Here is a 70814-nt window from a genome sequence, read left to right on the forward strand (position 1 = left end):
AGGCATTAGTTTCAGGTCTGTTTTCTTTTAAGGTTAGTAAGCTTTTCAAGACAGCGAGGACCTCGCCTGGGCACCCTATTCCCTGCAAGAACACCGAGTACCGGCAGGCTCCACTGGGCTGCTAAGAAACATCCAGGCCCGGAAACCTTTCCCAGTCACTCTGTGTATTTTGAGTGTAGGGCAACAAACTGCACTCTTCCTTGGGAGAGCTAGATTTCCTCAGCACTCTTATGGCTCCACGAAATGTGTTCTCTCATGTCCTCCACGTCATGCAAACCTGCCTCATTGCCCTAGGCTGAAGGGCACTGAGAAACCAAAACTGCTTCGCATTCCTTCCACAAAGTCATAGCTTAAGGCCCCATCCTTACAGGAGAAAGTCGGCTTGCGTTTCTGTTGTAACCAAAGCGCAATTCTTCCTCTTACACGGCAGGGTTTTAGAAGAAGCCCAGCGCGACAGCATACCTAGAGCGCTGCTTGGGGGAGGCGGTTGGCTACACGCAGAACTCCGTGCCAAATAAAATTTATTCAAGGAAGGGAGCAGTTTGTAGCCAGAGTGTATATTTACTTGGTAGAAATCACAAGGAGGTAGGCTGCGTGTTCGCTGGAAACGGGGACCTGATGGCACAAGCCTTGCTTTCCCATTTTGAATGCTCCATTCATGCTGCCTTGAAGCTACCTAAATAACAGTTTTAGGACGTGTCTCTAGTCACTGTAGGCAGGGCTCAGGGAAGGGAACGAGTGTTCTCTACATCAACAGGGTGCTTTCATAGCCTGGGTGGGCGCCTCTCTTGAGAAGCTCTAGAGCTAAAAGGAAACATGACGTGAGTCCTTTCCGCAAGGTAAAGCCTTGAATAGCCCTGCCGAAGCTAAGTTTGGAGCAGTTTCCTTGAGGCATTAGTTTCAGGTCAGTTTTCTTTTAAGGTTAGTAAGCTTTTCAAGACAGCGAGGACCTCACGTGGGCACCCTATTCCCTGCAAGAACACCGAGTACCGGCAGGCTCCACTGGGCTGCTAAGAAACATCCAGGCCCGGAAACCTTTCACAGTCACTCTGTGTATTTTGAGTGTAGGGCAACACACTGCACTCTTCCTTGGGAGAGCTAGATTTCCTCAGCCCTCTTATGGCTCCAGGAAATGTGTTCTCTCATATCCTACACGTCATGCAAACCTGCCTCATTGCCCTGGGCTGAAGGGCACTGAGAAACCAAAACTGCTTCGCATTCCTTGCATTAAGTCATAGCTTAGGACCCCATCCTTACAGGAGAAAGTCAGCCTGCGTTCCTGCTGTAACCAAAGCACAGTTCTTCCTCTTACTCGGCAGGGTTTTAGAAGAAGCCCAGCGCGATAGCATACCTATAGCGCTCCTTGGGGGAGGCGGTTGGCTACACGCAGAACTCCGTGCCAAATAAACTTTATTCAAGGAAGGGACCAGTGGGTAGCTTGAGGGTACATTTACTTGGTAGAAATCACAAGGAGGTAGGCTGCATGTTCGCTGGAAACGGGGACCTGATGGCACAAGCCTTGCTTTCCCATTTTGAATGCTCCATTCATGCTGCCTTGAAGCTACCTAAATAACAGTTTTAGGACGGGTCTCTAGTCACTGTAGGCAGGGCTCTGGGAAGGGAACGAGTGTTCTCTACATCAACAGGTTGCTTTCGTAGCCTGGGTGGGAGCTTCTCCTGAGAAGCTCTAGAGCTAAAAGGAAACATGACGTGAGTCCTTTCCTCAAGGTAAAGCCTTGAATAGCCCTGCCAGAGCTAAGCTTGGAGCAGTTTCATTGAGGCATTAGTTTCAGATCTGTTTTCTTTTAAGGTTAGTAAGCTTTTCAAGACACCGAGGACCTCGCCTGGGCCCCCTATTCCCTGCAAGAACACCGAGTACAGACAGGCTCCACTGGGCTGCTAAGAAACATCCAGGCCCGGAAACCTTTCCCACTCACTCTGTGTATTTTGAGTGTAGGGCAACACACTGCACTCTTCCTTGGGAGAGCTAGATTTCCTCAGCACTCTTATGGCTCCAGGAAATGTGTTCTCTCATGTCCTCCAAGTCATGCAACCTGCCTCATTGCCCTAGGCTGAAAGGCACTGAGAAAGCAAAACTGCTTCGCATTCCTTGCACTAAGTCATAGCTTAGGACCCCATCCTTACAGGAGAAAGTCGGCTTGCGTTCCTGCTGTAACCAAAGCACAGTTCTTCCTTTTACTCGGCAGGGTTTTAGAAGAAGCTAAGCGCGATAGCATACCTAGAGCGCTCCTTGGGGGAGGCGGTTGGCTACACGCAGAACTCCGTGCCAAATAAACTTTATTCAAGGAAGGGACCAGTGGGTAGCTTGAGGGTCCATTTACTTGGTATAAATCACAAGGGGGTAGGCTGCGTGTTCGCTGGAAACGGGGACCTGATGGCACAAGCCTTACTTTCCCATTTTGAATGCTCCATTCATGCTGCCTTGAAGCTACCTAAATAACAATTTTAGGACGGGTCTCTAGTCACTGTAGGCAGGGGTCTGGGAAGGGAACGAGTGTTCTCTACATCAACAGGGTGCTTTTATAGCCTGGGTGGGAGCTTCTCCTGAGAAGCTCTAGAGCTAAAAGGAAACATGACGTGAGTCCTTTCCTCAAGGTAAAGCCTTGAATAGCCCTACCGAAGCTAAGTTTGGAGCAGTTTCCTTGAGGCATTAGTTTCAGGTCTGTTTTCTTTTAAGGTTAGTAAGCTTTTCAAGACAGCGAGGACCTCGCGTGGGCACCCTATTCCCTGCAAGAACACCGAGTACCGGCAGGCTCCACTGGGCTGCTAAGAAACATCCAGGCCCGGAAACCTTTCCCACTCACTCTGTGTATTTTGAGTGTAGGGCAACACACTGCACTCTTCCTTGGGAGAGCTAGATTTCCTCATCCCTCTTATGGCTCCAGGGAATGTGTTCTCTCTTGTCCTCCACGTCATGCAAACCTGCCTCATTGCCCTGGGCTGAAGGGCACTGAGAAACCAAAGCTGCTTCGCATTCCTTCCACAAAGTCATAGCTTAAGGCCCCATCCTTACAGGAGAAAGTCGGCTTGCCTTCCTGCTGTAAACAAAGCACAGTTCTTCCTCTTACACTACATGGTTTTAGAAGAAGCCCAGCGCGATAGCATACCTAGAGCGCTCCTTGGGGGAGGCGGTTGGCTACACGCAGAACTCCGTGCCAAATAAACTTTATTTAAGGAAGGGACCAGTTTGTAGCCAGAGTGTATATTTACTTGGTAGAAATCAAAAGGAGGTAGGCTGCGTGTTCGCTGGAAACGGGGACCTGATGGCACAGGCCTTGCTTTCCCATTTTGAATGCTCCATTCACGCTGCCTTGAAGCTACCTAAATAACAGTTTTAGGACGGGTCTCTAGTCACTGTAGGCAGGGGTCTGGGAAGGGAACGAGTGTTCTCTACATCAACAGGGTGCTTTTATAGCCTGGGTGGGAGCTTCTCCTGAGAAGCTCTAGAGCTAAAAGGAAACATGACGTGAGTCCTTTTCGCAAGGTAAAGCCTTGAATAGCCCTGCCGAAGCTAAGTTTGGAGCAGTTTCCTTGAGGCATTAGTTTCAGGTCAGTTTTCTTTTAAGGTTAGTAAGCTTTTCAAGACAGCGAGGACCTCACGTGGGCACCCTATTCCCTTCAAGAACACCGAGTACCGGCAGGCTCCACTGGGCTGCTAAGAAACATCCAGGACTGGAAACCTTTCCCAGTCACTCTGTGTATTTTGAGTGTAGGGCAACACGCTGCACTCTTCCTTGGGAGAGCTAGATTTCCTCAGCCCTCTTATGGCTCCAGGAAATGTGTTCTCTCATATCCTACACGTCATGCAAATCTGCCTCATTGCCCTAGGCTGAAGGGCACTGAGAAACCAAAACTGCTTCGCATTCCTTGCATTAAGTCATAGCTTAGGACCCCATCCTTACAGGAGAAAGTCAGCCTGCGTTCCTGCTGTAACCAAAGCACAGTTCTTCCTCTTACTCGGCAGGGTTTTAGAAGAAGCTAAGCGCGATAGCATACCTATAGCGCTCCTTGGGGGAGGCGGTTGGCTACACGCAGAACTCCGTTGCAAATAAACTTTATTCAAGGAAGGGACCAGTGGGTAGCTTGAGGGTACATTTACTTGGTAGAAATCACAAGGAGGTAGGCTGCATGTTCGCTGTAAACGGGGACCTGATGGCACAAGCCTTGCTTTCCCATTTTGAATGCTCCATTCATGCTGCCTTGAAGCTACCTAAATAACAGTTTTAGGACGGGTCTCTAGTCACTGTAGGCAGGGCTCTGGGAAGGGAACGAGTGTTCTCTACATCAACAGGTTGCTTTCGTAGCCTGAGTGGGAGCCTCTCCTGAGACGCTGTAGAGCTAAAAGGAAACTTGACGAGTCCTTTCCTCAAGGTAAAGCCTTGAATAGCCCTGCCAGAGCTAAGCTTGGAGCAGTTTCATTGAGGCATTAGTTTCAGATCTGTTTTCTTTTAAGGTTAGTAAGCTTTTCAAGACACCGAGGACCTCGCCTGGGCACCCTATTCCCTGCAAGAACACCGAGTACAGACAGGCTCCACTGGGCTGCTAAGAAACATCCAGGCCCGGAAACCTTTCCCACTCACTCTGTGTATTTTGAGTGTAGGGCAACACACTGCACTCTTCCTTGGGAGAGCTAGATTTCCTCAGCCGTCTTATGGCTCCAGGAAATGTGTTCTCTCATGTCCTCCACGTCATGCAAATCTGCCTCATTGCCCTAGGCTGAAGGGCACTGAGAAACCAAAACTGCTTCGCATTCCTTCCACAAAGTCATAGCTTAAGGCCCCATCCTTACAGGAGAAAGTCGGCTTGCGTTTCTGTTGTAACCAAAGCGCAATTCTTCCTCTTACACGGCAGGGTTTTAGAAGAAGCTAAGCGCGATAGCATACCTAGAGCGCTCCTTGGGGGAGGCGGTTGGCTACACGCAGAACTCCGTGCCAAATAAACTTTATTTAAGGAAGGGACCAGTTTGTAGCCAGAGTGTATATTTACTTGGTAGAAATCACAAGGAGGTTGGCTGCGTGTTCGCTGGAAACGGGGACCTGATGGCACAGGCCTTGCTTTCCCATTTTGAATGCTCCATTCATGCTGCCTTGAAGCTACCTAAATAACAGTTTTAGGACGGGTCTCTAGTCACTGTAGGCAGGGGTCTGGGAAGGGAACGAGTGTTCTCTACATCAACAGGGTGCTTTTATAGCCTGGGTGGGAGCTTCTCCTGAGAAGCTCTAGAGCTAAAAGGAAACATGACGTGAGTCCTTTCCGCAAGGTAAAGCCTTGAATAGCCCTGCCGAAGCTAAGTTTGGAGCAGTTTCCTTGAGGCATTAGTTTCAGGTCAGTTTTCTTTTAAGGTTAGTAAGCTTTTCAAGACAGCGAGGACCTCACGTGGGCACCCTATTCCCTGCAAGAACACCGAGTACCGGCAGGCTCCACTGGGCTGCTAAGAAACATCCAGGACCGGAAACCTTTCCCAGTCACTCTGTGTATTTTGAGTGTAGGGCAACACACTGCACTCTTCCTTGGGAGAGCTAGATTTCCTCAGCCCTCTTATGGCTCCAGGAAATGTGTTCTCTCATATCCTACACGTCATGCAAATCTGCCTCATTGCCCTAGGCTGAAGGGCACTGAGAAACCAAAACTGCTTCGCATTCCTTGCATTAAGTCATAGCTTAGGACCCCATCCTTACAGGAGAAAGTCAGCCTGCGTTCCTGCTGTAACCAAAGCACAGTTCTTCCTCTTACTCGGCAGGGTTTTAGAAGAAGCTAAGCGCGATAGCATACCTAGAGCGCTCCTTGGGGGTGGCGGTTGGCTACACGCAGAACTCCGTTGCAAATAAACTTTATTCAAGGAAGGGACCAGTGGGTAGTTTGAGGGTACATTTACTTGGTAGAAATCACAAGGAGGTAGGCTGCATGTTCGCTGGAAACGGGGACCTGATGGCACAAGCCTTGCTTTCCCATTTTGAATGCTCCATTCATGCTGCCTTGAAGCTACCTAAATAACAGTTTTAGGACGGGTCTCTAGTCACTGTAGGCAGGGCTCTGGGAAGGGAACGAGTGTTCTCTACATCAACAGGTTGCTTTCGTAGCCTGAGTGGGAGCCTCTCCTGAGACGCTGTAGAGCTAAAAGGAAACTTGACGAGTCCTTTCCTCAAGGTAAAGCCTTGAATAGCCCTGCCAGAGCTAAGCTTGGAGCAGTTTCATTGAGGCATTAGTTTCAGATCTGTTTTCTTTTAAGGTTAGTAAGCTTTTCAAGACACCGAGGACCTCGCCTGGGCACCCTATTCCCTGCAAGAACACCGAGTACAGACAGGCTCCACTGGGCTGCTAAGAAACATCCAGGCCCGGAAACCTTTCCCACTCACTCTGTGTATTTTGAGTGTAGGGCAACACACTGCACTCTTCCTTGGGAGAGCTAGATTTCCTCAGCCCTCTTATGGCTCCAGGAAATGTGTTCTCTCATGTCCTCCACGTCATGCAAATCTGCCTCATTGCCCTAGGCTGAAGGGCACTGAGAAACCAAAACTGCTTCGCATTCCTTCCACAAAGTCATAGCTTAAGGCCCCATCCTTACAGGAGAAAGTCGGCTTGCGTTTCTGTTGTAACCAAAGCGCAATTCTTCCTCTTACACGGCAGGGTTTTAGAAGAAGCTAAGCGCGATAGCATACCTAGAGCACTCCTTGGGGGAGGCGGTTGGCTACACGCAGAACTCCGTGCCAAATAAACTTTATTCAAGGAAGGGACCAGTGGGTAGCTTGAGGGTCCATTTACTTGGTAGAAATCACAAGGAGGTAGGCTGCGTGTTCGCTGGAAACGGGGACCTGATGGCACAAGCCTTACTTTCCCATTTTGAATGCTCCATTCATGCTGCCTTGAAGCTACCTAAATAACAATTTTAGGACGGGTCTCTAGTCACTGTAGGCAGGGGTCTGGGAAGGGAACAGTGTTCTCTACATCAACAGGGTGCTTTTATAGCCTGGGTGGGAGCTTCTCCTGAGAAGCTCTAGAGCTAAAAGGAAACATGACGTGAGTCCTTTCCTCAAGGTAAAGCCTTGAATAGCCCTACCGAAGCTAAGTTTGGAGCAGTTTCCTTGAGGCATTAGTTTCAGGTCTGTTTTCTTTTAAGGTTAGTAAGCTTTTCAAGACAGCGAGGACCTCGCGTGGGCACCCTATTCCCTGCAAGAACACCGAGTACCGGCAGGCTCCACTGGGCTGCTAAGAAACATCCAGGCCCGGAAACCTTTCCCAGTCACTCTGTGTATTTTGAGTGTAGGGCAACACACTGCACTCTTCCTTGGGAGAGCTAGATTTCCTCAGCCCTCTTATGGCTCCAGGAAATGTGTTCTCTCTTGTCCTCCACGTCATGCAAACCTGCCTCATTGCCCTGGGCTGAAGGGCACTGAGAAACCAAAGCTGCTTCGCATTCCTTCCACAAAGTCATAGCTTAAGGCCCCATCCTTACAGGAGAAAGTCGGCTTGCCTTCCTGCTGTAAACAAAGCACAGTTCTTCCTCTTACACTACATGGTTTTAGAAGAAGCCCAGCGCGATAGCATACCTAGAGCGCTCCTTGGGGAAGGCGGTTGGCTACACGCAGAACTCCGTGCCAAATAAACTTTATTTAAGGAAGGGACCAGTTTGTAGCCAGAGTGTATATTTACTTGGTAGAAATCACAAGGAGGTAGGCTGCGTGTTCGCTGGAAACGGGGACCTGATGGCACAGGCCTTGCTTTCCCATTTTGAATGCTCCATTCACGCTGCCTTGAAGCTACCTAAATAACAGTTTTAGGACGGGTCTCTAGTCACTGTAGGCAGGGGTCTGGGAAGGGAACGAGTGTTCTCTACATCAACAGGGTGCTTTTATAGCCTGGGTGGGAGCTTCTCCTGAGAAGCTCTAGAGATAAAAGGAAACATGACGTGAGTCCTTTTCGCAAGGTAAAGCCTTGAATAGCCCTGCCGAAGCTAAGTTTGGAGCAGTTTCCTTGAGGCATTAGTTTCAGGTCAGTTTTCTTTTAAGGTTAGTAAGCTTTTCAAGACAGCGAGGACCTCACGTGGGCACCCTATTCCCTGCAAGAACACCGAGTACCGGCAGGCTCCACTGGGCTGCTAAGAAACATCCAGGACCGGAAACCTTTCCCAGTCACTCTGTGTATTTTGAGTGTAGGGCAACACACTGCACTCTTCCTTGGGAGAGCTAGATTTCCTCAGCCCTCTTATGGCTCCAGGAAATGTGTTCTCTCATATCCTACACGTCATGCAAATCTGCCTCATTGCCCTAGGCTGAAGGGCACTGAGAAACCAAAACTGCTTCGCATTCCTTGCATTAAGTCATAGCTTAGGACCCCATCCTTACAGGAGAAAGTCAGCCTGCGTTCCTGCTGTAACCAAAGCACAGTTCTTCCTCTTACTCGGCAGGGTTTTAGAAGAAGCTAAGCGCGATAGCATACCTATAGTGCTCCTTGGGGGAGGCGGTTGGCTACACGCAGAACTCCGTTGCAAATAAACTTTATTCATGGAAGGGACCAGTGGGTAGCTTGAGGGTACATTTACTTGGTAGAAATCACAAGGAGGTAGGCTGCATGTTCGCTGGAAACGGGGACCTGATGGCACAAGCCTTGCTTTCCCATTTTGAATGCTCCATTCATGCTGCCTTGAAGCTACCTAAATAACAGTTTTAGGACGGGTCTCTAGTCACTGTAGGCAGGGCTCTGGGAAGGGAACGAGTGTTCTCTACATCAACAGGTTGCTTTCGTAGCCTGAGTGGGAGCCTCTCCTGAGACGCTGTAGAGCTAAAAGGAAACTTGACGAGTCCTTTCCTCAAGGTAAAGCCTTGAATAGCCCTGCCAGAGCTAAGCTTGGAGCAGTTTCATTGAGGCATTAGTTTCAGATCTGTTTTCTTTTAAGGTTAGTAAGCTTTTCAAGACACCGAGGACCTCGCCTGGGCACCCTATTCCCTGCAAGAACACCGAGTACAGACAGGCTCCACTGGGCTGCTAAGAAACATCCAGGCCCGGAAACCTTTCCCACTCACTCTGTGTATTTTGAGTGTAGGGCAACACACTGCACTCTTCCTTGGGAGAGCTAGATTTCCTCAGCCCTCTTATGGCTCCAGGAAATGTGTTCTCTCATGTCCTCCACGTCATGCAAATCTGCCTCATTGCCCTAGGCTGAAGGGCCCTGAGAAACCAAAACTGCTTCGCATTCCTTCCACAAAGTCATAGCTTAAGGCCCCATCATTACAGGAGAAAGTCGGCTTGCGTTTCTGTTGTAAGCAAAGCGCAATTCTTCCTCTTACACGGCAGGGTTTTAGAAGAAGCTAAGCGCGATAGCATACCTAGAGCGCTCCTTGGGGGAGGCGGTTGGCTACACGCAGAACTCCGTGCCAAATAAACTTTATTCAAGGAAGGGACCAGTGGGTAGCTTGAGGGTCCATTTACTTGGTAGAAATCACAAGGAGGTAGGCTGCGTGTTCGCTGGAAACGGGGACCTGATGGCACAAGCCTTACTTTCCCATTTTGAATGCTCCATTCATGCTGCCTTGAAGCTACCTAAATAACAATTTTAGGACGGGTCTCTAGTCACTGTAGGCAGGGGTCTGGGAAGGGAACGAGTGTTCTCTACATCAACAGGGTGCTTTTATAGCCTGGGTGGGAGCTTCTCCTGAGAAGCTCTAGAGCTAAAAGGAAACATGACGTGAGTCCTTTCCTCAAGGTAAAGCCTTGAATAGCCCTACCGAAGCTAAGTTTGGAGCAGTTTCCTTGAGGCATTAGTTTCAGGTCTGTTTTCTTTTAAGGTTAGTAAGCTTTTCAAGACAGCGAGAACCTCGCGTGGGCACCCTATTCCCTGCAAGAACACCGAGTACCGGCAGGCTCCACTGGGCTGCTAAGAAACATCCAGGCCCGGAAACCTTTCCCAGTCACTCTGTGTATTTTGAGTGTAGGGCAACACACTGCACTCTTCCTTGGGAGAGCTAGATTTCCTCAGCCCTCTTATGGCTCCAGGAAATGTGTTCTCTCTTGTCCTCCACGTCATGCAAACCTGCCTCATTGCCCTGGGCTGAAGGGCACTGAGAAACCAAAGCTGCTTCGCATTCCTTCCACAAAGTCATAGCTTAAGGCCCCATCCTTACAGGAGAAAGTCGGCTTGCCTTCCTGCTGTAAACAAAGCACAGTTCTTCCTCTTACACTACATGGTTTTAGAAGAAGCCCAGCGCGATAGCATACCTAGAGCGCTCCTTGGGGGAGGCGGTTGGCTACACGCAGAACTCCGTGCCAAATAAACTTTATTTAAGGAAGGGACCAGTTTGTAGCCAGAGTGTATATTTACTTGGTAGAAATCACAAGGAGGTAGGCTGCCTGTTCGCTGGAAACGGGGACCTGATGGCACAGGCCTTGCTTTCCCATTTTGAATGCTCCATTCATGCTGCCTTGAAGCTACCTAAATAACAGTTTTAGGACGGGTCTCTAGTCACTGTAGGCTGGGGTCTGGGAAGGGAACGAGTGTTCTCTACATCAACAGGGTGCTTTTATAGCCTGGGTGGGAGCTTCTCCTGAGAGGCTCTAGAGCTAAAAGGAAACATGACGTGAGTCCTTTCCGCAAGGTAAAGCCTTGAATAGCCCTGCCGAAGCTAAGTTTGGAGCAGTTTCCTTGAGGCATTAGTTTCAGGTCAGTTTGCTTTTATGGTTAGTAAGCTTTTCAAGACAGCGAGGACCTCGCGTGGGCACCCTATTCCCTGCAAGAACACCGAGTACCGGCAGGCTCCACTGGGCTGCTAAGAAACATCCAGGCCCAGAAACCTTTCCCAGTCACCCTGTGTATTTTGAGTGTAGGGCAACACACTGCACTCTTCCTTGGGAGAGCTAGATTTCCTCAGCCCTCTTATGGCTCCAGGGAATGTGTTCTCTCTTGTCCTCCACGTCATGCAAACCTGCCTCATTGCCCTGGGCTGAAGGGCACTGAGACACCAAAGCTGCTTCGCATTCCTTCCACAAAGTCATAGCTTAAGGCCCCATCCTTACAGGAGAAAGTCGGCTTGCGTTCCTGCTGTAACCAAAGCACAGTTCTTCCTCTTACTCGGCAGGGTTTTAGAAGAAGCTAAGCGCGATAGCATACCTATAGCGCTCCTTGGGGGAGGCGGTTGGCTACACGCAGAACTCCGTTGCAAATAAACTTTATTCAAGGAAGGGACCAGTGGGTAGCTTGAGGGTACATTTACTTGGTAGAAATCACAAGGAGGTAGGCTGCATGTTCGCTGGAAACGGGGACCTGATGGCACAAGCCTTGCTTTCCCATTTTGAATGCTCCATTCATGCTGCCTTGAAGCTACCTAAATAACAGTTTTAGGACGGGTCTCTAGTCACTGTAGGCAGGGCTCTGGGAAGGGAACGAGTGTTCTCTACATCAACAGGTTGCTTTCGTAGCCTGAGTGGGAGCCTCTCCTGAGACGCTGTAGAGCTAAAAGGAAACTTGACGAGTCCTTTCCTCAAGGTAAAGCCTTGAATAGCCCTGCCAGAGCTAAGCTTGGAGCAGTTTCATTGAGGCATTAGTTTCAGATCTGTTTTCTTTTAAGGTTAGTAAGCTTTTCAAGACACCGAGGACCTCGCCTGGGCACCCTATTCCCTGCAAGAACACCGAGTACAGACAGGCTCCACTGGGCTGCTAAGAAACATCCAGGCCCGGAAACCTTTCCCACTCACTCTGTGTATTTTGAGTGTAGGGCAACACACTGCACTCTTCCTTGGGAGAGCTAGATTTCCTCAGCCCTCTTATGGCTCCAGGAAATGTGTTCTCTCATGTCCTCCACGTCATGCAAATCTGCCTCATTGCCCTAGGCTGAAGGGCACTGAGAAACCAAAACTGCTTCGCATTCCTTCCACAAAGTCATAGCTTAAGGCCCCATCCTTACAGGAGAAAGTCGGCTTGCGTTTCTGTTGTAACCAAAGCGCAATTCTTCCTCTTACACGGCAGGGTTTTAGAAGAAGCTAAGCGCGATAGCATACCTAGAGCACTCCTTGGGGGAGGCGGTTGGCTACACGCAGAACTCCGTGCCAAATAAACTTTATTCAAGGAAGGGACCAGTGGGTAGCTTGAGGGTCCATTTACTTGGTAGAAATCACAAGGAGGTAGGCTGCGTGTTCGCTGGAAACGGGGACCTGATGGCACAAGCCTTACTTTCCCATTTTGAATGCTCCATTCATGCTGCCTTGAAGCTACCTAAATAACAATTTTAGGACGGGTCTCTAGTCACTGTAGGCAGGGGTCTGGGAAGGGAACAGTGTTCTCTACATCAACAGGGTGCTTTTATAGCCTGGGTGGGAGCTTCTCCTGAGAAGCTCTAGAGCTAAAAGGAAACATGACGTGAGTCCTTTCCTCAAGGTAAAGCCTTGAATAGCCCTACCGAAGCTAAGTTTGGAGCAGTTTCCTTGAGGCATTAGTTTCAGGTCTGTTTTCTTTTAAGGTTAGTAAGCTTTTCAAGACAGCGAGGACCTCGCGTGGGCACCCTATTCCCTGCAAGAACACCGAGTACCGGCAGGCTCCACTGGGCTGCTAAGAAACATCCAGGCCCGGAAACCTTTCCCAGTCACTCTGTGTATTTTGAGTGTAGGGCAACACACTGCACTCTTCCTTGGGAGAGCTAGATTTCCTCAGCCCTCTTATGGCTCCAGGAAATGTGTTCTCTCTTGTCCTCCACGTCATGCAAACCTGCCTCATTGCCCTGGGCTGAAGGGCACTGAGAAACCAAAGCTGCTTCGCATTCCTTCCACAAAGTCATAGCTTAAGGCCCCATCCTTACAGGAGAAAGTCGGCTTGCCTTCCTGCTGTAAACAAAGCACAGTTCTTCCTCTTACACTACATGGTTTTAGAAGAAGCCCAGCGCGATAGCATACCTAGAGCGCTCCTTGGGGAAGGCGGTTGGCTACACGCAGAACTCCGTGCCAAATAAACTTTATTTAAGGAAGGGACCAGTTTGTAGCCAGAGTGTATATTTACTTGGTAGAAATCACAAGGAGGTAGGCTGCGTGTTCGCTGGAAACGGGGACCTGATGGCACAGGCCTTGCTTTCCCATTTTGAATGCTCCATTCATGCTGCCTTGAAGCTACCTAAATAACAGTTTTAGGACGGGTCTCTAGTCACTGTAGGCAGGGGTCTGGGAAGGGAACGAGTGTTCTCTACATCAACAGGGTGCTTTTATAGCCTGGGTGGGAGCTTCTCCTGAGAAGCTCTAGAGATAAAAGGAAACATGACGTGAGTCCTTTTCGCAAGGTAAAGCCTTGAATAGCCCTGCCGAAGCTAAGTTTGGAGCAGTTTCCTTGAGGCATTAGTTTCAGGTCAGTTTTCTTTTAAGGTTAGTAAGCTTTTCAAGACAGCGAGGACCTCACGTGGGCACCCTATTCCCTGCAAGAACACCGAGTACCGGCAGGCTCCACTGGGCTGCTAAGAAACATCCAGGACCGGAAACCTTTCCCAGTCACTCTGTGTATTTTGAGTGTAGGGCAACACACTGCACTCTTCCTTGGGAGAGCTAGATTTCCTCAGCCCTCTTATGGCTCCAGGAAATGTGTTCTCTCATATCCTACACGTCATGCAAATCTGCCTCATTGCCCTAGGCTGAAGGGCACTGAGAAACCAAAACTGCTTCGCATTCCTTGCATTAAGTCATAGCTTAGGACGCCATCCTTACAGGAGAAAGTCAGCCTGCGTTCCTGCTGTAACCAAAGCACAGTTCTTCCTCTTACTCGGCAGGGTTTTAGAAGAAGCTAAGCGCGATAGCATACCTATAGTGCTCCTTGGGGGAGGCGGTTGGCTACACGCAGAACTCCGTTGCAAATAAACTTTATTCATGGAAGGGACCAGTGGGTAGCTTGAGGGTACATTTACTTGGTAGAAATCACAAGGAGGTAGGCTGCATGTTCGCTGGAAACGGGGACCTGATGGCACAAGCCTTGCTTTCCCATTTTGAATGCTCCATTCATGCTGCCTTGAAGCTACCTAAATAACAGTTTTAGGACGGGTCTCTAGTCACTGTAGGCAGGGCTCTGGGAAGGGAACGAGTGTTCTCTACATCAACAGGTTGCTTTCGTAGCCTGAGTGGGAGCCTCTCCTGAGACGCTGTAGAGCTAAAAGGAAACTTGACGAGTCCTTTCCTCAAGGTAAAGCCTTGAATAGCCCTGACAGAGCTAAGCTTGGAGCAGTTTCATTGAGGCATTAGTTTCAGATCTGTTTTCTTTTAAGGTTAGTAAGCTTTTCAAGACACCGAGGACCTCGCCTGGGCACCCTATTCCCTGCAAGAACACCGAGTACAGACAGGCTCCACTGGGCTGCTAAGAAACATCCAGGCCCGGAAACCTTTCCCACTCTCTCTGTGTATTTTGAGTGTAGGGCAACACACTGCACTCTTCCTTGGGAGAGCTAGATTTCCTCAGCCCTCTTATGGCTCCAGGAAATGTGTTCTCTCATGTCCTCCACGTCATGCAAATCTGCCTCATTGCCCTAGGCTGAAGGGCCCTGAGAAACCAAAACTGCTTCGCATTCCTTCCACAAAGTCATAGCTTAAGGCCCCATCATTACAGGAGAAAGTCGGCTTGCGTTTCTGTTGTAAGCAAAGCGCAATTCTTCCTCTTACACGGCAGGGTTTTAGAAGAAGCTAAGCGCGATAGCATACCTAGAGCGCTCCTTGGGGGAGGCGGTTGGCTACACGCAGAACTCCGTGCCAAATAAACTTTATTCAAGGAAGGGACCAGTGGGTAGCTTGAGGGTCCATTTACTTGGTAGAAATCACAAGGAGGTAGGCTGCGTGTTCGCTGGAAACGGGGACCTGATGGCACAAGCCTTACTTTCCCATTTTGAATGCTCCATTCATGCTGCCTTGAAGCTACCTAAATAACAATTTTAGGACGGGTCTCTAGTCACTGTAGGCAGGGGTCTGGGAAGGGAACGAGTGTTCTCTACATCAACAGGGTGCTTTTATAGCCTGGGTGGGAGCTTCTCCTGAGAAGCTCTAGAGCTAAAAGGAAACATGACGTGAGTCCTTTCCTCAAGGTAAAGCCTTGAATAGCCCTACCGAAGCTAAGTTTGGAGCAGTTTCCTTGAGGCATTAGTTTCAGGTCTGTTTTCTTTTAAGGTTAGTAAGCTTTTCAAGACAGCGAGAACCTCGCGTGGGCACCCTATTCCCTGCAAGAACACCGAGTACCGGCAGGCTCCACTGGGCTGCTAAGAAACATCCAGGCCCGGAAACCTTTCCCAGTCACTCTGTGTATTTTGAGTGTAGGGCAACACACTGCACTCTTCCTTGGGAGAGCTAGATTTCCTCAGCCCTCTTATGGCTCCAGGAAATGTGTTCTCTCTTGTCCTCCACGTCATGCAAACCTGCCTCATTGCCCTGGGCTGAAGGGCACTGAGAAACCAAAGCTGCTTCGCATTCCTTCCACAAAGTCATAGCTTAAGGCCCCATCCTTACAGGAGAAAGTCGGCTTGCCTTCCTGCTGTAAACAAAGCACAGTTCTTCCTCTTACACTACATGGTTTTAGAAGAAGCCCAGCGCGATAGCATACCTAGAGCGCTCCTTGGGGGAGGCGGTTGGCTACACGCAGAACTCCGTGCCAAATAAACTTTATTTAAGGAAGGGACCAGTTTGTAGCCAGAGTGTATATTTACTTGGTAGAAATCACAAGGAGGTAGGCTGCCTGTTCGCTGGAAACGGGGACCTGATGGCACAGGCCTTGCTTTCCCATTTTGAATGCTCCATTCATGCTGCCTTGAAGCTACCTAAATAACAGTTTTAGGACGGGTCTCTAGTCACTGTAGGCTGGGGTCTGGGAAGGGAACGAGTGTTCTCTACATCAACAGGGTGCTTTTATAGCCTGGGTGGGAGCTTCTCCTGAGAGGCTCTAGAGCTAAAAGGAAACATGACGTGAGTCCTTTCCGCAAGGTAAAGCCTTGAATAGCCCTGCCGAAGCTAAGTTTGGAGCAGTTTCCTTGAGGCATTAGTTTCAGGTCAGTTTGCTTTTAAGGTTAGTAAGCTTTTCAAGACAGCGAGGACCTCGCGTGGGCACCCTATTCCCTGCAAGAACACCGAGTACCGGCAGGCTCCACTGGGCTGCTAAGAAACATCCAGGCCCAGAAACCTTTCCCAGTCACCCTGTGTATTTTGAGTGTAGGGCAACACACTGCACTCTTCCTTGGGAGAGCTAGATTTCCTCAGCCCTCTTATGGCTCCAGGGAATGTGTTCTCTCTTGTCCTCCACGTCATGCAAACCTGCCTCATTGCCCTGGGCTGAAGGGCACTGAGACACCAAAGCTGCTTCGCATTCCTTCCACAAAGTCATAGCTTAAGGCCCCATCCTTACAGGAGAAAGTCGGCTTGCGTTCCTGCTGTAACCAAAGCACAGTTCTTCCTCTTACTCGGCAGGGTTTTAGAAGAAGCTAAGCGCGATAGCATACCTATAGCGCTCCTTGGGGGAGGCGGTTGGCTACACGCAGAACTCCGTTGCAAATAAACTTTATTCAAGGAAGGGACCAGTGGGTAGCTTGAGGGTACATTTACTTGGTAGAAATCACAAGGAGGTAGGCTGCATGTTCGCTGGAAACGGGGACCTGATGGCACAAGCCTTGCTTTCCCATTTTGAATGCTCCATTCATGCTGCCTTGAAGCTACCTAAATAACAGTTTTAGGACGGGTCTCTAGTCACTGTAGGCAGGGCTCTGGGAAGGGAACGAGTGTTCTCTACATCAACAGGTTGCTTTCGTAGCCTGAGTGGGAGCCTCTCCTGAGACGCTGTAGAGCTAAAAGGAAACTTGACGAGTCCTTTCCTCAAGGTAAAGCCTTGAATAGCCCTGCCAGAGCTAAGCTTGGAGCAGTTTCATTGAGGCATTAGTTTCAGATCTGTTTTCTTTTAAGGTTAGTAAGCTTTTCAAGACACCGAGGACCTCGCCTGGGCACCCTATTCCCTGCAAGAACACCGAGTACAGACAGGCTCCACTGGGCTGCTAAGAAACATCCAGGCCCGGAAACCTTTCCCACTCACTCTGTGTATTTTGAGTGTAGGGCAACACACTGCACTCTTCCTTGGGAGAGCTAGATTTCCTCAGCCCTCTTATGGCTCCAGGAAATGTGTTCTCTCATGTCCTCCACGTCATGCAAATCTGCCTCATTGCCCTAGGCTGAAGGGCACTGAGAAACCAAAACTGCTTCGCATTCCTTCCACAAAGTCATAGCTTAAGGCCCCATCCTTACAGGAGAAAGTCGGCTTGCGTTTCTGTTGTAACCAAAGCGCAATTCTTCCTCTTACACGGCAGGGTTTTAGAAGAAGCTAAGCGCGATAGCATACCTAGAGCACTCCTTGGGGGAGGCGGTTGGCTACACGCAGAACTCCGTGCCAAATAAACTTTATTCAAGGAAGGGACCAGTGGGTAGCTTGAGGGTCCATTTACTTGGTAGAAATCACAAGGAGGTAGGCTGCGTGTTCGCTGGAAACGGGGACCTGATGGCACAAGCCTTACTTTCCCATTTTGAATGCTCCATTCATGCTGCCTTGAAGCTACCTAAATAACAATTTTAGGACGGGTCTCTAGTCACTGTAGGCAGGGGTCTGGGAAGGGAACAGTGTTCTCTACATCAACAGGGTGCTTTTATAGCCTGGGTGGGAGCTTCTCCTGAGAAGCTCTAGAGCTAAAAGGAAACATGACGTGAGTCCTTTCCTCAAGGTAAAGCCTTGAATAGCCCTACCGAAGCTAAGTTTGGAGCAGTTTCCTTGAGGCATTAGTTTCAGGTCTGTTTTCTTTTAAGGTTAGTAAGCTTTTCAAGACAGCGAGGACCTCGCGTGGGCACCCTATTCCCTGCAAGAACACCGAGTACCGGCAGGCTCCACTGGGCTGCTAAGAAACATCCAGGCCCGGAAACCTTTCCCAGTCACTCTGTGTATTTTGAGTGTAGGGCAACACACTGCACTCTTCCTTGGGAGAGCTAGATTTCCTCAGCCCTCTTATGGCTCCAGGAAATGTGTTCTCTCTTGTCCTCCACGTCATGCAAACCTGCCTCATTGCCCTGGGCTGAAGGGCACTGAGAAACCAAAGCTGCTTCGCATTCCTTCCACAAAGTCATAGCTTAAGGCCCCATCCTTACAGGAGAAAGTCGGCTTGCCTTCCTGCTGTAAACAAAGCACAGTTCTTCCTCTTACACTACATGGTTTTAGAAGAAGCCCAGCGCGATAGCATACCTAGAGCGCTCCTTGGGGAAGGCGGTTGGCTACACGCAGAACTCCGTGCCAAATAAACTTTATTTAAGGAAGGGACCAGTTTGTAGCCAGAGTGTATATTTACTTGGTAGAAATCACAAGGAGGTAGGCTGCGTGTTCGCTGGAAACGGGGACCTGATGGCACAGGCCTTGCTTTCCCATTTTGAATGCTCCATTCACGCTGCCTTGAAGCTACCTAAATAACAGTTTTAGGACGGGTCTCTAGTCACTGTAGGCAGGGGTCTGGGAAGGGAACGAGTGTTCTCTACATCAACAGGGTGCTTTTATAGCCTGGGTGGGAGCTTCTCCTGAGAAGCTCTAGAGATAAAAGGAAACATGACGTGAGTCCTTTTCGCAAGGTAAAGCCTTGAATAGCCCTGCCGAAGCTAAGTTTGGAGCAGTTTCCTTGAGGCATTAGTTTCAGGTCAGTTTTCTTTTAAGGTTAGTAAGCTTTTCAAGACAGCGAGGACCTCACTTGGGCACCCTATTCCCTGCAAGAACACCGAGTACCGGCAGGCTCCACTGGGCTGCTAAGAAACATCCAGGACCGGAAACCTTTCCCAGTCACTCTGTGTATTTTGAGTGTAGGGCAACACACTGCACTCTTCCTTGGGAGAGCTAGATTTCCTCAGCCCTCTTATGGCTCCAGGAAATGTGTTCTCTCATATCCTACACGTCATGCAAATCTGCCTCATTGCCCTAGGCTGAAGGGCACTGAGAAACCAAAACTGCTTCGCATTCCTTGCATTAAGTCATAGCTTAGGACCCCATCCTTACAGGAGAAAGTCAGCCTGCGTTCCTGCTGTAACCAAAGCACAGTTCTTCCTCTTACTCGGCAGGGTTTTAGAAGAAGCTAAGCGCGATAGCATACCTATAGTGCTCCTTGGGGGAGGCGGTTGGCTACACGCAGAACTCCGTTGCAAATAAACTTTATTCATGGAAGGGACCAGTGGGTAGCTTGAGGGTACATTTACTTGGTAGAAATCACAAGGAGGTAGGCTGCATGTTCGCTGGAAACGGGGACCTGATGGCACAAGCCTTGCTTTCCCATTTTGAATGCTCCATTCATGCTGCCTTGAAGCTACCTAAATAACAGTTTTAGGACGGGTCTCTAGTCACTGTAGGCAGGGCTCTGGGAAGGGAACGAGTGTTCTCTACATCAACAGGTTGCTTTCGTAGCCTGAGTGGGAGCCTCTCCTGAGACGCTGTAGAGCTAAAAGGAAACTTGACGAGTCCTTTCCTCAAGGTAAAGCCTTGAATAGCCCTGACAGAGCTAAGCTTGGAGCAGTTTCATTGAGGCATTAGTTTCAGATCTGTTTTCTTTTAAGGTTAGTAAGCTTTTCAAGACACCGAGGACCTCGCCTGGGCACCCTATTCCCTGCAAGAACACCGAGTACAGACAGGCTCCACTGGGCTGCTAAGAAACATCCAGGCCCGGAAACCTTTCCCACTCACTCTGTGTATTTTGAGTGTAGGGCAACACACTGCACTCTTCCTTGGGAGAGCTAGATTTCCTCAGCCCTCTTATGGCTCCAGGAAATGTGTTCTCTCATGTCCTCCACGTCATGCAAATCTGCCTCATTGCCCTAGGCTGAAGGGCCCTGAGAAACCAAAACTGCTTCGCATTCCTTCCACAAAGTCATAGCTTAAGGCCCCATCATTACAGGAGAAAGTCGGCTTGCGTTTCTGTTGTAAGCAAAGCGCAATTCTTCCTCTTACACGGCAGGGTTTTAGAAGAAGCTAAGCGCGATAGCATACCTAGAGCGCTCCTTGGGGGAGGCGGTTGGCTACACGCAGAACTCCGTGCCAAATAAACTTTATTCAAGGAAGGGACCAGTGGGTAGCTTGAGGGTCCATTTACTTGGTAGAAATCACAAGGAGGTAGGCTGCGTGTTCGCTGGAAACGGGGACCTGATGGCACAAGCCTTACTTTCCCATTTTGAATGCTCCATTCATGCTGCCTTGAAGCTACCTAAATAACAATTTTAGGACGGGTCTCTAGTCACTGTAGGCAGGGGTCTGGGAAGGGAACGAGTGTTCTCTACATCAACAGGGTGCTTTTATAGCCTGGGTGGGAGCTTCTCCTGAGAAGCTCTAGAGCTAAAAGGAAACATGACGTGAGTCCTTTCCTCAAGGTAAAGCCTTGAATAGCCCTACCGAAGCTAAGTTTGGAGCAGTTTCCTTGAGGCATTAGTTTCAGGTCTGTTTTCTTTTAAGGTTAGTAAGCTTTTCAAGACAGCGAGAACCTCGCGTGGGCACCCTATTCCCTGCAAGAACACCGAGTACCGGCAGGCTCCACTGGGCTGCTAAGAAACATCCAGGCCCGGAAACCTTTCCCAGTCACTCTGTGTATTTTGAGTGTAGGGCAACACACTGCACTCTTCCTTGGGAGAGCTAGATTTCCTCAGCCCTCTTATGGCTCCAGGAAATGTGTTCTCTCTTGTCCTCCACGTCATGCAAACCTGCCTCATTGCCCTGGGCTGAAGGGCACTGAGAAACCAAAGCTGCTTCGCATTCCTTCCACAAAGTCATAGCTTAAGGCCCCATCCTTACAGGAGAAAGTCGGCTTGCCTTCCTGCTGTAAACAAAGCACAGTTCTTCCTCTTACACTACATGGTTTTAGAAGAAGCCCAGCGCGATAGCATACCTAGAGCGCTCCTTGGGGGAGGCGGTTGGCTACACGCAGAACTCCGTGCCAAATAAACTTTATTTAAGGAAGGGACCAGTTTGTAGCCAGAGTGTATATTTACTTGGTAGAAATCACAAGGAGGTAGGCTGCCTGTTCGCTGGAAACGGGGACCTGATGGCACAGGCCTTGCTTTCCCATTTTGAATGCTCCATTCATGCTGCCTTGAAGCTACCTAAATAACAGTTTTAGGACGGGTCTCTAGTCACTGTAGGCTGGGGTCTGGGAAGGGAACGAGTGTTCTCTACATCAACAGGGTGCTTTTATAGCCTGGGTGGGAGCTTCTCCTGAGAGGCTCTAGAGCTAAAAGGAAACATGACGTGAGTCCTTTCCGCAAGGTAAAGCCTTGAATAGCCCTGCCGAAGCTAAGTTTGGAGCAGTTTCCTTGAGGCATTAGTTTCAGGTCAGTTTGCTTTTAAGGTTAGTAAGCTTTTCAAGACAGCGAGGACCTCGCGTGGGCACCCTATTCCCTGCAAGAACACCGAGTACCGGCAGGCTCCACTGGGCTGCTAAGAAACATCCAGGCCCAGAAACCTTTCCCAGTCACCCTGTGTATTTTGAGTGTAGGGCAACACACTGCACTCTTCCTTGGGAGAGCTAGATTTCCTCAGCCCTCTTATGGCTCCAGGGAATGTGTTCTCTCTTGTCCTCCACGTCATGCAAACCTGCCTCATTGCCCTGGGCTGAAGGGCACTGAGACACCAAAGCTGCTTCGCATTCCTTCCACAAAGTCATAGCTTAAGGCCCCATCCTTACAGGAGAAAGTCGGCTTGCGTTCCTGCTGTAACCAAAGCACAGTTCTTCCTCTTACTCGGCAGGGTTTTAGAAGAAGCTAAGCGCGATAGCATACCTATAGCGCTCCTTGGGGGAGGCGGTTGGCTACACGCAGAACTCCGTTGCAAATAAACTTTATTCAAGGAAGGGACCAGTGGGTAGCTTGAGGGTACATTTACTTGGTAGAAATCACAAGGAGGTAGGCTGCATGTTCGCTGGAAACGGGGACCTGATGGCACAAGCCTTGCTTTCCCATTTTGAATGCTCCATTCATGCTGCCTTGAAGCTACCTAAATAACAGTTTTAGGACGGGTCTCTAGTCACTGTAGGCAGGGCTCTGGGAAGGGAACGAGTGTTCTCTACATCAACAGGTTGCTTTCGTAGCCTGAGTGGGAGCCTCTCCTGAGACGCTGTAGAGCTAAAAGGAAACTTGACGAGTCCTTTCCTCAAGGTAAAGCCTTGAATAGCCCTGCCAGAGCTAAGCTTGGAGCAGTTTCATTGAGGCATTAGTTTCAGATCTGTTTTCTTTTAAGGTTAGTAAGCTTTTCAAGACACCGAGGACCTCGCCTGGGCACCCTATTCCCTGCAAGAACACCGAGTACAGACAGGCTCCACTGGGCTGCTAAGAAACATCCAGGCCCGGAAACCTTTCCCAGTCACTCTGTGTATTTTGAGTGTAGGGCAACACACTGCACTCTTCCTTGGGAGAGCTAGATTTCCTCAGCCCTCTTATGGCTCCAGGAAATGTGTTCTCTCATGTCCTCCACGTCATGCAAATCTGCCTCATTGCCCTAGGCTGAAGGGCACTGAGAAACCAAAACTGCTTCGCATTCCTTCCACAAAGTCATAGCTTAAGGCCCCATCCTTACAGGAGAAAGTCGGCTTGCGTTTCTGTTGTAACCAAAGCGCAATTCTTCCTCTTACACGGCAGGGTTTAAAAGAAGCTAAGCGCGATAGCATACCTAGAGCGCTCCTTGGGGGAGGCGGTTGGCTACACGCAGAACTCCGTGCCAAATAAACTTTATTCAAGGAAGGGACCAGTGGGTAGCTTGAGGGTCCATTTACTTGGTAGAAATCACAAGGAGGTAGGCTGCGTGTTCGCTGGAAACGGGGACCTGATGGCACAAGCCTTACTTTCCCATTTTGAATGCTCCATTCATGCTGCCTTGAAGCTACCTAAATAACAATTTTAGGACGGGTCTCTAGTCACTGTAGGCAGGGGTCTGGGAAGGGAACGAGTGTTCTCTACATCAACAGGGTGCTTTTATAGCCTGGGTGGGAGCTTCTCCTGAGAAGCTCTAGAGCTAAAAGGAAACATGACGTGAGTCCTTTCCTCAAGGTAAAGCCTTGAATAGCCCTACCGAAGCTAAGTTTGGAGCAGTTTCCTTGAGGCATTAGTTTCAGGTCTGTTTTCTTTTAAGGTTAGTAAGCTTTTCAAGACAGCGAGGACCTCGCCTGGGCACCCTATTCCCTGCAAGAACACCGAGTACCGGCAGGCTCCACTGGGCTGCTAAGAAACATCCAGGCCCGGAAACCTTTCCCAGTCACTCTGTGTATTTTGAGTGTAGGGCAACACACTGCACTCTTCCTTGGGAGAGCTAGATTTCCTCAGCCCTCTTATGGCTCCAGGAAATGTGTTCTCTCTTGTCCTCCACGTCATGCAAACCTGCCTCATTGCCCTGGGCTGAAGGGCACTGAGAAACCAAAGCTGCTTCGCATTCCTTCCACAAAGTCATAGCTTAAGGCCCCATCCTTACAGGAGAAAGTCGGCTTGCCTTCCTGCTGTAAACAAAGCACAGTTCTTCCTCTTACACTACATGGTTTTAGAAGAAGCCCAGCGCGATAGCATACCTAGAGCGCTCCTTGGGGGAGGCGGTTGGCTACACGCAGAACTCCGTGCCAAATAAACTTTATTTAAGGAAGGGACCAGTTCGTAGCCAGAGTGTATATTTACTTGGTAGAAATCACAAGGAGGTAGGCTGCGTGTTCGCTGGAAACGGGGACCTGATGGCACAGGCCTTGCTTTCCCATTTTGAATGCTCCATTCATGCTGCCTTGAAGCTACCTAAATAACAGTTTTAGGACGGGTCTCTAGTCACTGTAGGCAGGGGTCTGGGAAGGGAACGAGTGTTCTCTACATCAACAGGGTGCTTTTATAGCCTGGGTGGGAGCTTCTCCTGAGAAGCTCTAGAGCTAAAAGGAAACATGACGTGAGTCCTTTCCGCAAGGTAAAGCCTTGAATAGCCCTGCCGAAGCTAAGTTTGGAGCAGTTTCCTTGAGGCATTAGTTTCAGGTCAGTTTTCTTTTAAGGTTAGTAAGCTTTTCAAGACAGCGAGGACCTCACGTGGGCACCCTATTCCCTGCAAGAACACCGAGTACCGGCAGGCTCCACTGGGCTGCTAAGAAACATCCAGGACCGGAAACCTTTCCCAGTCACTCTGTGTATTTTGAGTGTAGGGCAACACACTGCACTCTTCCTTGGGAGAGCTAGATTTCCTCAGCCCTCTTATGGCTCCAGGAAATGTGTTCTCTCATATCCTACACGTCATGCAAATCTGCCTCATTGCCCTAGGCTGAAGGGCACTGAGAAACCAAAACTGCTTCGCATTCCTTGCATTAAGTCATAGCTTAGGACCCCATCCTTACAGGAGAAAGTCAGCCTGCGTTCCTGCTGTAACCAAAGCACAGTTCTTCCTCTTACTCGGCAGGGTTTTAGAAGAAGCGAAGCGCGATAGCATACCTATAGCACTCCTTGGGGGAGGCGGTTGGCTACACGCAGAACTCCGTTGCAAATAAACTTTATTCAAGGAAGGGACCAGTGGGTAGCTTGAGGGTACATTTACTTGGTAGAAATCACAAGGAGGTAGGCTGCATGTTCGCTGGAAACGGGGACCTGATGACACAAGCCTTGCTTTCCCATTTTGAATGCTCCATTCATGCTGCCTTGAAGCTACCTAAATAACAGTTTTAGGACGGGTCTCTAGTCACTGTAGGCAGGGCTCTGGGAAGGGAACGAGTGTTCTCTACATCAACAGGTTGCTTTCGTAGCCTGAGTGGGAGCCTCTCCTGAGACGCTGTAGAGCTAAAAGGAAACTTGACGAATCCTTTCCTCAAGGTAAAGCCTTGAATAGCCCTGCCAGAGCTAAGCTTGGAGCAGTTTCATTGAGGCATTAGTTTCAGATCTGTTTTCTTTAAAGGTTAGTAAGCTTTTCAAGACACCGAGGACCTCGCCTGGGCACCCTATTCCCTGCAAGAACACCGAGTACAGACAGGCTCCACTGGGCTGCTAAGAAACATCCAGGCACGGAAACCTTTCCCACTCACTCTGTGTATTTTGAGTGTAGGGCAACACACTGCACTCTTCCTTGGGAGAGCTAGATTTCCTCAGCACTCTTATGGCTCCAGGAAATGTGTTCTCTCATGTCCTCCACGTCATGCAAACCTGCCTCATTGCCCTAGGCTGAAAGGCACTGAGAAAGCAAAACTGCTTCGCATTCCTTGCACTAAGTCATAGCTTAGGACCCCATCCTTACAGGAGAAAGTCGGCTTGCGTTCCTGCTGTAACCAAAGCACAGTTCTTCCTCTTACTCGGCAGGGTTTTAGAAGAAGCTAAGCGCGATAGCATACCTAGAGCGCTCCTTGGGGGAGGCGGTTGGCTACACGCAGAACTCCGTGCCAAATAAACTTTATTTAAGGAAGGGACCAGTTTGTAGCCAAAGTGTATATTTACTTGGTAGAAATCACAAGGAGGTAGGCTGCGTGTTCGCTGGAAACGGGGACCTGATGGCACAGGCCTTGCTTTCCCATTTTGAATGCTCCATTCATGCTGCCTTGAAGCTACCTAAATAACAGTTTTAGGACGGGTCTCTAGTCACTGTAGGCAGGGGTCTGGGAAGGGAACGAGTGTTCTCTACATCAACAGGGTGCTTTTATAGCCTGGGTGGGAGCTTCTCCTGAGAAGCTCTAGAGCTAAAAGGAAACATGACGTGAGTCCTTTCCGCAAGGTAAAGCCTTGAATAGCCCTGCCGAAGCTAAGTTTGGAGCAGTTTCCTTGAGGCATTAGTTTCAGGTCAGTTTTCTTTTAAGGTTAGTAAGCTTTTCAAGACAGCGAGGACCTCACGTGGGCACCCTATTCCCTGCAAGAACACCGAGTACCGGCAGGCTCCACTGGGCTGCTAAGAAACATCCAGGACCGGAAACCTTTCCCAGTCACTCTGTGTATTTTGAGTGTAGGGCAACACACTGCACTCTTCCTTGGGAGAGCTAGATTTCCTCAGCCCTCTTATGGCTCCAGGAAATGTGTTCTCTCATATCCTACACGTCATGCAAATCTGCCTCATTGCCCTAGGCTGAAGGGCACTGAGAAACCAAAACTGCTTCGCATTCCTTGCATTAAGTCATAGCTTAGGACCCCATCCTTACAGGAGAAAGTCAGCCTGCGTTCCTGCTGTAACCAAAGCACAGTTCTTCCTCTTACTCGGCAGGGTTTTAGAAGAAGCTAAGCGCGATAGCATACCTATAGCGCTCCTTGGGGGAGGCGGTTGGCTACACGCAGAACTCCGTTGCAAATAAACTTTATTCAAGGAAGGGACCAGTGGGTAGCTTGAGGGTACATTTACTTGGTAGAAATCACAAGGAGGTAGGCTGCATGTTCGCTGGAAACGGGGACCTGATGGCACAAGCCTTGCTTTCCCATTTTGAATGCTCCATTCATGCTGCCTTGAAGCTACCTAAATAACAGTTTTAGGACGGGTCTCTAGTCACTGTAGGCAGGGCTCTGGGAAGGGAACGAGTGTTCTCTACATCAACAGGTTGCTTTCGTAGCCTGAGTGGGAGCCTCTCCTGAGACGCTGTAGAGCTAAAAGGAAACTTGACGAGTCCTTTCCTCAAGGTAAAGCCTTGAATAGCCCTGCCAGAGCTAAGCTTGGAGCAGTTTCATTGAGGCATTAGTTTTAGATCTGTTTTCTTTTAAGGTTAGTAAGCTTTTCAAGACACCGAGGACCTCGCCTGGGCACCCTATTCCCTGCAAGAACACCGAGTACAGACAGGCTCCACTGGGCTGCTAAGAAACATCCAGGCCCGGAAACCTTTCCCACTCACTCTGTGTATTTTGAGTGTAGGGCAACACACTGCACTCTTCCTTGGGAGAGCTAGATTTCCTCAGCCCTCTTATGGCTCCAGGAAATGTGTTCTCTCATGTCCTCCACGTCATGCAAATCTGCCTCATTGCCCTAGGCTGAAGGGCACTGAGAAACCAAAACTGCTTCGCATTCCTTCCACAAAGTCATAGCTTAAGGCCCCATCCTTACAGGAGAAAGTCGGCTTGCGTTTCTGTTGTAACCAAAGCGCAATTCTTCCTCTTACACGGCAGGGTTTTAGAAGAAGCTAAGCGCGATAGCATACCTAGAGCGCTCCTTGGGGGAGGCGGTTGGCTACACGCAGAACTCCGTGCCAAATAAACTTTATTCAAGGAAGGGACCAGTGGGTAGCTTGAGGGTCCATTTACTTGGTAGAAATCACAAGGAGGTAGGCTGCGTGTTCGCTGGAAACGGGGACCTGATGGCACAAGCCTTACTTTCCCATTTTGAATGCTCCATTCATGCTGCCTTGAAGCTACCTAAATAACAATTTTAGGACGGGTCTCTAGTCACTGTAGGCAGGGGTCTGGGAAGGGAACGAGTGTTCTCTACATCAACAGGGTGCTTTTATAGCCTGGGTGGGAGCTTCTCCTGAGAAGCTCTAGAGCTAAAAGGAAACATGACGTGAGTCCTTTCCTCAAGGTAAAGCCTAGAATAGCCCTACCGAAGCTAAGTTTGGAGCAGTTTCCTTGAGGCATTAGTTTCAGGTCTGTTTTCTTTTAAGGTTAGTAAGCTTTTCAAGACAGCGAGGACCTCGCCTGGGCACCCTATTCCCTGCAAGAACACCGAGTACCGGCAGGCTCCACTGGGCTGCTAAGAAACATCCAGGCCCGGAAACCTTTCCCAGTCACTCTGTGTATTTTGAGTGTAGGGCAACACACTGCACTCTTCCTTGGGAGAGCTAGATTTCCTCAGCCCTCTTATGGCTCCAGGAAATGTGTTCTCTCTTGTCCTCCACGTCATGCAAACCTGCCTCATTGCCCTGGGCTGAAGGGCACTGAGAAACCAAAGCTGCTTCGCATTCCTTCCACAAAGTCATAGCTTAAGGCCCCATCCTTACAGGAGAAAGTCGGCTTTCCTTCCTGCTGTAAACAAAGCACAGTTCTTCCTCTTGCACTACATGGTTTTAGAAGAAGCCCAGCGCGATAGCATACCTAGAGCGCTCCTTGGGGGAGGCGGTTGGCTACACGCAGAACTCCGTGCCAAATAAACTTTATTTAAGGAAGGGACCAGTTTGTAGCCAGAGTGTATATTTACTTGGTAGAAATCACAAGGAGGTAGGCTGCGTGTTCGCTGGAAACGGGGACCTGATGGCACAGGCCTTGCTTTCCCATTTTGAATGCTCCATTCATGCTGCCTTGAAGCTACCTAAATAACAGTTTTAGGACGGGTCTCTAGTCACTGTAGGCAGGGGTCTGGGAAGGGAACGAGTGTTCTCTACATCAACAGGGTGCTTTTATAGCCTGGGTGGGAGCTTCTCCTGAGAAGCTCTAGAGCTAAAAGGAAACATGACGTGAGTCCTTTCCGCAAGGTAAAGCCTTGAATAGCCCTGCCGAAGCTAAGTTTGGAGCAGTTTCCTTGAGGCATTAGTTTCAGGTCAGTTTTCTTTTAAGGTTAGTAAGCTTTTCAATCCAGCGAGGACCTCACGTGGGCACCCTATTCCCTGCAAGAACACCGAGTACCGGCAGGCTCCACTGGGCTGCTAAGAAACATCCAGGACCGGAAACCTTTCCCAGTCACTCTGTGTATTTTGAGTGTAGGGCAACACACTGCACTCTTCCTTGGGAGAGCTAGATTTCCTCAGCCCTCTTATGGCTCCAGGAAATGTGTTCTCTCATATCCTACACGTCATGCAAATCTGCCTCATTGCCCTAGGCTGAAGGGCACTGAGAAACCAAAACTGCTTCGCATTCCTTGCATTAAGTCATAGCTTAGGACCCCATCCTTACAGGAGAAAGTCAGCCTGCGTTCCTGCTGTAACCAAAGCACAGTTCTTCCTCTTCCTCGGCAGGGTTTTAGAAGAAGCGAAGCGCGATAGCATACCTATAGCGCTCCTTGGGGGAGGCGGTTGGCTACACGCAGAACTCCGTTGCAAATAAACTTTATTCAAGGAAGGGACCAGTGGGTAGCTTGAGGGTACATTTACTTGGTAGAAATCACAAGGAGGTAGGCTGCATGTTCGCTGGAAACGGGGACCTGATGGCACAAGCCTTGCTTTCCCATTTTGAATGCTCCATTCATGCTGCCTTGAAGCTACCTAAATAACAGTTTTAGGACGGGTCTCTAGTCACTGTAGGCAGGGGTCTGGGAAGGGAACGAGTGTTCTCTACATCAACAGGTTGCTTTCGTAGCCTGAGTGGGAGCCTCTCCTGAGACGCTGTAGAGCTAAAAGGAAACTTGACGAGTCCTTTCCTCAAGGTAAAGCCTTGAATAGCCCTGCCAGAGCTAAGCTTGGAGCAGTTTCATTGAGGCATTAGTTTCAGATCTGTTTTCTTTTAAGGTTAGTAAGCTTTTCAAGACACCGAGGACCTCGCCTGGGCACCCTATTCCCTGCAAGAACACCGAGTACAGACAGGCTCCACTGGGCTGCTAAGAAACATCCAGGCCCGGAAACCTTTCCCACTCACTCTGTGTATTTTGAGTGTAGGGCAACACACTGCACTCTTCCTTGGGAGAGCTAGATTTCCTAAGCCCTCTTATGGCTCCAGGAAATGTGTTCTCTCATGTCCTCCACGTCATGCAAATCTGCCTCATTGCCCTAGGCTGAAGGGCACTGAGAAACCAAGACTGCTTCGCATTCCTTCCACAAAGTCATAGCTTAAGGCCCCATCCTTACAGGAGAAAGTCGGCTTGCGTTTCTGTTGTAACCAAAGCGCAATTCTTCCTCTTACTCGGCAGGGTTTTAGAAGAAGCTAAGCGCGATAGCATACCTAGAGCGCTCCTTGGGGGAGGCGGTTGGCTACACGCAGAACTCCGTGCCAAATAAACTTTATTCAAGGAAGGGACCAGTGGGTAGCTTGAGGGTACATTTACTTAGTAGAAATCACAAGGAGGTAGGCTGCGTGTTCGCTGGAAACGGGGACCTGATGGCACAAGCCTTACTTTCCCATTTTGAATGCTCCATTCATGCTGCCTTGAAGCTACCTAAATAACAATTTCAGGACGGGTCTCTAGTCACTGTAGGCAGGGGTCTGGGAAGGGAACGAGTGTTCTCTACATCAACAGGGTGCTTTTATAGCCTGGGTGGGAGCTTCTCCTGAGAAGCTCTAGAGCTAAAAGGAAACATGACGTGAGTCCTTTCCGCAAGGTAAAGCCTTGAATAGCCCTGCCGAAGCTAAGTTTGGAGCAGTTTCCTCGAGGCATTAGTTTCAGGTCTGTTTTCTTTTAAGGTTAGTAAGCTTTTCAAGACAGCGAGGACCTCACGTGGGCACCCTATTCCCTGCAAGAACACCGAGTACCGGCAGGCTCCACTGGGCTGCTAAGAAACATCCAGGCCCGGAAACCTTTCCCACTCACTCTGTGTATTTTGAGTGTAGGGCAACACACTGCACTCTTCCTTGGGAGAGCTAGATTTCCTCAGCCCTCTTATGGCTCCAGGAAATGTGTTCTCTCATATCCTCCACGTCATGCAAACCTGCCTCATTGCCCTGGGCTGAAGGGCACTGAGACACCAAAGCTGCTTTGCATTCCTTCCACAAAGTCATAGCTTAAGGCCCCATCCTTACAGGAGAAAGTCGGCTTGCCTTCCTGCTGTAACCAAAGCACAGTTCTTCCTCTTACACGGCAGGGTTTTAGAAGAAGCCCAGCGCGACAGCATACCTAGAGCGCTCCTTGGGGGAGGCGGTTGGCTACACGCAGAACGCCGTGCCAAATAAACTTTATTCAAGGAAGGGAGCAGTTTGTAGCCAGAGTGTATATATACTTGGTAGAAATCACAAGGAGGTAGGCTGCGTGTTCGCTGGAAACGGGGACCTGATGGCACAAGCCTTGCTTTCCCATTTTGAATGCTCCATTCATGCTGCCTTGAAGCTACCTAAATAACAGTTTTAGGACGTGTCTCTAGTCACTGTAGGCAGGGCTCAGGGAAGGGAACGAGTGTTCTCTACATCAACAGGTTGCTTTCGTAGCCTGAGTGGGAGCCTCTCCTGAGACGCTGTAGAGCTAAAAGGAAACTTGACGTGAGTCCTTTCCTCAAGGTAAAGCCTTGAAGAGCTCTGCCGAAGCTAAGTTTGGAGCAGTTTCATTGAGGCAATAGTTTCAGGTCTGTTTTCTTTTAATGTTAGTAAGCTTTTCAAGACTGTGAGGACCTCACGTGGGCACCCTATTCCCTGCAAGAACACCGAGTACCGGCAGGATCCACTGGGCTGCTAAGGAACATCCAGGCCCGGAAACCTTTCCCAGTCACTCTGTGTATTTTGAGTGTAGGGTAACACACTGCACTCTTCCTTGGGAGAGCCAGATTTCCTCAGCTCTCCAACAGCTCCAGGAAATTTGTTCTCTCACGTCCTACATGTCATGCAAATCTGCCTCATTGCCCTAGGCTGAGCGGCACTGAGAAACCAAAACTGCTTCGCATTCCTTCTACAAAGTCATACCTTAAGACCCCATCCTTACAGGAGAAAGTCGGCTTGCCTTCCTGCTGTAAACAAAGCACAGTTCTTCCTCTTACACTACAGGGTTTTAGAAGAAGCCCAGCGCGACAGCATACCTAGAGCGCTCCTTGGGGGAGGCGGTTGGCTACACGCAGAACTCCGTGCCAAATAAACTTTATTCAAGGAAGGGAGCAGTTTGTAGCCAGAGTGTATATTTACTTGGTAGAAATCACAAGGAGGTAGGCTGCGTGTTCGCTAGAAACGGGGACCTGATGGCACAAGCCTTGCTTTCCCATTTTGAATGCTCCATTCATGCTGCCTTGAAGCTACCTAAATAACAGTTTTAGGACGTGTCTCTAGTCACTGTAGGCAGGGCTCAGGGAAGGCAACGAGTGTTCTCTACATCAACAGGTTGCTTTCGTAGCCTGAGTGGGAGCCTCTCCTGAGACGCTGTAGAGCTAAAAGGAAACTTGACGTGAGTCCTTTCCTCAAGGTAAAGCCTTGAAGAGCTCTGCCGAAGCTAAGTTTGGAGCAGTTTCATTGAGGCATTAGTTTCAGGTCTGTTTTCTTTTAATGTTAGTAAGCTTTTCAAGACAGTGAGGACCTCACGTGGGCACCCTATTCCCTGCAAGAACACCGAGTACCGGCAGGATCCACTGGGCTGCTAAGGAACATCCAGGCCCGGAAACCTTTCCCAGTCACTCTGTGTATTTTGAGTGTAGGGCAACACACTGCACTCTTCCTTGGGAGAGCTAGATTTCCTCATCCCTCTTTTGGCTCCAGGAAATGTGTTCTCTCATATCCTCCACGTCATGCAAATCTGCCTCTTTGCCCTAGGCTGAAGGGCACTGAGAAACCAAAACTGCTTCGCATTCCTTGCATTAAGTCATAGCTTAGGACCCCATCCTTACAGGAGAAAGTCGGCTTGCGTTCCTGCTGTAACCAAAGCCCAGTTCTTCCTCTTACTCTCCAGGGTTTTAGAAGAAGCTAAGCGCGATAGCATACCTAGAGCGCTCCTTGGGGGAGGCGGTTGGCTACACGCAGAACTCCGTTGCAAATAAACTTTATTCAAGGAAGGGACCAGTGGGTAGCTTGAGGGTCCATTTACTTGGTAGAAATCACAAGGAGATAGGCTGCATGTTCGCTGGAAACGGGGACGTGATGGCACAGGCCTTGCTTTCCCATTTTGAATGCTCCATTCATGCTGCCTTGAAGCTACCTAAATAACAGTTTTAGGACGGGTCTCTAGTCACTGTAGGCAGGGCTCTGGGAAGGGAACGAGTGTTCTCTATATCAACAGGGTGCTTTTATAGCCTGGGTGGGAGCTTTTCCTGAGAAGCTCTAGAGCTAAAAGGAAACATGACGTGAGGCCTTTCCTCAAGGTAAAGCCTTGAATAGCCCTACGAAGCTAAGTTTGGAGCAGTTTCCTTGAGGCATTAGTTTCAGGTCTGTTTTCTTTTAAGGTTAGTAAGCTTTTCAAGACAGCGAGAACCTCGCCTGGGCACCCTATTCCCTGCAAAAACACCGAGTACAGGCAGGCTCCACTGGGCTGCTAAGAAACATCCAGGCCCGGAAACCATTCCCAGTCACTCTGTGTATTTTGAGTGTAGGGCAACAAACTGCACTCTTCCTTGGGAGAGCTAGATTTCCTCAGCCCTCTTATGGCTCCAGGAAATGTGTTCTCTCATGTCCTCCACGTCATGCAAATCTGCCTCATTGCCCTAGGCTGAAGGGCACTGAGAAACCAAAACTGCTTCGCATTCCTTCTACAAAGTAATACCTTAAGACCCCATCCTTACAGGAGAAAGTCGGCTTGCGTTCCAGCTGTAACCAAAGCACAGTTCTTCCTCTTACACTACAGGGTTTTAGAAGAAGCCCAGCGCTATAGCATACCTAGAGCGCTCCTTGGGGGAGGCGGTTGGCTACACGCAGAACTCCGTGCCAAATAAACTTTATTCAAGGAAGGGACCAGTTTGTAGCCAGAGTGTATATTTACTTGGTAGAAATCACAAGGAGGTAGGCTGCGTGTTTGCTGGAAACGGGGACCTGATGGCACAAGCCTTGCTTTCCCATTTTGAATGCTCCATTCATGCTGCCTTGAAGCTACCTAAATAACAGTTTTAGGACGGGTCTCTAGTCACTGTAGGCAGGGCTCTGGGAAGGGAACGAGTGTTCTCTACATCAACAGGTTGCTTTCGTACCTGAGTGGGAGCCTCTCCTGAGACGCTGTAGAGCTAAAAGGAAACTTGACGTGAGTCCTTTCCTCAAGGTAAAGCCTTGAATAGCCCTGCCAGAGCTAAGCTTGGAGTAGTTTCATTGAGGCATTAGTTTCAGGTCTGTTTTCTTTTAAGGTTAGTAAGCTTTTCAGGACATCGAGGACCTCGCCTGGGCACCCTATTCCCTGCAAGAACACCGAGTACCGGCAGGCTCCACTGGGCTGCTAAGAAACATCCAGGCCCGGAAACCTTTCCCAGTCACTCTGTGTATTTTGAGTGTAGGGCAACACACTGCACTCTTCCTTGGGAGAGCTAGATTTCCTCAGCACTCTTATGGCTCCAGGAAATGTGTTCTCTCATGTCCTCCACGTCATGCAAACCTGCCTCATTGCCCTAGGCTGAAAGGCACTGAGAAAGCAAAACTGCTTCGCATTCCTTGCACTAAGTCATAGCTTAGGACCCCATCCTTACAGGAGAAAGTCGGCTTGCGTTCCTGCTGTAACCAAAGCACAGTTCTTCCTCTTACTCGGCAGGGTTTTAGAAGAAGCTAAGCGCGATAGCATACCTAGAGCGCTCCTTGGGGGAGGCGGTTGGCTACACGCAGAACTCCGTGCCAAATAAACTTTATTCAAGGAAGGGACCAGTGGGTAGCTTGAGGGTCCATTTACTTGGTAGAAATCACAAGGAGGTAGGCTGCGTGTTCGCTGGAAACGGGGACCTGATGGCACAAGCCTTACTTTCCCATTTTGAATGCTCCATTCATGCTGCCTTGAAGCTACCTAAATAACAATTTTAGGACGGGTCTCTAGTCACTGTAGGCAGGGGTCTGGGAAGGGAACGAGTGTTCTCTACATCAACAGGGTGCTTTTATAGCCTGGGTGGGAGCTTCTCCTGAGAAGCTCTAGAGCTAAAAGGAAACATGACGTGAGTCCTTTCCTCAAGGTAAAGCCTTGAATAGCCCTACCGAAGCTAAGTTTGGAGCAGTTTCCTTGAGGCATTAGTTTCAGGTCTGTTTTCTTTTAAGGTTAGTAAGCTTTTCAAGACAGCGAGGACCTCGCGTGGGCACCCTATTCCCTGCAAGAACACCGAGTACCGGCAGGCTCCACTGGGCTGCTAAGAAACATCCAGGCCCGGAAACCTTTCCCAGTCACTCTGTGTATTTTGAGTGTAGGGCAACACACTGCACTCTTCCTTGGGAGAGCTAGATTTCCTCAGCCCTCTTATGGCTCCAGGAAATGTGTTCTCTCTTGTCCTCCACGTCATGCAAACCTGCCTCTTTGCCCTGGGCTGAAGGGCACTGAGAAACCAAAGCTGCTTCGCATTCCTTCCACAAAATCATAGCTTAAGGCCCCATCCTTACAGGAGAAAGTCGGCTTGCCTTCCTGCTGTAAACAAAGCACAGTTCTTCCTCTTACACTACATGGTTTTAGAAGAAGCCCAGCGCGATAGCATACCTAGAGCGCTCCTTGGGGGAGGCGGTTGGCTACACGCAGAACTCCGTGCCAAATAAACTTTATTTAAGGAAGGGACCAGTTTGTAGCCAGAGTGTATATTTACTTGGTAGAAATCACAAGGAGGTAGGCTGCGTGTTCGCTGGAAACGGGGACTTGATGGCACAGGCCTTGCTTTCCCATTTTGAATGCTCCATTCATGCTGCCTTGAAGCTACCTAAATAACAGTTTTAGGACGGGTCTCTAGTCACTGTAGGCAGGGGTCTGGGAAGGGAACGAGTGTTCTCTACATCAACAGGGTGCTTTTATAGCCTGGGTGGGAGCTTCTCCTGAGAAGCTCTAGAGCTAAAAGGAAACATGACGTGAGTCCTTTCCGCAAGGTAAAGCCTTGAATAGCCCTGCCGAAGCTAAGTTTGGAGCAGTTTCCTTGAGGCATTAGTTTCAGGTCAGTTTTCTTTTAAGGTTAGTAAGCTTTTCAAGACAGCGAGGACCTCACGTGGGCACCCTATTCCCTGCAAGAACACCGAGTACCGGCAGGCTCCACTGGGCTGCTAAGAAACATCCAGGCCCGGAAACCTTTCCCACTCACTCTGTGTATTTTGAGTGTAGGGCAACACACTGCACTCTTCCTTGGGAGAGCTAGATTTCCTCAGCCCTCTTATGGCTCCAGGAAATGTGTTCTCTCATATCCTACACGTCATGCAAATCTGCCTCATTGCCCTAGGCTGAAGGGCACTGAGAAACCAAAACTGTTTCGCATTCCTTGCATTAAGTCATAGCTTAGGACCCCATCCTTACAGGAGAAAGTCAGCCTGCGTTCCTGCTGTAACCAAAGCACAGTTCTTCCTCTTACTCGGCAGGGTTTTAGAAGAAGCGAAGCGCGATAGCATACCTATAGCCCTCCTTGGGGGAGGCGGTTGGCTACACGCAGAACTCCGTTGCAAATAAACTTTATTCAAGGAAGGGACCAGTGGGTAGCTTGAGGGTACATTTACTTGGTAGAAATCACAAGGAGGTAGGCTGCATGTTCGCTGGAAACGGGGACCTGATGGCACAAGCCTTGCTTTCCCATTTTGAATGCTCCATTCATGCTGCCTTGAAGCTACCTAAATAACAGTTTTAGGACGGGTCTCTAGTCACTGTAGGCAGGGGTCTGGGAAGGGAACGAGTGTTCTCTACATCAACAGGTTGCTTTCGTAGCCTGAGTGGGAGCCTCTCCTGAGACGCTGTAGAGCTAAAAGGAAACTTGACGAGTCCTTTCCTCAAGGTAAAGCCTTGAATAGCCCTGCCAGAGCTAAGCTTGGAGCAGTTTCATTGAGGCATTAGTTTCAGATCTGTTTTCTTTTAAGGTTAGTAAGCTTTTCAAGACACCGAGGACCTCGCCTGGGCACCCTATTCCCTGCAAGAACACCGAGTACAGACAGGCTCCACTGGGCTGCTAAGAAACATCCAGGCCCGGAAACCTTTCCCAGTCACTCTGTGTATTTTGAGTGTAGGGCAACACACTGCACTCTTCCTTGGGAGAGCTAGATTTCCTCAGCCCTCTTATGGCTCCAGGAAATGTGTTCTCTCATGTCCTCCACGTCATGCAAATCTGCCTCATTGCCCTAGGCTGAAGGGCACTGAGAAACCAAAACTGCTTCGCATTCCTTCCACAAAGTCATAGCTTAAGGCCCCATCCTTACAGGACAAAGTCGGCTTGCGTTTCTGTTGTAACCAAAGCGCAATTCTTCCTCATACACGGCAGGGTTTTAGAAGAAGCTAAGCGCGATAGCATACCTAGAGCGCTCCTTGGGGGAGGCGGTTGGCTACACGCAGAACTCCGTGCCAAATAAACTTTATTCAAGGAAGGGACCAGTGGGTAGCTTGAGGGTACATTTACTTGGTAGAAATCACAAGGAGGTAGGCTGCGTGTTCGCTGGAAACGGGGACCTGATGGCACAAGCCTTACTTTCCCATTTTGAATGCTCCATTCATGCTGCCTTGAAGCTACCTAAATAACAATTTTAGGACGGGTCTCTAGTCACTGTAGGCAGGGGTCTGGGAAGGGAACGAGTGTTCTCTACATCAACAGGGTGCTTTTATAGCCTGGGTGGGAGCTTCTCCTGAGAAGCTCTAGAGCTAAAAGGAAACATGACGTGAGTCCTTTCCTCAAGGTAAAGCCTTGAATAGCCCTACGGAAGCTAAGTTTGGAGCAGTTTCCTTGAGGCATTAGTTTCAGGTCTGTTTTCTTTTAAGGTTAGTAAGCTTTTCAAGACAGCGAGGACATCGCCTGGGCACCCTATTCCCTGCAAAAACACCGAGTACAGGCAGGCTCCACTGGGCTGCTAAGAAACATCCTGGCCCGGAAACCTTTCCCAGTCACTCTGTGTATTTTGAGTGTAGGGCAACACACTGCACTCTTCCTTGGGAGAGCTAGATTTCCTCAGCCCTCTTATGGCTCCAGGAAATGTGTTCTCTCTTGTCCTCCACGTCATGCAAACCTGCCTCATTGCCCTGGGCTGAAGGGCACTGAGAAACCAAAGCTGCTTCGCATTCCTTCCACAAAGTCATAGCTTAAGGCCCCATCCTTACAGGAGAAAGTCGGCTTGCCTTCCTGCTGTAAACAAAGCACAGTTCTTCCTCTTACACTACATGGTTTTAGAAGAAGCCCAGCGCGATAGCATACCTAGAGCGCTCCTTGGGGGAGGCGGTTGGCTACACGCAGATCTCCGTGCCAAATAAACTTTATTTAAGGAAGGGACCAGTTTGTAGCCAGAGTGTATATTTACTTGGTAGAAATCACAAGGAGGTAGGCTGCGTGTTCGCTGGAAACCGGGACCTGATGGCACAGGCCTTGCTTTCCCATTTTGAATGCTCCATTCACGCTGCCTTGAAGCTACCTAAATAACAGTTTTAGGACGGGTCTCTAGTCACTGTAGGCAGGGCTCTGGGAAGGGAACGAGTGTTCTCTACATCAACAGGGTGCTTTTATAGCCTGGGTGGGAGCTTCTCCTGAGAAGCTCTAGAGCTAAAAGGAAACATGACGTGAGTCCTTTCCTCAAGGTAAAGCCTTGAATAGCCCTGCCGAAGCTAAGTTTGGAGCAGTTTCCTTGAGGCATTAGTTTCAGGTCAGTTTTCTTTTAAGGTTAGTAAGCTTTTCAAGACAGCGAGGACCTCACGTGGGCACCCTATTCCCTGCAAGAACACCGAGTACCGGCAGGATCCACTGGGCTGCTAAGGAACATCCAGGCCCGGAAACCTTTCCTACTCACTCTGTGTATTTTGAGTGTAGGGCAACACACTGCACTCTTCCTTGGGAGAGCTAGATTTCCTCATCCCTCTTTTGGCTCCAGGAAATGTGTTCTCTCATATCCTCCACGTCATGCAAATCGCCTCTTTGCCCTAGGCTGAAGGGCACTGAGAAACCAAAACTGCTTCGCATTCCTTGCATTAAGTCATAGCTTAGGACCCCATCCTTACAGGAGAAAGTCGGCTTGCGTTCCTGCTGTAACCAAAGCCCAGTTCTTCCTCTTACTCTCCAGGGTTTTAGAAGAAGCTAAGCGCGATAGCATACCTAGAGCGCTCCTTGGGGGAGGCGGTTGGCTACACGCAGAACTCCGTTGCAAATAAACTTTATTCAAGGAAGGGACCAGTGGGTAGCTTGAGGGTCCATTTACTTGGTAGAAATCACAAGGAGATAGGCTGCATGTTCGCTGGAAACGGGGACGTGATGGCACAGGCCTTGCTTTCCCATTTTGAATGCTCCATTCATGCTGCCTTGAAGCTACCTAAATAACAGTTTTAGGACGGGTCTCTAGTCACTGTAGGCAGGGCTCTGGGAAGGGAACGAGTGTTCTCTATATCAACAGGGTGCTTTTATAGCCTGGGTGGGAGCTTTTCCTGAGAAGCTCTAGAGCTAAAAGGAAACATGACGTGAGTCCTTTCCTCAAGGTAAAGCCTTGAATAGCCCTACGAAGCTAAGTTTGGAGCAGTTTCCTTGAGGCATTAGTTTCAGGTCTGTTTTCTTTTAAGGTTAGTAAGCTTTTCAAGACAGCGAGAACCTCGCCTGGGCACCCTATTCCCTGCAAAAACACCGAGTACAGGCAGGCTCCACTGGGCTGCTAAGAAACATCCAGGCCCGGAAACCATTCCCAGTCACTCTGTGTATTTTGAGTGTAGGGCAACAAACTGCACTCTTCCTTGGGAGAGCTAGATTTCCTCAGCCCTCTTATGGCTCCAGGAAATGTGTTCTCTCATGTCCTCCACGTCATGCAAATCTGCCTCATTGCCCTAGGCTGAAGGGCACTGATAAACCAAAACTGCTTCGCATTCCTTCTACAAAGTAATACCTTAAGACCCCATCCTTACAGGAGAAAGTCGGCTTGCGTTCCAGCTGTAACCAAAGCACAGTTCTTCCTCTTACACTACAGGGTTTTAGAAGAAGCCCAGCGCGATAGCATACCTAGAGCGCTCCTTGGGGGAGGCGGTTGGCTACACGCAGAACTCCGTGCCAAATAAACTTTATTCAAGGAAGGGACCAGTTTGTAGCCAGAGTGTATATTTACTTGGTAGAAATCACAAGGAGGTAGGCTGCGTGTTTGCTGGAAACGGGGACCTGATGGCACAAGCCTTGCTTTCCCATTTTGAATGCTCCATTCATGCTGCCTTGAAGCTACCTAAATAACAGTTTTAGGACGGGTCTCTAGTCACTGTAGGCAGGGCTCTGGGAAGGGAACGAGTGTTCTCTACATCAACAGGTTGCTTTCGTACCTGAGTGGGAGCCTCTCCTGAGACGCTGTAGAGCTAAAAGGAAACTTGACGTGAGTCCTTTCCTCAAGGTAAAGCCTTGAATAGCCCTGCCAGAGCTAAGCTTGGAGTAGTTTCATTGAGGCATTAGTTTCAGGTCTGTTTTCTTTTAAGGTTAGTAAGCTTTTCAGGACATCGAGGACCTCGCCTGGGCACCCTATTCCCTGCAAGAACACCGAGTACCGGCAGGCTCCACTGGGCTGCTAAGAAACATCCAGGCCCGGAAACCTTTCCCAGTCACTCTGTGTATTTTGAGTGTAGGGCAACACACTGCACTCTTCCTTGGGAGAGCTAGATTTCCTCAGCACTCTTATGGCTCCAGGAAATGTGTTCTCTCATGTCCTCCACGTCATGCAAACCTGCCTCATTGCCCTAGGCTGAAAGGCACTGAGAAAGCAAAACTGCTTCGCATTCCTTGCACTAAGTCATAGCTTAGGACCCCATCCTTACAGGAGAAAGTCGGCTTGCGTTCCTGCTGTAACCAAAGCACAGTTCTTCCTCTTACTCGGCAGGGTTTTAGAAGAAGCTAAGCGCGATAGCATACCTAGAGCGCTCCTTGGGGGAGGCGGTTGGCTACACGCAGAACTCCGTGCCAAATAAACTTTATTCAAGGAAGGGACCAGTGGGTAGCTTGAGGGTCCATTTACTTGGTAGAAATCACAAGGAGGTAGGCTGCGTGTTCGCTGGAAACGGGGACCTGATGGCACAAGCCTTACTTTCCCATTTTGAATGCTCCATTCATGCTGCCTTGAAGCTACCTAAATAACAATTTTAGGACGGGTCTCTAGTCACTGTAGGCAGGGGTCTGGGAAGGGAACGAGTGTTCTCTACATCAACAGGGTGCTTTTATAGCCTGGGTGGGAGCTTCTCCTGAGAAGCTCTAGAGCTAAAAGGAAACATGACGTGAGTCCTTTCCTCAAGGTAAAGCCTTGAATAGCCCTACCGAAGCTAAGTTTGGAGCAGTTTCCTTGAGGCATTAGTTTCAGGTCTGTTTTCTTTTAAGGTTAGTAAGCTTTTCAAGACAGCGAGGACCTCGCGTGGGCACCCTATTCCCTGCAAGAACACCGAGTACCGGCAGGCTCCACTGGGCTGCTAAGAAACATCCAGGCCCGGAAACCTTTCCCAGTCACTCTGTGTATTTTGAGTGTAGGGCAACACACTGCACTCTTCCTTGGGAGAGCTAGATTTCCTCAGCCCTCTTATGGCTCCAGGAAATGTGTTCTCTCTTGTCCTCCACGTCATGCAAACCTGCCTCTTTGCCCTGGGCTGAAGGGCACTGAGAAACCAAAGCTGCTTCGCATTCCTTCCACAAAATCATAGCTTAAGGCCCCATCCTTACAGGAGAAAGTCGGCTTGCCTTCCTGCTGTAAACAAAGCACAGTTCTTCCTCTTACACTACATGGTTTTAGAAGAAGCCCAGCGCGATAGCATACCTAGAGCGCTCCTTGGGGGAGGCGGTTGGCTACACGCAGAACTCCGTGCCAAATAAACTTTATTTAAGGAAGGGACCAGTTTGTAGCCAGAGTGTATATTTACTTGGTAGAAATCACAAGGAGGTAGGCTGCGTGTTCGCTGGAAACGGGGACTTGATGGCACAGGCCTTGCTTTCCCATTTTGAATGCTCCATTCATGCTGCCTTGAAGCTACCTAAATAACAGTTTTAGGACGGGTCTCTAGTCACTGTAGGCAGGGGTCTGGGAAGGGATCGAGTGTTCTCTACATCAACAGGGTGCTTTTATAGCCTGGGTGGGAGATTCTCCTGAGAAGCTCTAGAGCTAAAAGGAAACATGACGTGAGTCCTTTCCGCAAGGTAAAGCCTTGAATAGCCCTGCCGAAGCTAAGTTTGGAGCAGTTTCCTTGAGGCATTAGTTTCAGGTCAGTTTTCTTTTAAGGTTAGTAAGCTTTTCAAGACAGCGAGGACCTCACGTGGGCACCCTATTCCCTGCAAGAACACCGAGTACCGGCAGGCTCCACTGGGCTGCTAAGAAACATCCAGGCCCGGAAACCTTTCCCACTCACTCTGTGTATTTTGAGTGTAGGGCAACACACTGCACTCTTCCTTGGGAGAGCTAGATTTCCTCAGCCCTCTTATGGCTCCAGGAAATGTGTTCTCTCATATCCTACACGTCATGCAAATCTGCCTCATTGCCCTAGGCTGAAGGGCACTGAGAAACCAAAACTGTTTCGCATTCCTTGCATTAAGTCATAGCTTAGGACCCCATCCTTACAGGAGAAAGTCAGCCTGCGTTCCTGCTGTAACCAAAGCACAGTTCTTCCTCTTACTCGGCAGGGTTTTAGAAGAAGCGAAGCGCGATAGCATACCTATAGCCCTCCTTGGGGGAGGCGGTTGGCTACACGCAGAACTCCGTTGCAAATAAACTTTATTCAAGGAAGGGACCAGTGGGTAGCTTGAGGGTACATTTACTTGGTAGAAATCACAAGGAGGTAGGCTGCATGTTCGCTGGAAACGGGGACCTGATGGCACAAGCCTTACTTTCCCATTTTGAATGCTCCATTCATGCTGCCTTGAAGCTACCTAAATAACAGTTTTAGGACGGGTCTCTAGTCACTGTAGGCAGGGCTCTGGGAAGGGAACGAGTGTTCTCTACATCAACAGGTTGCTTTCGTAGCCTGAGTGGGAGCCTCTCCTGAGACGCTGTAGAGCTAAAAGGAAACTTGACGAGTCCTTTCCTCAAGGTAAAGCCTTGAATAGCCCTGCCAGAGCTAAGCTTGGAGCAGTTTCATTGAGGCATTAGTTTCAGATCTGTTTTCTTTTAAGGTTAGTAAGCTTTTCAAGACACCGAGGACCTCGCCTGGGCACCCTATTCCCTGCAAGAACACCGAGTACAGACAGGCTCCACTGGGCTGCTAAGAAACATCCAGGCCCGGAAACCTTTCCCAGTCACTCTGTGTATTTTGAGTGTAGGGCAACACACTGCACTCTTCCTTGGGAGAGCTAGATTTCCTCAGCCCTCTTATGGCTCCAGGAAATGTGTTCTCTCATGTCCTCCACGTCATGCAAATCTGCCTCATTGCCCTAGGCTGAAGGGCACTGAGAAACCAAAACTGCTTCGCATTCCTTCCACAAAGTCATAGCTTAAGGCCCCATCCTTACAGGACAAAGTCGGCTTGCGTTTCTGTTGTAACCAAAGCGCAATTCTTCCTCATACACGGCAGGGTTTTAGAAGAAGCTAAGCGCGATAGCATACCTAGAGCGCTCCTTGGGGGAGGCGGTTGGCTACACGCAGAACTCCGTGCCAAATAAACTTTATTCAAGGAAGGGACCAGTGGGTAGCTTGAGGGTACATTTACTTGGTAGAAATCACAAGGAGGTAGGCTGCGTGTTCGCTGGAAACGGGGACCTGATGGCACAAGCCTTACTTTCCCATTTTGAATGCTCCATTCATGCTGCCTTGAAGCTACCTAAATAACAATTTTAGGACGGGTCTCTAGTCACTGTAGGCAGGGGTCTGGGAAGGGAACGAGTGTTCTCTACATCAACAGGGTGCTTTTATAGCCTGGGTGGGAGCTTCTCCTGAGAAGCTCTAGAGCTAAAAGGAAACATGACGTGAGTCCTTTCCTCAAGGTAAAGCCTTGAATAGCCCTACGGAAGCTAAGTTTGGAGCAGTTTCCTTGAGGCATTAGTTTCAGGTCTGTTTTCTTTTAAGGTTAGTAAGCTTTTCAATACAGCGAGGACATCGCCTGGGCACCCTATTCCCTGCAAAAACACCGAGTACAGGCAGGCTCCACTGGGCTGCTAAGAAACATCCTGGCCCGGAAACCTTTCCCAGTCACTCTGTGTATTTTGAGTGTAGGGCAACACACTGCACTCTTCCTTGGGAGAGCTAGATTTCCTCAGCCCTCTTATGGCTCCAGGAAATGTGTTCTCTCTTGTCCTCCACGTCATGCAAACCTGCCTCATTGCCCTGGGCTGAAGGGCACTGAGAAACCAAAGCTGCTTCGCATTCCTTCCACAAAGTCATAGCTTAAGGCCCCATCCTTACAGGAGAAAGTCGGCTTGCCTTCCTGCTGTAAACAAAGCACAGTTCTTCCTCTTACACTACATGGTTTTAGAAGAAGCCCAGCGCGATAGCATACCTAGAGCGCTCCTTGGGGGAGGCGGTTGGCTACACGCAGATCTCCGTGCCAAATAAACTTTATTTAAGGAAGGGACCAGTTTGTAGCCAGAGTGTATATTTACTTGGTAGAAATCACAAGGAGGTAGGCTGCGTGTTCGCTGGAAACCGGGACCTGATGGCACAGGCCTTGCTTTCCCATTTTGAATGCTCCATTCACGCTGCCTTGAAGCTACCTAAATAACAGTTTTAGGACGGGTCTCTAGTCACTGTAGGCAGGGCTCTGGGAAGGGAACGAGTGTTCTCTACATCAACAGGGTGCTTTTATAGCCTGGGTGGGAGCTTCTCCTGAGAAGCTCTAGAGCTAAAAGGAAACATGACGTGAGTCCTTTTCGCAAGGTAAAGCCTTGAATAGCCCTGCCGAAGCTAAGTTTGGAGCAGTTTCCTTGAGGCATTAGTTTCAGGTCAGTTTTCTTTTAAGGTTAGTAAGCTTTTCAAGACAGCGAGGACCTCACGTGGGCACCCTATTCCCTGCAAGAACACCGAGTACCGGCAGGCTACACTGGGCTGCTAAGAAACATCCAGGACCGGAAACCTTTCCCAGTCACTCTCTGTATTTTGAGTGTAGGGCAACACACTGCACTCTTCCTTGGGAGAGCTAGATTTCCTCAGCCCTCTTATGGCTCCAGGAAATGTGTTCTCTCATATCCTACACGTCATGCAAATCTGCCTCATTGCCCTAGGCTGAAGGGCACTGAGAAACCAAAACTGCTTCGCATTCCTTGCATTAAGTCATAGCTTAGGACCCCATCCTTACAGGAGAAAGTCAGCCTGCGTTCCTGCTGTAACCAAAGCACAGTTCTTCCTCTTACTCGGCAGGGTTTTAGAAGAAGCTAAGCGCGATAGCATACCTATAGCGCTCCTTGGGGGAGGCGGTTGGCTACACGCAGAACTCCGTTGCAAATAAACTTTATTCAAGGAAGGGACCAGTGGGTAGCTTGAGGGTACATTTACTTGGTAGAAATCACAAGGAGGTAGGCTGCATGTTCGCTGGAAACGGGGACCTGATGGCACAAGCCTTGCTTTCCCATTTTGAATGCTCCATTCATGCTGCCTTGAAGCTACCTAAATAACAGTTTTAGGACGGGTCTCTAGTCACTGTAGGCAGGGCTCTGGGAAGAAAACGAGTGTTCTCTACATCAACAGGTTGCTTTCGTAGCCTGAGTGGGAGCCTCTCCTGAGACGCTGTAGAGCTAAAAGGAAACTTGACGAGTCCTTTCCTCAAGGTAAAGCCTTGAATAGCCCTGCCAGAGCTAAGCTTGGAGCAGTTTCATTGAGGCATTAGTTTCAGATCTGTTTTCTTTTAAGGTTAGTAAGCTTTTCAAGACACCGAGGACCTCGCCTGGGAACCCTATTCCCTGCAAGAACACCGAGTACAGACAGGCTCCACTGGGCTGCTAAGAAACATCCAGGCCCGGAAACCTTTCCCACTCACTCTGTGTATTTTGAGTGTAGGGCAACACACTGCACTCTTCCTTGGGAGAGCTAGATTTCCTCAGCCCTCTTATGGCTCCAGGAAATGTGTTCTCTCATGTCCTCCACGTCATGCAAATCTGCCTCATTGCCCTAGGCTGAAGGGCACTGAGAAACCAAAACTGCTTCGCATTCCTTCCACAAAGTCATAGCTTAAGGCCCCATCCTTACAGGAGAAAGTCGGCTTGCGTTTCTGTTGTAACCAAAGCGCAATTCTTCCTCTTACACGGCAGGGTTTTAGAAGAAGCTAAGCGCGATAGCATACCTAGAGCGCTCCTTGGGGGAGGCGGTTGGCTACACGCAGAACTCCGTGCCAAATAAACTTTATTCAAGGAAGGGACCAGTGGGTAGCTTGAGGGTCCATTTACTTGGTAGAAATCACAAGGAGGTAGGCTGCATGTTCGCTGGAAACGGGGACCTGATGGCACAGGCCTTGCTTTCCCATTTTGAATGCTCCATTCATGCTGCCTTGAAGCTACCTAAATAACAATTTTAGGACGGGTCTCTAGTCACTGTAGGCAGGGGTCTGGGAAGGGAACGAGTGTTCTCTACATCAACAGGGTGCTTTTATAGCCTGGGTGGGAGCTTCTCCTGAGAAGCTCTAGAGCAAAAAGGAAACATGACGTGAGTCCTTTCCTCAAGGTAAAGCCTTGAATAGCCCTACCGAAGCTAAGTTTGGAGCAGTTTCCTTGAGGCATTAGTTTCAGATCTGTTTTCTTTTAAGGTTAGTAAGCTTTTCAAGACACCGAGGACCTCGCCTGGGCACCCTATTCCCTGCAAGAACACCGAGTACAGACAGGCTCCACTGGGCTGCTAAGAAACATCCAGGCCCGGAAACCTTTCCCACTCACTCTGTGTATTTTGAGTGTAGGGCAACACACTGCACTCTTCCTTGGGAGAGCTAGATTTCCTCAGCCCTCTTATGGCTCCAGGAAATGTGTTCTCTCATGTCCTCCACGTCATGCAAATCTGCCTCATTGCCCTAGGCTGAAGGGCACTGAGAAACCAAAACTGCTTCGCATTCCTTCCACAAAGTCATAGCTTAAGGCCCCATCCTTACAGGAGAAAGTCGGCTTGCGTTTCTGTTGTAACCAAAGCGCAATTCTTCCTCTTACACGGCAGGGTTTTAGAAGAAGCTAAGCGCGATAGCATACCTAGAGCACTCCTTGGGGGAGGCGGTTGGCTACACGCAGAACTCCGTGCCAAATAAACTTTATTCAAGGAAGGGACCAGTGGGTAGCTTGAGGGTCCATTTACTTGGTAGAAATCACAAGGAGGTAGGCTGCGTGTTCGCTGGAAACGGGGACCTGATGGCACAAGCCTTACTTTCCCATTTTGAATGCTCCATTCATGCTGCCTTGAAGCTACCTAAATAACAATTTTAGGACGGGTCTCTAGTCACTGTAGGCAGGGGTCTGGGAAGGGAACAGTGTTCTCTACATCAACAGGGTGCTTTTATAGCCTGGGTGGGAGCTTCTCCTGAGAAGCTCTAGAGCTAAAAGGAAACATGACGTGAGTCCTTTCCTCAAGGTAAAGCCTTGAATAGCCCTACCAAAGCTAAGTTTGGAGCAGTTTCCTTGAGGCATTAGTTTCAGGTCTGTTTTCTTTTAAGGTTAGTAAGCTTTTCAAGACAGCGAGGACCTCGCGTGGGCACCCTATTCCCTGCAAGAACACCGAGTACCGGCAGGCTCCACTGGGCTGCTAAGAAACATCCAGGCCCGGAAACCTTTCCCAGTCACTCTGTGTATTTTGAGTGTAGGGCAACACACTGCACTCTTCCTTGGGAGAGCTAGATTTCCTCAGCCCTCTTATGGCTCCAGGAAATGTGTTCTCTCTTGTCCTCCACGTCATGCAAACCTGCCTCATTGCCCTGGGCTGAAGGGCACTGAGAAACCAAAGCTGCTTCGCATTCCTTCCACAAAGTCATAGCTTAAGGCCCCATCCTTACAGGAGAAAGTCGGCTTGCCTTCCTGCTGTAAACAAAGCACAGTTCTTCCTCTTACACTACATGGTTTTAGAAGAAGCCCAGCGCGATAGCATACCTAGAGCGCTCCTTGGGGAAGGCGGTTGGCTACACGCAGAACTCCGTGCCAAATAAACTTTATTTAAGGAAGGGACCAGTTTGTAGCCAGAGTGTATATTTACTTGGTAGAAATCACAAGGAGGTAGGCTGCGTGTTCGCTGGAAACGGGGACCTGATGGCACAGGCCTTGCTTTCCCATTTTGAATGCTCCATTCACGCTGCCTTGAAGCTACCTAAATAACAGTTTTAGGACGGGTCTCTAGTCACTGTAGGCAGGGGTCTGGGAAGGGAACGAGTGTTCTCTACATCAACAGGGTGCTTTTATAGCCTGGGTGGGAGCTTCTCCTGAGAAGCTCTAGAGATAAAAGGAAACATGACGTGAGTCCTTTTCGCAAGGTAAAGCCTTGAATAGCCCTGCCGAAGCTAAGTTTGGAGCAGTTTCCTTGAGGCATTAGTTTCAGGTCAGTTTTCTTTTAAGGTTAGTAAGCTTTTCAAGACAGCGAGGACCTCACGTGGGCACCCTATTCCCTGCAAGAACACCGAGTACCGGCAGGCTCCACTGGGCTGCTAAGAAACATCCAGGACCGGAAACCTTTCCCAGTCACTCTGTGTATTTTGAGTGTAGGGCAACACACTGCACTCTTCCTTGGGAGAGCTAGATTTCCTCAGCCCTCTTATGGCTCCAGGAAATGTGTTCTCTCATATCCTACACGTCATGCAAATCTGCCTCATTGCCCTAGGCTGAAGGGCACTGAGAAACCAAAACTGCTTCGCATTCCTTGCATTAAGTCATAGCTTAGGACCCCATCCTTACAGGAGAAAGTCAGCCTGCGTTCCTGCTGTAACCAAAGCACAGTTCTTCCTCTTACTCGGCAGGGTTTTAGAAGAAGCTAAGCGCGATAGCATACCTATAGTGCTCCTTGGGGGAGGCGGTTTTCTACACGCAGAACTCCGTTGCAAATAAACTTTATTCATGGAAGGGACCAGTGGGTAGCTTGAGGGTACATTTACTTGGTAGAAATCACAAGGAGGTAGGCTGCATGTTCGCTGGAAACGGGGACCTGATGGCACAAGCCTTGCTTTCCCATTTTGAATGCTCCATTCATGCTGCCTTGAAGCTACCTAAATAACAGTTTTAGGACGGGTCTCTAGTCACTGTAGGCAGGGCTCTGGGAAGGGAACGAGTGTTCTCTACATCAACAGGTTGCTTTCGTAGCCTGAGTGGGAGCCTCTCCTGAGACGCTGTAGAGCTAAAAGGAAACTTGACGAGTCCTTTCCTCAAGGTAAAGCCTTGAATAGCCCTGACAGAGCTAAGCTTGGAGCAGTTTCATTGAGGCATTAGTTTCAGATCTGTTTTCTTTTAAGGTTAGTAAGCTTTTCAAGACACCGAGGACCTCGCCTGGGCACCCTATTCCCTGCAAGAACACCGAGTACAGACAGGCTCCACTGGGCTGCTAAGAAACATCCAGGCCCGGAAACCTTTCCCACTCACTCTGTGTATTTTGAGTGTAGGGCAACACACTGCACACTTCCTTGGGAGAGCTAGATTTCCTCAGCCCTCTTATGGCTCCAGGAAATGTGTTCTCTCATGTCCTCCACGTCATGCAAATCTGCCTCATTGCCCTAGGCTGAAGGGCCCTGAGAAACCAAAACTGCTTCGCATTCCTTCCACAAAGTCATAGCTTAAGGCCCCATCATTACAGGAGAAAGTCGGCTTGCGTTTCTGTTGTAAGCAAAGCGCAATTCTTCCTCTTACACGGCAGGGTTTTAGAAGAAGCTAAGCGCGATAGCATACCTAGAGCGCTCCTTGGGGGAGGCGGTTGGCTACACGCAGAACTCCGTGCCAAATAAACTTTATTCAAGGAAGGGACCAGTGGGTAGCTTGAGGGTCCATTTACTTGGTAGAAATCACAAGGAGGTAGGCTGCGTGTTCGCTGGAAACGGGGACCTGATGGCACAAGCCTTACTTTCCCATTTTGAATGCTCCATTCATGCTGCCTTGAAGCTACCTAAATAACAATTTTAGGACGGGTCTCTAGTCACTGTAGGCAGGGGTCTGGGAAGGGAACGAGTGTTCTCTACATCAACAGGGTGCTTTTATAGCCTGGGTGGGAGCTTCTCCTGAGAAGCTCTAGAGCTAAAAGGAAACATGACGTGAGTCCTTTCCTCAAGGTAAAGCCTTGAATAGCCCTACCGAAGCTAAGTTTGGAGCAGTTTCCTTGAGGCATTAGTTTCAGGTCTGTTTTCTTTTAAGGTTAGTAAGCTTTTCAAGACAGCGAGAACCTCGCGTGGGCACCCTATTCCCTGCAAGAACACCGAGTACCGGCAGGCTCCACTGGGCTGCTAAGAAACATCCAGGCCCGGAAACCTTTCCCAGTCACTCTGTGTATTTTGAGTGTAGGGCAACACACTGCACTCTTCCTTGGGAGAGCTAGATTTCCTCAGCCCTCTTATGGCTCCAGGAAATGTGTTCTCTCTTGTCCTCCACGTCATGCAAACCTGCCTCATTGCCCTGGGCTGAAGGGCACTGAGAAACCAAAGCTGCTTCGCATTCCTTCCACAAAGTCATAGCTTAAGGCCCCATCCTTACAGGAGAAAGTCGGCTTGCCTTCCTGCTGTAAACAAAGCACAGTTCTTCCTCTTACACTACATGGTTTTAGAAGAAGCCCAGCGCGATAGCATACCTAGAGCGCTCCTTGGGGGAGGCGGTTGGCTACACGCAGAACTCCGTGCCAAATAAACTTTATTTAAGGAAGGGACCAGTTTGTAGCCAGAGTGTATATTTACTTGGTAGAAATCACAAGGAGGTAGGCTGCCTGTTCGCTGGAAACGGGGACCTGATGGCACAGGCCTTGCTTTCCCATTTTGAATGCTCCATTCATGCTGCCTTGAAGCTACCTAAATAACAGTTTTAGGACGGGTCTCTAGTCACTGTAGGCTGGGGTCTGGGAAGGGAACGAGTGTTCTCTACATCAACAGGGTGCTTTTATAGCCTGGGTGGGAGCTTCTCCTGAGAGGCTCTAGAGCTAAAAGGAAACATGACGTGAGTCCTTTCCGCAAGGTAAAGCCTTGAATAGCCCTGCCGAAGCTAAGTTTGGAGCAGTTTCCTTGAGGCATTAGTTTCAGGTCAGTTTGCTTTTAAGGTTAGTAAGCTTTTCAAGACAGCGAGGACCTCGCGTGGGCACCCTATTCCCTGCAAGAACACCGAGTACCGGCAGGCTCCACTGGGCTGCTAAGAAACATCCAGGCCCAGAAACCTTTCCCAGTCACCCTGTGTATTTTGAGTGTAGGGCAACACACTGCACTCTTCCTTGGGAGAGCTAGATTTCCTCAGCCCTCTTATGGCTCCAGGGAATGTGTTCTCTCTTGTCCTCCACGTCATGCAAACCTGCCTCATTGCCCTGGGCTGAAGGGCACTGAGACACCAAAGCTGCTTCGCATTCCTTCCACAAAGTCATAGCTTAAGGCCCCATCCTTACAGGAGAAAGTCGGCTTGCGTTCCTGCTGTAACCAAAGCACACTTCTTCCTCTTACTCGGCAGGGTTTTAGAAGAAGCTAAGCGCGATAGCATACCTATAGCGCTCCTTGGGGGAGGCGGTTGGCTACACGCAGAACTCCGTTGCAAATAAACTTTATTCAAGGAAGGGACCAGTGGGTAGCTTGAGGGTACATTTACTTGGTAGAAATCACAAGGAGGTAGGCTGCATGTTCGCTGGAAACGGGGACCTGATGGCACAAGCCTTGCTTTCCCATTTTGAATGCTCCATTCATGCTGCCTTGAAGCTACCTAAATAACAGTTTTAGGACGGGTCTCTAGTCACTGTAGGCAGGGCTCTGGGAAGGGAACGAGTGTTCTCTACATCAACAGGTTGCTTTCGTAGCCTGAGTGGGAGCCTCTCCTGAGACGCTGTAGAGCTAAAAGGAAACTTGACGAGTCCTTTCCTCAAGGTAAAGCCTTGAATAGCCCTGCCAGAGCTAAGCTTGGAGCAGTTTCATTGAGGCATTAGTTTCAGATCTGTTTTCTTTTAAGGTTAGTAAGCTTTTCAAGACACCGAGGACCTCGCCTGGGCACCCTATTCCCTGCAAGAACACCGAGTACAGACAGGCTCCACTGGGCTGCTAAGAAACATCCAGGCCCGGAAACCTTTCCCAGTCACTCTGTGTATTTTGAGTGTAGGGCAACACACTGCACTCTTCCTTGGGAGAGCTAGATTTCCTCAGCCCTCTTATGGCTCCAGGAAATGTGTTCTCTCATGTCCTCCACGTCATGCAAATCTGCCTCATTGCCCTAGGCTGAAGGGCACTGAGAAACCAAAACTGCTTCGCATTCCTTCCACAAAGTCATAGCTTAAGGCCCCATCCTTACAGGAGAAAGTCGGCTTGCGTTTCTGTTGTAACCAAAGCGCAATTCTTCCTCTTACACGGCAGGGTTTTAGAAGAAGCTAAGCGCGATAGCATACCTAGAGCGCTCCTTGGGGGAGGCGGTTGGCTACACGCAGAACTCCGTGCCAAATAAACTTTATTCAAGGAAGGGACCAGTGGGTAGCTTGAGGGTCCATTTACTTGGTAGAAATCACAAGGAGGTAGGCTGCGTGTTCGCTGGAAACGGGGACCTGATGGCACAAGCCTTACTTTCCCATTTTGAATGCTCCATTCATGCTGCCTTGAAGCTACCTAAATAACAATTTTAGGACGGGTCTCTAGTCACTGTAGGCAGGGGTCTGGGAAGGGAACGAGTGTTCTCTACATCAACAGGGTGCTTTTATAGCCTGGGTGGGAGCTTCTCCTGAGAAGCTCTAGAGCTAAAAGGAAACATGACGTGAGTCCTTTCCTCAAGGTAAAGCCTTGAATAGCCCTACCGAAGCTAAGTTTGGAGCAGTTTCCTTGAGGCATTAGTTTCAGGTCTGTTTTCTTTTAAGGTTAGTAAGCTTTTCAAGACAGCGAGGACCTCGCCTGGGCACCCTATTCCCTGCAAGAACACCGAGTACCGGCAGGCTCCACTGGGCTGCTAAGAAACATCCAGGCCCGGAAACCTTTCCCAGTCACTCTGTGTATTTTGAGTGTAGGGCAACACACTGCACTCTTCCTTGGGAGAGCTAGATTTCCTCAGCCCTCTTATGGCTCCAGGAAATGTGTTCTCTCTTGTCCTCCACGTCATGCAAACCTGCCTCATTGCCCTGGGCTGAAGGGCACTGAGAAACCAAAGCTGCTTCGCATTCCTTCCACAAAGTCATAGCTTAAGGCCCCATCCTTACAGGAGAAAGTCGGCTTTCCTTCCTGCTGTAAACAAAGCACAGTTCTTCCTCTTGCACTACATGGTTTTAGAAGAAGCCCAGCGCGATAGCATACCTAGAGCGCTCCTTGGGGGAGGCGGTTGGCTACACGCAGAACTCCGTGCCAAATAAACTTTATTTAAGGAAGGGAGCAGTTTGTAGCCAGAGTGTATATTTACTTGGTAGAAATCACAAGGAGGTAGGCTGCGTGTTCGCTGGAAACGGGGACCTGATGGCACAGGCCTTGCTTTCCCATTTTGAATGCTCCATTCATGCTGCCTTGAAGCTACCTAAATAACAGTTTTAGGACGGGTCTCTAGTCACTGTAGGCAGGGGTATGGGAAGGGAACGAGTGTTCTCTACATCAACAGGGTGCTTTTATAGCCTGGGTGGGAGCTTCTCCTGAGAAGCTCTAGAGCTAAAAGGAAACATGACGTGAGTCCTTTCCGCAAGGTAAAGCCTTGAATAGCCCTGCCGAAGCTAAGTTTGGAGCAGTTTCCTTGAGGCATTAGTTTCAGGTCAGTTTTCTTTTAAGGTTAGTAAGCTTTTCAATCCAGCGAGGACCTCACGTGGGCACCCTATTCCCTGCAAGAACACCGAGTACCGGCAGGCTCCACTGGGCTGCTAAGAAACATCCAGGACCGGAAACCTTTCCCAGTCACTCTCTGTATTTTGAGTGTAGGGCAACACACTGCACTCTTCCTTGGGAGAGCTAGATTTCCTCAGCCCTCTTATGGCTCCAGGAAATGTGTTCTCTCATATCCTACACGTCATGCAAATCTGCCTCATTGCCCTAGGCTGAAGGGCACTGAGAAACCAAAACTGCTTCGCATTCCTTGCATTAAGTCATAGCTTAGGACCCCATCCTTACAGGAGAAAGTCAGCCTGCGTTCCTGCTGTAACCAAAGCACAGTTCTTCCTCTTCCTCGGCAGGGTTTTAGAAGAAGCGAAGCGCGATAGCATACCTATAGCGCTCCTTGGGGGAGGCGGTTGGCTACACGCAGAACTCCGTTGCAAATAAACTTTATTCAAGGAAGGGACCAGTGGGTAGCTTGAGGGTACATTTACTTGGTAGAAATCACAAGGAGGTAGGCTGCATGTTCGCTGGAAACGGGGACCTGATGGCACAAGCCTTGCTTTCCCATTTTGAATGCTCCATTCATGCTGCCTTGAAGCTACCTAAATAACAGTTTTAGGACGGGTCTCTAGTCACTGTAGGCAGGGCTCTGGGAAGGGAACGAGTGTTCTCTACATCAACAGGTTGCTTTCGTAGCCTGAGTGGGAGCCTCTCCTGAGACGCTGTAGAGCTAAAAGGAAACTTGACGAGTCCTTTCCTCAAGGTAAAGCCTTGAATAGCCCTGCCAGAGCTAAGCTTGGAGCAGTTTCATTGAGGCATTAGTTTCAGATCTGTTTTCTTTTAAGGTTAGTAAGCTTTTCAAGACACCGAGGACCTCGCCTGGGCACCCTATTCCCTGCAAGAACACCGAGTACAGACAGGCTCCACTGGGCTGCTAAGAAACATCCAGGCCCGGAAACCTTTCCCACTCACTCTGTGTATTTTGAGTGTAGGGCAACACACTGCACTCTTCCTTGGGAGAGCTAGATTTCCTAAGCCCTCTTATGGCTCCAGGAAATGTGTTCTCTCATGTCCTCCACGTCATGCAAATCTGCCTCATTGCCCTAGGCTGAAGGGCACTGAGAAACCAAAACTGCTTCGCATTCCTTCCACAAAGTCATAGCTTAAGGCCCCATCCTTACAGGAGAAAGTCGGCTTGCGTTTCTGTTGTAACCAAAGCGCAATTCTTCCTCTTACTCGGCAGGGTTTTAGAAGAAGCTAAGCGCGATAGCATACCTAGAGCGCTCCTTGGGGGAGGCGGTTGGCTACACGCAGAACTCCGTGCCAAATAAACTTTATTCAAGGAAGGGACCAGTGGGTAGCTTGAGGGTACATTTACTTAGTAGAAATCACAAGGAGGTAGGCTGCGTGTTCGCTGGAAACGGGGACCTGATGGCACAAGCCTTACTTTCCCATTTTGAATGCTCCATTCATGCTGCCTTGAAGCTACCTAAATAACAATTTCAGGACGGGTCTCTAGTCACTGTAGGCAGGGGTCTGGGAAGGGAACGAGTGTTCTCTACATCAACAGGGTGCTTTTATAGCCTGGGTGGGAGCTTCTCCTGAGAAGCTCTAGAGCTAAAAGGAAACATGACGTGAGTCCTTTCCGCAAGGTAAAGCCTTGAATAGCCCTGCCGAAGCTAAGTTTGGAGCAGTTTCCTCGAGGCATTAGTTTCAGGTCTGTTTTCTTTTAAGGTTAGTAAGCTTTTCAAGACAGCGAGGACCTCACGTGGGCACCCTATTCCCTGCAAGAACACCGAGTACCGGCAGGCTCCACTGGGCTGCTAAGAAACATCCAGGCCCGGAAACCTTTCCCACTCACTCTGTGTATTTTGAGTGTAGGGCAACACACTGCACTCTTCCTTGGGAGAGCTAGATTTCCTCAGCCCTCTTATGGCTCCAGGAAATGTGTTCTCTCATATCCTCCACGTCATGCAAACCTGCCTCATTGCCCTGGGCTGAAGGGCACTGAGACACCAAAGCTGCTTTGCATTCCTTCCACAAAGTCATAGCTTAAGGCCCCATCCTTACAGGAGAAAGTCGGCTTGCCTTCCTGCTGTAACCAAAGCACAGTTCTTCCTCTTACACGGCAGGGTTTTAGAAGAAGCCCAGCGCGACAGCATACCTAGAGCGCTCCTTGGGGGAGGCGGTTGGCTACACGCAGAACGCCGTGCCAAATAAACTTTATTCAAGGAAGGGAGCAGTTTGTAGCCAGAGTGTATATATACTTGGTAGAAATCACAAGGAGGTAGGCTGCGTGTTCGCTGGAAACGGGGACCTGATGGCACAAGCCTTGCTTTCCCATTTTGAATGCTCCATTCATGCTGCCTTGAAGCTACCTAAATAACAGTTTTAGGACGTGTCTCTAGTCACTGTAGGCAGGGCTCAGGGAAGGGAACGAGTGTTCTCTACATCAACAGGTTGCTTTCGTAGCCTGAGTGGGAGCCTCTCCTGAGACGCTGTAGAGCTAAAAGGAAACTTGACGTGAGTCCTTTCCTCAAGGTAAAGCCTTGAAGAGCTCTGCCGAAGCTAAGTTTGGAGCAGTTTCATTGAGGCAATAGTTTCAGGTCTGTTTTCTTTTAATGTTAGTAAGCTTTTCAAGACTGTGAGGACCTCACGTGGGCACCCTATTCCCTGCAAGAACACCGAGTACCGGCAGGATCCACTGGGCTGCTAAGGAACATCCAGGCCCGGAAACCTTTCCCAGTCACTCTGTGTATTTTGAGTGTAGGGTAACACACTGCACTCTTCCTTGGGAGAGCCAGATTTCCTCAGCTCTCCAACAGCTCCAGGAAATTTGTTCTCTCACGTCCTACATGTCATGCAAATCTGCCTCATTGCCCTAGGCTGAGCGGCACTGAGAAACCAAAACTGCTTCGCATTCCTTCTACAAAGTCATACCTTAAGACCCCATCCTTACAGGAGAAAGTCGGCTTGCCTTCCTGCTGTAAACAAAGCACAGTTCTTCCTCTTACACTACAGGGTTTTAGAAGAAGCCCAGCGCGACAGCATACCTAGAGCGCTCCTTGGGGGAGGCGGTTGGCTACACGCAGAACTCCGTGCCAAATAAACTTTATTCAAGGAAGGGAGCAGTTTGTAGCCAGAGTGTATATTTACTTGGTAGAAATCACAAGGAGGTAGGCTGCGTGTTCGCTAGAAACGGGGACCTGATGGCACAAGCCTTGCTTTCCCATTTTGAATGCTCCATTCATGCTGCCTTGAAGCTACCTAAATAACAGTTTTAGGACGTGTCTCTAGTCACTGTAGGCAGGGCTCAGGGAAGGGAACGAGTGTTCTCTACATCAACAGGTTGCTTTCGTAGCCTGAGTGGGAGCCTCTCCTGAGACGCTGTAGAGCTAAAAGGAAACTTGACGTGAGTCCTTTCCTCAAGGTAAAGCCTTGAAGAGCTCTGCCGAAGCTAAGTTTGGAGCAGTTTCATTGAGGCATTAGTTTCAGGTCTGTTTTCTTTTAATGTTAGTAAGCTTTTCAAGACAGTGAGGACCTCACGTGGGCACCCTATTCCCTGCAAGAACACCGAGTACCGGCAGGATCCACTGGGCTGCTAAGGAACATCCAGGCCCGGAAACCTTTCCCAGTCACTCTGTGTATTTTGAGTGTAGGGCAACACACTGCACTCTTCCTTGGGAGAGCTAGATTTCCTCATCCCTCTTTTGGCTCCAGGAAATGTGTTCTCTCATATCCTCCACGTCATGCAAATCTGCCTCTTTGCCCTAGGCTGAAGGGCACTGAGAAACCAAAACTGCTTCGCATTCCTTGCATTAAGTCATAGCTTAGGACCCCATCCTTACAGGAGAAAGTCGGCTTGCGTTCCTGCTGTAACCAAAGCCCAGTTCTTCCTCTTACTCTCCAGGGTTTTAGAAGAAGCTAAGCGCGATAGCATACCTAGAGCGCTCCTTGGGGGAGGAGGTTGGCTACACGCAGAACTCCGTTGCAAATAAACTTTATTCAAGGAAGGGACCAGTGGGTAGCTTGAGGGTCCATTTACTTGGTAGAAATCACAAGGAGATAGGCTGCATGTTCGCTGGAAACGGGGACGTGATGGCACAGGCCTTGCTTTCCCATTTTGAATGCTCCATTCATGCTGCCTTGAAGCTACCTAAATAACAGTTTTAGGACGGGTCTCTAGTCACTGTAGGCAGGGCTCTGGGAAGGGAACGAGTGTTCTCTATATCAACAGGGTGCTTTTATAGCCTGGGTGGGAGCTTTTCCTGAGAAGCTCTAGAGCTAAAAGGAAACATGACGTGAGTCCTTTCCTCAAGGTAAAGCCTTGAATAGCCCTACGAAGCTAAGTTTGGAGCAGTTTTCTTGAGGCATTAGTTTCAGGTCTGTTTTCTTTTAAGGTTAGTAAGCTTTTCAAGACAGCGAGAACCTCGCCTGGGCACCCTATTCCCTGCAAAAACACCGAGTACAGGCAGGCTCCACTGGGCTGCTAAGAAACATCCAGGCCCGGAAACCATTCCCAGTCACTCTGTGTATTTTGAGTGTAGGGCAACAAACTGCACTCTTCCTTGGGAGAGCTAGATTTCCTCAGCCCTCTTATGGCTCCAGGAAATGTGTTCTCTCATGTCCTCCACGTCATGCAAATCTGCCTCATTGCCCTAGGCTGAAGGGCACTGAGAAACCAAAACTGCTTCGCATTCCTTCTACAAAGTAATACCTTAAGACCCCATCCTTACAGGAGAAAGTCGGCTTGCGTTCCAGCTGTAACCAAAGCACAGTTCTTCCTCTTACACTACAGGGTTTTAGAAGAAGCCCAGCGCGATAGCATACCTAGAGCGCTCCTTGGGGGAGGCGGTTGGCTACACGCAGAACTCCGTGCCAAATAAACTTTATTCAAGGAAGGGACCAGTTTGTAGCCAGAGTGTATATTTACTTGGTAGAAATCACAAGGAGGTAGGCTGCGTGTTTGCTGGAAACGGGGACCTGATGGCACAAGCCTTGCTTTCCCATTTTGAATGCTCCATTCATGCTGCCTTGAAGCTACCTAAATAACAGTTTTAGGACGGGTCTCTAGTCACTGTAGGCAGGGCTCTGGGAAGGGAACGAGTGTTCTCTACATCAACAGGTTGCTTTCGTACCTGAGTGGGAGCCTCTCCTGAGACGCTGTAGAGCTAAAAGGAAACTTGACGTGAGTCCTTTCCTCAAGGTAAAGCCTTGAATAGCCCTGCCAGAGCTAAGCTTGGAGTAGTTTCATTGAGGCATTAGTTTCAGGTCTGTTTTCTTTTAAGGTTAGTAAGCTTTTCAGGACATCGAGGACCTCGCCTGGGCACCCTATTCCCTGCAAGAACACCGAGTACCGGCAGGCTCCACTGGGCTGCTAAGAAACATCCAGGCCCGGAAACCTTTCCCAGTCACTCTGTGTATTTTGAGTGTAGGGCAACACACTGCACTCTTCCTTGGGAGAGCTAGATTTCCTCAGCACTCTTATGGCTCCAGGAAATGTGTTCTCTCATGTCCTCCACGTCATGCAAACCTGCCTCATTGCCCTAGGCTGAAAGGCACTGAGAAAGCAAAACTGCTTCGCATTCCTTGCACTAAGTCATAGCTTAGGACCCCATCCTTACAGGAGAAAGTCGGCTTGCGTTCCTGCTGTAACCAAAGCACAGTTCTTCCTCTTACTCGGCAGGGTTTTAGAAGAAGCTAAGCGCGATAGCATACCTAGAGCGCTCCTTGGGGGAGGCGGTTGGCTACACGCAGAACTCCGTGCCAAATAAACTTTATTCAAGGAAGGGACCAGTGGGTAGCTTGAGGGTCCATTTACTTGGTAGAAATCACAAGGAGGTAGGCTGCGTGTTCGCTGGAAACGGGGACCTGATGGCACAAGCCTTGCTTTCCCATTTTGAATGCTCCATTCATGCTGCCTTGAAGCTACCTAAATAACAGTTTTAGGACGGGTCTCTAGTCACTGTAGGCAGGGCTCTGGGAAGGGAACGAGTGTTCTCTACATCAACAGGTTGCTTTCGTAGCCTGAGTGGGAGCCTCTCCTGAGACGCTGTAGAGCTAAAAGGAAACTTGACGAGTCCTTTCCTCAAGGTAAAGCCTTGAATAGCCCTGCCAGAGCTAAGCTTGGAGCAGTTTCATTGAGGCATTAGTTTCAGATCTGTTTTCTTTTAAGGTTAGTAAGCTTTTCAAGACACCGAGGACCTCGCCTGGGCACCCTATTCCCTGCAAGAACACCGAGTACAGACAGGCTCCACTGGGCTGCTAAGAAACATCCAGGCCCGGAAACCTTTCCCAGTCACTCTGTGTATTTTGAGTGTAGGGCAACACACTGCACTCTTCCTTGGGAGAGCTAGATTTCCTCAGCCCTCTTATGGCTCCAGGAAATGTGTTCTCTCTTGTCCTCCACGTCATGCAAACCTGCCTCTTTGCCCTGGGCTGAAGGGCACTGAGAAACCAAAGCTGCTTCGCATTCCTTCCACAAAATCATAGCTTAAGGCCCCATCCTTACAGGAGAAAGTCGGCTTGCCTTCCTGCTGTAAACAAAGCACAGTTCTTCCTCTTACACTACATGGTTTTAGAAGAAGCCCAGCGCGATAGCATACCTAGAGCGCTCCTTGGGGGAGGCGGTTGGCTACACGCAGAACTCCGTGCCAAATAAACTTTATTTAAGGAAGGGACCAGTTTGTAGCCAGAGTGTATATTTACTTGGTAGAAATCACAAGGAGGTAGGCTGCGTGTTCGCTGGAAACGGGGACTTGATGGCACAGGCCTTGCTTTCCCATTTTGAATGCTCCATTCATGCTGCCTTGAAGCTACCTAAATAACAGTTTTAGGACGGGTCTCTAGTCACTGTAGGCAGGGGTCTGGGAAGGGAACGAGTGTTCTCTACATCAACAGGGTGCTTTTATAGCCTGGGTGGGAGCTTCTCCTGAGAAGCTCTAGAGCTAAAAGGAAACATGACGTGAGTCCTTTCCGCAAGGTAAAGCCTTGAATAGCCCTGCCGAAGCTAAGTTTGGAGCAGTTTCCTTGAGGCATTAGTTTCAGGTCAGTTTTCTTTTAAGGTTAGTAAGCTTTTCAAGACAGCGAGGACCTCACGTGGGCACCCTATTCCCTGCAAGAACACCGAGTACCGGCAGGCTCCACTGGGCTGCTAAGAAACATCCAGGCCCGGAAACCTTTCCCACTCACTCTGTGTATTTTGAGTGTAGGGCAACACACTGCACTCTTCCTTGGGAGAGCTAGATTTCCTCAGCCCTCTTATGGCTCCAGGAAATGTGTTCTCTCATATCCTACACGTCATGCAAATCTGCCTCATTGCCCTAGGCTGAAGGGCACTGAGAAACCAAAACTGTTTCGCATTCCTTGCATTAAGTCATAGCTTAGGACCCCATCCTTACAGGAGAAAGTCAGCCTGCGTTCCTGCTGTAACCAAAGCACAGTTCTTCCTCTTACTCGGCAGGGTTTTAGAAGAAGCGAAGCGCGATAGCATACCTATAGCCCTCCTTGGGGGAGGCGGTTGGCTACACGCAGAACTCCGTTGCAAATAAACTTTATTCAAGGAAGGGACCAGTGGGTAGCTTGAGGGTACATTTACTTGGTAGAAATCACAAGGAGGTAGGCTGCATGTTCGCTGGAAACGGGGACCTGATGGCACAAGCCTTGCTTTCCCATTTTGAATGCTCCATTCATGCTGCCTTGAAGCTACCTAAATAACAGTTTTAGGACGGGTCTCTAGTCACTGTAGGCAGGGCTCTGGGAAGGGAACGAGTGTTCTCTACATCAACAGGTTGCTTTCGTAGCCTGAGTGGGAGCCTCTCCTGAGACGCTGTAGAGCTAAAAGGAAACTTGACGAGTCCTTTCCTCAAGGTAAAGCCTTGAATAGCCCTGCCAGAGCTAATCTTGGAGCAGTTTCATTGAGGCATTAGTTTCAGATCTGTTTTCTTTTAAGGTTAGTAAGCTTTTCAAGACACCGAGGACCTCGCCTGGGCACCCTATTCCCTGCAAGAACACCGAGTACAGACAGGCTCCACTGGGCTGCTAAGAAACATCCAGGCCCGGAAACCTTTCCCAGTCACTCTGTGTATTTTGAGTGTAGGGCAACACACTGCACTCTTCCTTGGGAGAGCTAGATTTCCTCAGCCCTCTTATGGCTCCAGGAAATGTGTTCTCTCATGTCCTCCACGTCATGCAAATCTGCCTCATTGCCCTAGGCTGAAGGGCACTGAGAAACCAAAACTGCTTCGCATTCCTTCCACAAAGTCATAGCTTAAGGCCCCATCCTTACAGGACAAAGTCGGCTTGCGTTTCTGTTGTAACCAAAGCGCAATTCTTCCTCATACACGGCAGGGTTTTAGAAGAAGCTAAGCGCGATAGCATACCTAGAGCGCTCCTTGGGGGAGGCGGTTGGCTACACGCAGAACTCCGTGCCAAATAAACTTTATTCAAGGAAGGGACCAGTTTGTAGCCAGAGTGTATATTTACTTGGTAGAAATCACAAGGAGGTAGGCTGCGTGTTCGCTGGAAACGGGGACCTGATGGCACAAGCCTTACTTTCCCATTTTGAATGCTCCATTCATGCTGCCTTGAAGCTACCTAAATAACAATTTTAGGACGGGTCTCTAGTCACTGTAGGCAGGGGTCTGGGAAGGGAACGAGTGTTCTCTACATCAACAGGGTGCTTTTATAGCCTGGGTGGGAGCTTCTCCTGAGAAGCTCTAGAGCTAAAAGGAAACATGACGTGAGTCCTTTCCTCAAGGTAAAGCCTTGAATAGCCCTACGGAAGCTAAGTTTGGAGCAGTTTCCTTGAGGCATTAGTTTCAGGTCTGTTTTCTTTTAAGGTTAGTAAGCTTTTCAAGACAGCGAGGACATCGCCTGGGCACCCTATTCCCTGCAAAAACACCGAGTACAGGCAGGCTCCACTGGGCTGCTAAGAAACATCCTGGCCCGGAAACCTTTCCCAGTCACTCTGTGTATTTTGAGTGTAGGGCAACACACTGCACTCTTCCTTGGGAGAGCTAGATTTCCTCAGCCCTCTTATGGCTCCAGGAAATGTGTTCTCTCTTGTCCTCCACGTCATGCAAACCTGCCTCATTGCCCTGGGCTGAAGGGCACTGAGAAACCAAAGCTGCTTCGCATTCCTTCCACAAAGTCATAGCTTAAGGCCCCATCCTTACAGGAGAAAGTCGTCTTGCCTTCCTGCTGTAAACAAAGCACAGTTCTTCCTCTTACACTACATGGTTTTAGAAGAAGCCCAGCGCGATAGCATACCTAGAGCGCTCCTTGGGGGAGGCGGTTGGCTACACGCAGATCTCCGTGCCAAATAAACTTTATTTAAGGAAGGGACCAGTTTGTAGCCAGAGTGTATATTTACTTGGTAGAAATCACAAGGAGGTAGGCTGCGTGTTCGCTGGAAACCGGGACCTGATGGCACAGGCCTTGCTTTCCCATTTTGAATGCTCCATTCACGCTGCCTTGAAGCTACCTAAATAACAGTTTTAGGACGGGTCTCTAGTCACTGTAGGCAGGGCTCTGGGAAGGGAACGAGTGTTCTCTACATCAACAGGGTGCTTTTATAGCCTGGGTGGGAGCTTCTCCTGAGAAGCTCTAGAGCTAAAAGGAAACATGACGTGAGTCCTTTCCTCAAGGTAAAGCCTTGAATAGCCCTGCCGAAGCTAAGTTTGGAGCAGTTTCCTTGAGGCATTAGTTTCAGGTCAGTTTTCTTTTAAGGTTAGTAAGCTTTTCAAGACAGCGAGGACCTCACGTGGGCACCCTATTCCCTGCAAGAACACCGAGTACCGGCAGGATCCACTGGGCTGCTAAGGAACATCCAGGCCCGGAAACCTTTCCCACTCACTCTGTGTATTTTGAGTGTAGGGCAACAAACTGCACTCTTCCTTGGGAGAGCTAGATTTCCTAATCCCTCTTTTGGCTCCAGGAAATGTGTTCTCTCATATCCTCCACGTCATGCAAATCTGCCTCTTTGCCCTAGGCTGAAGGGCACTGAGAAACCAAAACTGCTTCGCATTCCTTGCATTAAGTCATAGCTTAGGACCCCATCCTTACAGGAGAAAGTCGGCTTGCGTTCCTGCTGTAACCAAAGCCCAGTTCTTCCTCTTACTCTCCAGGGTTTTAGAAGAAGCTAAGCGCGATAGCATACCTAGAGCGCTCCTTGGGGGAGGCGGTTGGCTACACGCAGAACTCCGTTGCAAATAAACTTTATTCAAGGAAGGGACCAGTGGGTAGCTTGAGGGTCCATTTACTTGGTAGAAATCACAAGGAGATAGGCTGCATGTTCGCTGGAAACGGGGACGTGATGGCACAGGCCTTGCTTTCCCATTTTGAATGCTCCATTCATGCTGCCTTGAAGCTACCTAAATAACAGTTTTAGGACGGGTCTCTAGTCACTGTAGGCAGGGCTCTGGGAAGGGAACGAGTGTTCTCTATATCAACAGGGTGCTTTTATAGCCTGGGTGGGAGCTTTTCCTGAGAAGCTCTAGAGCTAAAAGGAAACATGACGTGAGTCCTTTCCTCAAGGTAAAGCCTTGAATAGCCCTACGAAGCTAAGTTTGGAGCAGTTTCCTTGAGGCATTAGTTTCAGGTCTGTTTTCTTTTAAGGTTAGTAAGCTTTTCAAGACAGCGAGAACCTCGCCTGGGCACCCTATTCCCTGCAAAAACACCGAGTACAGGCAGGCTCCACTGGGCTGCTAAGAAACATCCAGGCCCGGAAACCATTCCCAGTCACTCTGTGTATTTTGAGTGTAGGGCAACAAACTGCACTCTTCCTTGGGAGAGCTAGATTTCCTCAGCCCTCTTATGGCTCCAGGAAATGTGTTCTCTCATGTCCTCCACGTCATGCAAATCTGCCTCATTGCCCTAGGCTGAAGGGCACTGAGAAACCAAAACTGCTTCGCATTCCTTCTACAAAGTAATACCTTAAGACCCCATCCTTACAGGAGAAAGTCGGCTTGCGTTCCAGCTGTAACCAAAGCACAGTTCTTCCTCTTACACTACAGGGTTTTAGAAGAAGCCCAGCGCGATAGCATACCTAGAGCGCTCCTTGGGGGAGGCGGTTGGCTACACGCAGAACTCCGTGCCAAATAAACTTTATTCAAGGAAGGGACCAGTTTGTAGCCAGAGTGTATATTTACTTGGTAGAAATCACAAGGAGGTAGGCTGCGTGTTTGCTGGAAACGGGGACCTGATGGCACAAGCCTTGCTTTCCCATTTTGAATGCTCCATTCATGCTGCCTTGAAGCTACCTAAATAACAGTTTTAGGACGGGTCTCTAGTCACTGTAGGCAGGGCTCTGGGAAGGGAACGAGTGTTCTCTACATCAACAGGTTGCTTTCGTACCTGAGTGGGAGCCTCTCCTGAGACGCTGTAGAGCTAAAAGGAAACTTGACGTGAGTCCTTTCCTCAAGGTAAAGCCTTGAATAGCCCTGCCAGAGCTAAGCTTGGAGTAGTTTCATTGAGGCATTAGTTTCAGGTCTGTTTTCTTTTAAGGTTAGTAAGCTTTTCAGGACATCGAGGACCTCGCCTGGGCACCCTATTCCCTGCAAGAACACCGAGTACCGGCAGGCTCCACTGGGCTGCTAAGAAACATCCAGGCCCGGAAACCTTTCCCAGTCACTCTGTGTATTTTGAGTGTAGGGCAACACACTGCACTCTTCCTTGGGAGAGCTAGATTTCCTCAGCACTCTTATGGCTCCAGGAAATGTGTTCTCTCATGTCCTCCACGTCATGCAAACCTGCCTCATTGCCCTAGGCTGAAGGGCACTGAGAAACCAAAACTGCTTCGCATTCCTTCCACAAAGTCATAGCTTAAGGCCCCATCCTTACAGGAGAAAGTCGGCTTGCGTTTCTGTTGTAACCAAAGCGCAATTCTTCCTCTTACACGGCAGGGTTTTAGAAGAAGCTAAGCGCGATAGCATACCTAGAGCGCTCCTTGGGGGAGGCGGTTGGCTACACGCAGAACTCCGTGCCAAATAAACTTTATTCAAGGAAGGGACCAGTGGGTAGCTTGAGGGTCCATTTACTTGGTAGAAATCACAAGGAGGTAGGCTGCGTGTTCGCTGGAAACGGGGACCTGATGGCACAAGCCTTACTTTCCCATTTTGAATGCTCCATTCATGCTGCCTTGAAGCTACCTAAATAACAATTTTAGGACGGGTCTCTAGTCACTGTAGGCAGGGGTCTGGGAAGGGAACGAGTGTTCTCTACATCAACAGGGTGCTTTTATAGCCTGGGTGGGAGCTTCTCCTGAGAAGCTCTAGAGCTAAAAGGAAACATGACGTGAGTCCTTTCCTCAAGGTAAAGCCTTGAATAGCCCTACCGAAGCTAAGTTTGGAGCAGTTTCCTTGAGGCATTAGTTTCAGGTCTGTTTTCTTTTAAGGTTAGTAAGCTTTTCAAGACAGCGAGGACCTCGCCTGGGCACCCTATTCCCTGCAAGAACACCGAGTACCGGCAGGCTCCACTGGGCTGCTAAGAAACATCCAGGCCCGGAAACCTTTCCCAGTCACTCTGTGTATTTTGAGTGTAGGGCAACACACTGCACTCTTCCTTGGGAGAGCTAGATTTCCTCAGCCCTCTTATGGCTCCAGGAAATGTGTTCTCTCTTGTCCTCCACGTCATGCAAACCTGCCTCATTGCCCTGGGCTGAAGGGCACTGAGAAACCAAAGCTGCTTCGCATTCCTTCCACAAAGTCATAGCTTAAGGCCCCATCCTTACAGGAGAAAGTCGGCTTTCCTTCCTGCTGTAAACAAAGCACAGTTCTTCCTCTTGCACTACATGGTTTTAGAAGAAGCCCAGCGCGATAGCATACCTAGAGCGCTCCTTGGGGGAGGCGGTTGGCTACACGCAGAACTCCGTGCCAAATAAACTTTATTTAAGGAAGGGAGCAGTTTGTAGCCAGAGTGTATATTTACTTGGTAGAAATCACAAGGAGGTAGGCTGCGTGTTCGCTGGAAACGGGGACCTGATGGCACAGGCCTTGCTTTCCCATTTTGAATGCTCCATTCATGCTGCCTTGAAGCTACCTAAATAACAGTTTTAGGACGGGTCTCTAGTCACTGTAGGCAGGGGTATGGGAAGGGAACGAGTGTTCTCTACATCAACAGGGTGCTTTTATAGCCTGGGTGGGAGCTTCTCCTGAGAAGCTCTAGAGCTAAAAGGAAACATGACGTGAGTCCTTTCCGCAAGGTAAAGCCTTGAATAGCCCTGCCGAAGCTAAGTTTGGAGCAGTTTCCTTGAGGCATTAGTTTCAGGTCAGTTTTCTTTTAAGGTTAGTAAGCTTTTCAATCCAGCGAGGACCTCACGTGGGCACCCTATTCCCTGCAAGAACACCGAGTACCGGCAGGCTCCACTGGGCTGCTAAGAAACATCCAGGACCGGAAACCTTTCCCAGTCACTCTCTGTATTTTGAGTGTAGGGCAACACACTGCACTCTTCCTTGGGAGAGCTAGATTTCCTCAGCCCTCTTATGGCTCCAGGAAATGTGTTCTCTCATATCCTACACGTCATGCAAATCTGCCTCATTGCCCTAGGCTGAAGGGCACTGAGAAACCAAAACTGCTTCGCATTCCTTGCATTAAGTCATAGCTTAGGACCCCATCCTTACAGGAGAAAGTCAGCCTGCGTTCCTGCTGTAACCAAAGCACAGTTCTTCCTCTTCCTCGGCAGGGTTTTAGAAGAAGCGAAGCGCGATAGCATACCTATAGCGCTCCTTGGGGGAGGCGGTTGGCTACACGCAGAACTCCGTTGCAAATAAACTTTATTCAAGGAAGGGACCAGTGGGTAGCTTGAGGGTACATTTACTTGGTAGAAATCACAAGGAGGTAGGCTGCATGTTCGCTGGAAACGGGGACCTGATGGCACAAGCCTTGCTTTCCCATTTTGAATGTTCCATTCATGCTGCCTTGAAGCTACCTAAATAACAGTTTTAGGACGGGTCTCTAGTCACTGTAGGCAGGGCTCTGGGAAGGGAACGAGTGTTCTCTACATCAACAGGTTGCTTTCGTAGCCTGAGTGGGAGCCTCTCCTGAGACGCTGTAGAGCTAAAAGGAAACTTGACGAGTCCTTTCCTCAAGGTAAAGCCTTGAATAGCCCTGCCAGAGCTAAGCTTGGAGCAGTTTCATTGAGGCATTAGTTTCAGATCTGTTTTCTTTTAAGGTTAATAAGCTTTTCAAGACACCGAGGACCTCGCCTGGGCACCCTATTCCCTGCAAGAACACCGAGTACAGACAGGCTCCACTGGGCTGCTAAGAAACATCCAGGCCCGGAAACCTTTCCCACTCACTCTGTGTATTTTGAGTGTAGGGCAACACACTGCACTCTTCCTTGGGAGAGCTAGATTTCCTAAGCCCTCTTATGGCTCCAGGAAATGTGTTCTCTCATGTCCTCCACGTCATGCAAATCTGCCTCATTGCCCTAGGCTGAAGGGCACTGAGAAACCAAAACTGCTTCGCATTCCTTCCACAAAGTCATAGCTTAAGGCCCCATCCTTACAGGAGAAAGTCGGCTTGCGTTTCTGTTGTAACCAAAGCGCAATTCTTCCTCTTACTCGGCAGGGTTTTAGAAGAAGCTAAGCGCGATAGCATACCTAGAGCGCTCCTTGGGGGAGGCGGTTGGCTACACGCAGAACTCCGTGCCAAATAAACTTTATTCAAGGAAGGGACCAGTGGGTAGCTTGAGGGTACATTTACTTAGTAGAAATCACAAGGAGGTAGGCTGCGTGTTCGCTGGAAACGGGGACCTGATGGCACAAGCCTTACTTTCCCATTTTGAATGCTCCATTCATGCTGCCTTGAAGCTACCTAAATAACAATTTCAGGACGGGTCTCTAGTCACTGTAGGCAGGGGTCTGGGAAGGGAACGAGTGTTCTCTACATCAACAGGGTGCTTTTATAGCCTGGGTGGGAGCTTCTCCTGAGAAGCTCTAGAGCTAAAAGGAAACATGACGTGAGTCCTTTCCGCAAGGTAAAGCCTTGAATAGCCCTGCCGAAGCTAAGTTTGGAGCAGTTTCCTCGAGGCATTAGTTTCAGGTCTGTTTTCTTTTAAGGTTAGTAAGCTTTTCAAGACAGCGAGGACCTCACGTGGGCACCCTATTCCCTGCAAGAACACCGAGTACCGGCAGGCTCCACTGGGCTGCTAAGAAACATCCAGGCCCGGAAACCTTTCCCACTCACTCTGTGTATTTTGAGTGTAGGGCAACACACTGCACTCTTCCTTGGGAGAGCTAGATTTCCTCAGCCCTCTTATGGCTCCAGGAAATGTGTTCTCTCATATCCTCCACGTCATGCAAACCTGCCTCATTGCCCTGGGCTGAAGGGCACTGAGACACCAAAGCTGCTTTGCATTCCTTCCACAAAGTCATAGCTTAAGGCCCCATCCTTACAGGAGAAAGTCGGCTTGCCTTCCTGCTGTAACCAAAGCACAGTTCTTCCTCTTACACGGCAGGGTTTTAGAAGAAGCCCAGCGCGACAGCATACCTAGAGCGCTCCTTGGGGGAGGCGGTTGGCTACACGCAGAACGCCGTGCCAAATAAACTTTATTCAAGGAAGGGAGCAGTTTGTAGCCAGAGTGTATATATACTTGGTAGAAATCACAAGGAGGTAGGCTGCGTGTTCGCTGGAAACGGGGACCTGATGGCACAAGCCTTGCTTTCCCATTTTGAATGCTCCATTCATGCTGCCTTGAAGCTACCTAAATAACAGTTTTAGGACGTGTCTCTAGTCACTGTAGGCAGGGCTCAGGGAAGGGAACGAGTGTTCTCTACATCAACAGGTTGCTTTCGTAGCCTGAGTGGGAGCCTCTCCTGAGACGCTGTAGAGCTAAAAGGAAACTTGACGTGAGTCCTTTCCTCAAGGTAAAGCCTTGAAGAGCTCTGCCGAAGCTAAGTTTGGAGCAGTTTCATTGAGGCAATAGTTTCAGGTCTGTTTTCTTTTAATGTTAGTAAGCTTTTCAAGACTGTGAGGACCTCACGTGGGCACCCTATTCCCTGCAAGAACACCGAGTACCGGCAGGATCCACTGGGCTGCTAAGGAACATCCAGGCCCGGAAACCTTTCCCAGTCACTCTGTGTATTTTGAGTGTAGGGTAACACACTGCACTCTTCCTTGGGAGAGCCAGATTTCCTCAGCTCTCCAACAGCTCCAGGAAATTTGTTCTCTCACGTCCTACATGTCATGCAAATCTGCCTCATTGCCCTAGGCTGAGCGGCACTGAGAAACCAAAACTGCTTCGCATTCCTTCTACAAAGTCATACCTTAAGACCCCATCCTTACAGGAGAAAGTCGGCTTGCCTTCCTGCTGTAAACAAAGCACAGTTCTTCCTCTTACACTACAGGGTTTTAGAAGAAGCCCAGCGCGACAGCATACCTAGAGCGCTCCTTGGGGGAGGCGGTTGGCTACACGCAGAACTCCGTGCCAAATAAACTTTATTCAAGGAAGGGAGCAGTTTGTAGCCAGAGTGTATATTTACTTGGTAGAAATCACAAGGAGGTAGGCTGCGTGTTCGCTAGAAACGGGGACCTGATGGCACAAGCCTTGCTTTCCCATTTTGAATGCTCCATTCATGCTGCCTTGAAGCTACCTAAATAACAGTTTTAGGACGTGTCTCTAGTCACTGTAGGCAGGGCTCAGGGAAGGGAACGAGTGTTCTCTACATCAACAGGTTGCTTTCGTAGCCTGAGTGGGAGCCTCTCCTGAGACGCTGTAGAGCTAAAAGGAAACTTGACGTGAGTCCTTTCCTCAAGGTAAAGCCTTGAAGAGCTCTGCCGAAGCTAAGTTTGGAGCAGTTTCATTGAGGCATTAGTTTCAGGTCTGTTTTCTTTTAATGTTAGTAAGCTTTTCAAGACAGTGAGGACCTCACGTGGGCACCCTATTCCCTGCAAGAACACCGAGTACCGGCAGGATCCACTGGGCTGCTAAGGAACATCCAGGCCCGGAAACCTTTCCCAGTCACTCTGTGTATTTTGAGTGTAGGGCAACACACTGCACTCTTCCTTGGGAGAGCTAGATTTCCTCATCCCTCTTTTGGCTCCAGGAAATGTGTTCTCTCATATCCTCCACGTCATGCAAATCTGCCTCTTTGCCCTAGGCTGAAGGGCACTGAGAAACCAAAACTGCTTCGCATTCCTTGCATTAAGTCATAGCTTAGGACCCCATCCTTACAGGAGAAAGTCGGCTTGCGTTCCTGCTGTAACCAAAGCCCAGTTCTTCCTCTTACTCTCCAGGGTTTTAGAAGAAGCTAAGCGCGATAGCATACCTAGAGCGCTCCTTGGGGGAGGAGGTTGGCTACACGCAGAACTCCGTTGCAAATAAACTTTATTCAAGGAAGGGACCAGTGGGTAGCTTGAGGGTCCATTTACTTGGTAGAAATCACAAGGAGATAGGCTGCATGTTCGCTGGAAACGGGGACGTGATGGCACAGGCCTTGCTTTC

The sequence above is a fragment of the Eschrichtius robustus genome, chromosome 17 (assembly GCF_028021215.1).
Source record: "Eschrichtius robustus isolate mEscRob2 chromosome 17, mEscRob2.pri, whole genome shotgun sequence".
Lineage (NCBI taxonomy): Eukaryota > Metazoa > Chordata > Mammalia > Artiodactyla > Eschrichtiidae > Eschrichtius > Eschrichtius robustus.